The sequence below is a fragment of the Cyclopterus lumpus genome, chromosome 23, assembly GCF_009769545.1.
Source record: "Cyclopterus lumpus isolate fCycLum1 chromosome 23, fCycLum1.pri, whole genome shotgun sequence".
NCBI lineage: Eukaryota > Metazoa > Chordata > Actinopteri > Perciformes > Cyclopteridae > Cyclopterus > Cyclopterus lumpus.
In genome coordinates, this window is record NC_046988.1 from 12,646,800 (window position 1) to 12,707,747 (window position 60,948).

General features: G+C 42.3%; 2 protein-coding genes and 2 long non-coding RNA genes across 4 annotated transcripts; all 4 read right to left on the minus strand.

Moving 5' to 3' along the window:
* Window positions 1–2,781: 2,781 nt before the first annotated feature.
* Window positions 2,782–14,757, minus strand: LOC117725894. Its single transcript, XR_004608947.1, has 3 exons — window positions 14,472–14,757; window positions 7,912–8,055; window positions 2,782–2,973 (listed from the first exon to the last, which is right to left on the minus strand). It is a non-coding gene; the product is annotated as an uncharacterized LOC117725894 (long non-coding RNA).
* Window positions 14,758–32,143: 17,386 nt separating this feature from the next.
* Window positions 32,144–36,891, minus strand: fam3c (FAM3 metabolism regulating signaling molecule C). The gene is made up of 10 exons (XM_034526005.1): window positions 36,639–36,891; window positions 36,363–36,432; window positions 36,152–36,256; window positions 35,976–36,002; window positions 35,038–35,161; window positions 34,251–34,309; window positions 33,955–34,005; window positions 33,773–33,857; window positions 33,503–33,629; window positions 32,144–32,935 (listed from the first exon to the last, which is right to left on the minus strand). The coding sequence occupies exons 2-10, from the start codon at window positions 36,376–36,378 to the stop codon at window positions 32,846–32,848; spliced, it is 684 nt and encodes a 227-aa protein (XP_034381896.1). The 5' UTR covers window positions 36,379–36,432; window positions 36,639–36,891; the 3' UTR covers window positions 32,144–32,845.
* Window positions 36,892–37,715: 824 nt separating this feature from the next.
* On the minus strand, window positions 37,716–47,348 carry si:dkey-159a18.1 (sortilin). Its single transcript, XM_034526006.1, has 21 exons — window positions 46,743–47,348; window positions 46,033–46,095; window positions 45,741–45,817; window positions 45,522–45,618; window positions 44,905–45,072; window positions 44,672–44,745; window positions 44,419–44,465; window positions 43,887–44,023; window positions 43,692–43,775; window positions 42,951–43,011; window positions 41,705–41,857; window positions 41,016–41,113; window positions 40,806–40,905; window positions 40,140–40,314; window positions 39,846–40,039; window positions 39,143–39,335; window positions 38,905–39,021; window positions 38,673–38,817; window positions 38,472–38,578; window positions 38,265–38,382; window positions 37,716–38,176 (listed from the first exon to the last, which is right to left on the minus strand). The coding sequence occupies exons 1-21, from the start codon at window positions 47,160–47,162 to the stop codon at window positions 38,162–38,164; spliced, it is 2,643 nt and encodes an 880-aa protein (XP_034381897.1). The 5' UTR covers window positions 47,163–47,348; the 3' UTR covers window positions 37,716–38,161.
* A 2,991-nt stretch (window positions 47,349–50,339) lies between these two features.
* LOC117726093 lies at window positions 50,340–54,924 on the minus strand. Its single transcript, XR_004608971.1, has 2 exons — window positions 51,540–54,924; window positions 50,340–50,881 (listed from the first exon to the last, which is right to left on the minus strand). It is a non-coding gene; the product is annotated as an uncharacterized LOC117726093 (long non-coding RNA).
* Between the last annotated feature and the right edge of the window lie 6,024 nt (window positions 54,925–60,948).

The window sequence follows — 60,948 nt, forward strand, 5'->3', positions numbered from 1 at the left end:
AAAGGTGTTTTGTAATCCCATTGGGGATGGGCCACGAGAATGCATCATCAAAATTATTATGATTGTGATGTGTACGATTATACACCGAGTTAGTCAAACAAAGCAAAAGGCACTGATTGATACTCATGCACTGATATTTTAGTTCCAATAGAACACCAAGAAGCCTTATCATGCACTTAAACACCATCATAGTAAAAGGTGTCGCTTTCCTCACCCAAAATGAGTGACAGCATATCACTAAAACTGTATACATTTTCCTGAAGCATAATCTTGTTCACCCTTCGGTGGACTGTTCAGCCAGCTGCTGCCTGTCACAGCATATCAGAGTGCACTTTGAATACTAATAAATACATTTGTTTGCGGTATTTCTCCCATGTGTTTGCCAGCTAGCTGAGACAGGTAAACATTAACTTTTAGATGAAGGAAGTGAACGCATGGACTTCAGCATGGAGGGTTGATAATTACAGCTGCTCCTGCAATGTAAGCATGCTGAGCTGCAGTGTTGTGGAGGATACAGTATATTCATGCATAGAAATCTGTGAAGTATTGGAGCTGTCACTCCTGTTTTAACCATCTAATTACTCCCTACACTCACACTTAAAGGGTATGCGTGTTGTTTTTACTACAGGTTTCTTACAGTCATCAAATCCCATAAGAAAACCAAAATAATGGATAAAATAATTCTCAATGATAAAACTGTCATTGTACCGAAAGCCTGATATTGGATATTGCTTCTGTGCTGCAGACCTTCATTGTTGTTGGAAAAAAATAAAATCTCATTAATGAACTACACTGGCCTTCTGCTGTCAATATTACTTGCGGTTAGTTCTCAACAAATATGTTATTTACTTCTGTTTGAGTTAGTATTTATTTGTTGTTAACCTGTTTTAAGAGTTACAAAAATAAAATCTCACCAGCTTTATGAATAAGGAAAATAGCAGCTAAACAAGCAGGCTGAAGTTCACTGCCAAGTTTCTCCCAAGTAAAACTATACCCTTCTTATATCCATCTTGTTTTGGCAACAAAGACTTTGGATCATACTTTACCAAATGAAAGTTTAGGCTATTCCTGGTTGCCTCAGTGTCAGGAGACATGCCAGGGCATGCACAGAACCTGGCAGACCGATTAGTTAGTCTCACGTGATGGCTGGGGTTAAAGTTGGCGGTGAGGGAGAATTAAAACCAGTCAGCTCAAATTTCACTTTCGTCTTCTGTCACACTGTAATCTTCGCATCTAAATAGAGAGATAAGAGGATTCTGGGACATAGACTAGTCTAATATGTACAGATATCGTCATACACGTGATGTGTTACTGAACTCCAATCCAAGATTACACCGTGTTCTTGCTAGTTGACGAGATGCTATGTCGGTGAGTTATGTCCGGACATGTTGAGCTGAATCTGAGACTTTGACGATCTCTGAGGGGTGTGTGTGTGTGTGTGTGTGTGTGTGTGTGTGTGTGTGTGTGTGTGTGTGTGTGCGTGTGGTTTCTCAGGGCCTGCAAGCATGATACAACGCAGACACGATACTGGGAAGACTTGACAGGCTGGATCCAACACTGACATGTTTAATGAAAACAGGCCATTCTGAGGTTTAGGTCGGGTTAAAGACAAAGAGACACGGCAGGGGCTGTATCGCTCGACATCAGCAAGCTTGAAAGCGATGTGTTATTGTATTGATGTTTTAACAAAAAACGGTTTTCTTTTCTTTCTTTTTTTATGGAAAAAGTGGTCTCAGTTGCCATGGCGATGTCCACAGATCCTGCTCCCATCATCAGGGTGGGTTCAATCCAAGACACGACTAAGAAGTCAATGCTGAAACACGCAGGAACAGCCGCAGCGAGCACAACAACGACGTGGCGCCACAATAAAGCCTCTCTCTGCGTTTTTTCATTCGCTTACTCTCGTCTGCCCACTTTCAGATTATATTCTAAATGAGTGGTTTTCCCCAGCATGGCAATGCATTGGAACTTTGCACTGTGGGGCGTCCAAGCACGAATACTTTCATTTAGAGATTGTTTTTGGTTTTAAAACCCCGGTTTTAAGCAAAAACGTATCAGTGTGGGTGTGGCCTGAGTAACTGTTTACCAGCGACAAATTCCCTAAGAGCATTTAGCTAAAGAGAAAATCAATACAATTGCTTTTCGTAGCTTCAGCTTTATCACAATTGACATTGGTCAGACTGCTAGACGTTGCTCTGGATCAGTAGGGTCACGATAGTTGGTCCTCTTCCATTAGAACCTTTGAATGAAAAGGTTTGCATCGCAGACGGTATTGAACAGTTTTGAGTATTATTCATCTAGCTCCCTGTTTGTGAAGGTCTTATAGATATTTGGTGGTTTATGTGAAATGTTATACACTCTGTCAAGAATGAGCCACTGTCCGTATTAAACTAAATGTCCGATCTAATGGAGGTTATACAACAGCTTGTTTGTTAAATTCTTGCACATGATGCCACTGCTCCCACTGAGACACATATCACCTCCTCTGTGACACCATTTTATGTCCAAATGCATGCCCACGAAAATGGTTCAGATGTGTGCGTGTGTGTGTGGGTGGGTGTGTGCGTGTGTGTGTGTGTGTGTGTATGTGTGTGCCAACAGAGAAACAAACAACTCAAAGCCTAGGTCTTTATCCTGCATTCTGACCATATGGCTGCCAAGCCTCTCAGGACTGCAACAAAGAAAGGTAATCTGTATTTGTCAGCTCGGGCCCTTATAGCAACTATAGAATATGACAGTTACCCCCCCCCCCTCCCCCACCACCACCCCCCCATAGCCATCCCCCAGTGCGAAGGACCACACTGATCCAGGCTTAAGCTCTGACAGGCCCTGCCTCCCACCTCCGTCTCTGCAGTAATTAAATGAGTGCCAGTGGTGAGCAGCACTCAGGAAATTGGCCCTGTGCAGCTTCTGTCTCTGCTGTCAGTGTTTTCAGGTGCCGGTACCGGTTGGTGGAGGCAGAGAGGACGACATCTGCGAAGGGTGAGAGAAAGTGAGAGAAATGAGAGGGAACGTAAACAAGGCGAGGTGGCAGAAAGTGACAAATCGAGAGACAATTCGGGAGCGAGAGACAAAGGGCTCGGGTGAAATGTCCGTCAAGACAACAGAGGAAATGAGCGGAGGAAGTGTGAATGTCACAGCACCTCTCCTCTCGCCCTCCCACTTGACTGTAAACGAGGATATTGGAGTGATGTCATTTCCCAACTGGCGAGAGCAGTCCGAGGTGTGTTTCCACGCTCCCGGCAGTTTGTTCTCTGAGGACGAGTGTGAGATGAAGATTGTGTAATGGCGAGAAAGGACCCGGTGTCAGTGGAGAATTAGTGAGACAACCGCAGAGGAGAAAGTGACCTTGTGTCGGGGTGACAGCTAGACTGGCCTCTGGAGTCAGAGGAGACGGAGATGCTATTGAGCTGCACTGTAAAATGTGTTTTGTAAAATAAATGACATCACCATTTCTTTCTTCTTTTTTTTACATCTTCCTGCATTAAAGACTATATCGCATTTCCATGACAACATCAACAAATATTGTGTACAACTTTGGGTATTTATTTTATACTTTTTAACTCCCTGATTTGAACGTCTTCCAAGGCTCTTTCCTTACGAGATGAAAGGTATAATTTCAAATAACCTACTGGTTTTTTTTGGTCCAAAAAAATGAAATATTTGATGAATAAATCTGTGTAATAAAATCTCTGCTTGCATTCCTCTGATTTTATGTGTTTTTATGTTGCATTTTTAATATGTTGTTGTGTAAATTTAACAGGCTGAACACCCATGTGCCCTCTTTCTTTACCTTCTTTTTACATCTCCATGCTTGGTAACCCCAGGTTTATTGCTATGAATTGTGGGTGATTAATAAGTCTGTGAGTCAGATATTCTTTTTGTCCTGGGGACTTTATTGAGGAAGCATTGTGGAGGTTTGGCACAAAAATGTATTTTATGTGTTTTATGACTAGGTAAGGAGATTAATATTGTCTTTTTATTTGATTCAGTAAAATAATGGAGTTTTTTAATGTTCCGGTTGGTTTGGGTTCCTTTGTTATTTTGGCCTTTGGGTCCCTGACACCTCTTTCTGAAATATTAGTTGGTTTCTGTGTTTATTACTTTCATATAAAAAGACATCCGTCATTGCTTCAGCAGCACATTCTTGCTGTGTTCGTCCCTCTTCTTTCTTTTTTTTATGCAAAGATTGGGTAAACTTTTTATGTTATTCCTTTCGTTCCCCTTCGGAAAAAAAACGTTGTGACACATGGCCAAAAAGAGAAAAAGTGTATTTCCCAAAATATCAAACTATTCCTTATTTGTTCTACTTTTTGTGTCGTGTGAACACATTTATGAATAAATGACAATTCACTAGAAATCTCCAAGTATACATTTCTTTGTTCCCCAGATCAATATCCTCTCGATGAACCATAAAGGAGACCTTTCAAATGGTTTCATCTTCTCAGCAATATTTTTCCCCTTGGTCACATTTTCAATGGATATTTAATTGGGTCAATATGTTGAACTCACCCACAGCTTAGCTTCTGATGTTATGCTTTTCAATATCCCCTCAAATCTGCAGGCAAGAAAGTTTTCTTGACTTAAGATATTGATTTCAACAGGAAAACTGCTTGCTGATTGATCACTTACAATGTTAGTTTATACCAAGAGACACTCTGGGCAGATATGGATGTACTGTACCTTTCGGTACAGTAGCTAACAAACAGGACAGTTGTGGGAAGGTCTTGGTTTTTTTCAGTTATGGATGGAGCTGGTGGTTTGAGTTTAAAATGGAGCTCAGCATCTCATGGACTATCGTGCAAAGAAGGTTAAAAGGACTCTTTGTGTTGAGACTCCCTCTGCTCTTCCCTGAGCTGCTGCCCAGCCTCGCACCACTTTGATGGGCCAAGCCCAACGCTGAAGTCATCATGTTTCTTCAGATTGGAGTTGTCTGCTGTTCTAGAGGACCTGCGTGCGCTGTGTGTTCATCTGAAATTAGATTCATGGCTGCAATTTGTACACCCTTCAGCGATGGTTCCACTTAGCTGGAAGGTGACAGAGGAAGTTAATTGGCTTCTTTACTTGCAGCGGCGAGGCTGTTGGGAGCCAAGACATATTTGCACTTTGTGAGGATTTCCTGATGCTATCTGAACGGGCCACCCTGTGCCATTGTTATTGGTTGGTCGATCATCGGATAAGATGCACGACACAAAAGGTGCAGCCTCGTTTTTTATTCATTCTTTGTTACTGGAATACATTTGAAAATAGATTGTGGTCAAATCACTCTCTGGACAAAGGGAATGATTAAATATCAAGACGGCTTCTAGATTGACTACACTCAGTATCATGACCAGTTCAAGGCCCGGCAGACAGTCGGGTCACAACACTCTCGTTGCAGCAGTTGTCTGGTCTGCTTTTGCTCATATTTCTGTGTCAACGTGCATCATTTGCAATAACTGGTAATCTTTGACCCCTGTATGGAGACCTTTGGCACAGGGAGCCTGTGTGTGTGTGTGTGAATATGTGATTCATTTGTCTTGTTTAACTTTACATGTATTTGTTATTTGATTAACTGTATTTGCATGCAGTATACGTTTCATATGTACATACTCCTCACTCCCCTACGCGTCAAACTGTGGCGTTCTTCAGGGCCGTCGTTATGTTTGAGTAAATTAGTAAATTAGTTGACGCAGTATAAAGGTCGATAAAGTCGGCGGAGGGAGGAGTTTGTGGTGAATCGATGGGTTGAAAGAACAGTGGACTTTCACCCAGGAGATCAGTGTCCCGTGTGAAATCCAAAGTCAACATTGAACATTTAATATTATTATTGAATTGTATAATTTATGTACTATACTTAATTTACTTAAATTAGTAACAAAGTCACTTACTTGAACCAAAACCACACTCTTTCCCCTAAACAAAGTAGTTTACCAAAAAAAAAATAATGCATTTAACAAGCGCATATTTACACGGCAAACTGACACTTTTCTGCATGTTTCTATTTACTTTATTGGTGTCTTTCTTTCCACATCATTAGAAAAAGGGGAGAAGGTTGTGTTTGCTCTGTGTGAGTGCGTTACACTCTCTAATTGCGGTAAAACCGTCAACTGAAAGGCAACGTTAAGTATATATTTGCCATTATTTTATGGAAATAAAACACACTCGTCAAACAGCAAAACGTTCCGCATGAAATTGATGTCAAATGGAGTTCAATCGTGCGTACGCATGAAAATAAAACATCACATTTTTGTCACATTCAGTGTTTGTGGCAGAATTCCTCTCGAGTTGTCTGGAACGCAGCATGAGATCACATTTGATTCAGATGTTAAAATGACCCCCTTTTTCAACGCAGTGTGACACACGCCACGAGTGTAAGTTGCAGGTACGATGATACCCTTGATAATTGTCCCTATGACCAATTTCTCCGCCGGAAAAAACAATGATCTAAGAGCCAGATAATCCACGTATAGTTATTGTGTTCAACGTGTCCAAGCACTGTAATGCATGACCTGTCTCGCCATGGTCTAGTGGCTTATCACATGGGTTGTGTTATTGAGGAGTTGGTCCAACACTGCTGGGGAAAAGGGCGCACTGGTTAATAATAAATACAGCCTCCACCGCACTGCTGCGTACAAAATCTCTCTCACACACACACACACACACACGCCGTTACATTGACAGCGTACACACACACACACACCTGCCCCGGCAGCCACACACAACCTCAAGTCTAGACTAACCCTCTCTTCGCCCCCACAAGAACAGGGTTCCTTGTTCCCTCTGTATTTATGAGGGTATTTCCTACCACGTGGTATTTAAGTAAAGGCAGGAACAGGTTAGTGGAGCGTAAGGTGTCCCCTTCATGTATAACAAAGCTGTTCTTTTGAAGATTGGCATACTGTTCCCTGCCAGATCTCGGATTTGAGCTCGACTGAAAATGATCAAAATTAAACATTTTCATGCTGTCCCCAATAGGAGTGTGTGTTTGCGGCGACGTGAGAGCCGTGGTTTAGCACGCGTGTCACAAAGCGGACGATTAAAGTGGAGAAAAAGAGAGGCTCATTGTAATTGGCTGAGGCAGTGCATTCCAAGTGCCTCCACTCAAGAAGATCTTTGATTGTCAGAGATCCAGTGTGTTAAAACATTTTCACAGTTTTCCAATCTCGCTTCATTTTCCTACAAGGCCAATAATCCCCTAAAGACTGTCTTCCATATGATGTGTAGGTTCATTGTGTAATACATTATGTACGTTTATTGATAACTGGAACATACATGTCCACTGCCCACACTTTACGAAGATAAGGAAACAAGAAAGTCAACAAAGAAGAGAAAGTTGACTGTCAAATACACATTTTGTTCAAATTCACTGTACTGTAATACGATGAGAACACCTTTATCTCTATGAGCAGCATGATCTTTTGGAATACCTTTAAAGGAGAAGCATATCAGACTTTATCATGTGTACTTCCGACCCCTGTGGTGCTATAAAATAATATAACAAAATAATTGCAGCCATTATGTGGAAAGAGTTTAACTTTAACCATAAACATAAAGCTGTTGTCTGATTGCAATTAATTTCTAACTCTAATAAAAGGTTTAACAGTCCAGCATTTCAAAATGATTAGTTTCACCCAGTATAGAAGATTATCGAACTTATCAATTGCGTGAAATAATATTTTTTCGGAATTTGTTTTGATAATAATCACATTTTAAAGCTCTTGTGTTCGCAACGTCAAAAGTAGAATTAGACATAATTCTACAGCATGTTTCAAGTACAGGCTGTAATGTAATTATATGGTATGAGTCCATATATATATATAAAGATACCTGCTCTTTTATGGCTCATGCAATAAAAGAAGCATCATATTACCTGTACACATTACCACACACACAAACACACAACCCGTCATTAGGAGGATGCCGACTCACCGGTCGGGCCAGCCAAGAGAATCCAACCGTACGGGGCTACGGGGCAGCAGTAAAGAGGAACGACAGCATGTGTTTGTAAAAGATAAAGCAGCTCAGTTGTGTCGTGCCGCTGCCTTCAGGGAACACTGTGCATCAAAGAGAGGGCTGGGAAGAAAAAAAAATACGGTCACATCAACAATGGAACAAATGCATTTTTATTCATTTAATGGATATTTGCACGCTGATGTTAATTTTTTTTTACTGTGACTGAGGTGTCATAGTTAAACATTACAGTGTACTGTATTTAAAAAAAGAAATAAAAACATAATCTATGAAGCTCTAAGGCGCTGTCAAGACAAGCCCATGCTCACCATGCTCAAGCTGGTGTGTGCCACGGGGGTCTCTCGTGCCCATGGCTATTGCCATGGCGACAGGCCCTTTTGAAGAACTACCCAGCGTCACCTTCAAGTGACTGTTTTGCTTTTGTTCTTGGTTAATTAAAATGGATTATCAGGGTCCCCCCCCCCCTGAAACACTTTAACACTTACATCCTTCTCCTCCAGTGTTTGCAGAGGGCTTTGATTGGAACAATTAAAGTTGAGGAGAGAGAAAAACCGACAGACTAATGACTAATTGATTATCAACGGAGAGAGGCAAAATCCATGATGTCTCTTTAACCTTGAAAACTCAAGCAGCAAGATGCACATTACAGTACAAGACAAATAATATGTATGACTTTATGGGAAATACACATATTTGCTTCCTTGCTGAGGGTTGGATGGGAAGATTGATACCACACTTGTGTCTGATTGATACTGTGGAGCTACATCCATGTGTATGAATGGCTGTCTTCAAGGATGCTCCACACTACTGCAGTGTTACTGCCCCAACGCTGGCCTTGACGTGGCCCTGGTCACTGTAAAAGTTTCAAGAATCATCTAATTATGCATTCAGCTATGCTTTAGATCACAAGATGGCCTGTCGGTCGGGAACATAGCCCCATAACTAAATGATCTGACTTTCAATCACTGCAACAGACATCTTGTCCTGTCAAAGTGCCCTTCAGAGCCCCATTAATAAGAACATTAGCTGTCTGAACGTCTGTAGGAGCTATCAGAGAGACGTAGGCTGGGGTCACTCTTGATTTATGATTTCAGAAGCTCTCATAAGGAGTGAAGTGACGGTGATGGATAGCCCAAGGAGAAGGGTAAAGACGGTCCGACGGACGGAGAGAGAGAGGGGCGGTAGAAAAGGAAAAGGTTTCAGGGAGATATGAAGCAGACATCAAGAGGTGGACTGAGAAGAAAGAAAACTTGAAGAAATTGTCTTGAAGCGGAGAAAGAAGAAGAATCAAAGCACCACGGTCTCGTCTCTTGCTGTTTTTATACAGAAGCGCCTTGGATAGGGATTACATAGGGAAGAGAGAGGGAGAGAGACATGGCGAGAGAATGGGGCAAAAGCGGGAGAGAGAGAGAGAGTGAGAAAGAGAGAGAGGGCGCTGACCTACTTTGAATGGTAATTCTAATTCGCCATCTGAATCAGCGAAGGGGAGAAAAATAGAGGGAATGAAAAGAAGAACAAGATGATGGGGGCTTCTTGCTACCAGAGGATGCTCCAGCAAATCTAAAAGCAGGCAGTCATTCTACCAAAGGGGGACTATGCTTTTCTCTTCGGCTCTTTGAAGAAATCATCTGGCTCCATTGAATATCCAGTGCAGACCAGTCGATCTCTCTTCATAATTTGTCTGCATTAGACTTTAATGGAAACCACCCACACAAAGCCCATTCGTCTTCTGTCACGGTATGTTTGATGCCCTCGATCTATTTTTGTTTCCTCCCCTATCCACCCCATGGTCACAGCCTGAATTCTTAATCCATTTATAATTAAATGTCATTCATTCTAAAGGACAGGAGATTAATAAACGGAGAGGTGAGAGATGGTGGGCAGAGAAAACAAATATTGACCACAGGAAGGTAAAAGGACATATGGGAAAGCCTTGGGGACTGAGAGGAGGTGTTGTGTGTCTTTGTTAGATTTGATAGATATGACAGAGAGATGAATGGGCAAAGCATTTTAATCTAAAGGTTCAGAGTGAGTAAACACAGACATATACACACCAGTCGTACTGCCCTGGAGGTTTTTGTAAAAGGGATTTCCACATTAAATAGCAAGCTACACACACTAAGACCATTTTCAGACTCAGCTATGCAGAATGGTGCATACACACAAAAGACAGAAGAAATGGAGGCACACACATGTGTATTTAACCAGTGCAGTGCAGCATCACCTTCTTGCTGATATTATATAAATATGATAACCACAAAATATTATAAGCGATACACATATTTTCTCCCAATTATCAACAACTGCTTCCTGTAACCGTCTCTCAGCACTTTGATGGCAAAAGATTTCATTTATTTCTTTCATACAGTTGTGTGACAGTTATCTTGAAAGTAGGTGTTTTGATTAAAAAAAATAGCACTACGCTACTTTGGCGTTTGTGTGTGGCTAAAATAACTCATTAAGAAGATTAAAGGAGTAGTTTGACCTATTGGTAAATATGCCTATTCTCTTTCCTTGAGTTATTTAATATTAGTACCACTTTCATATCAGCCCCGTTAGCTTAGCATGTATACAAACAGCTAGCCTGGCCCGGCCAAATAGGCCAAATAAATCTATCAGCACCGCTGATGCTGATGCTAATGCTAATGTTAATGCTAATGCTGGATTCTTGTTGTTACTGTGAGTTTGTGAGGCAACCAACAGACATCCATACATTTTGTTCCTGTACATTTCTTTTCAAAACAGACCAAAATGTTGCTTTGGATTGGTGTTGAAAACGACTTCAACAATAACCTGAGGTGTTTTCTGAGTAGCTGCAGAGTGCAGGTGGTTGTGCACATTTTGGCAGCTCCCTTGTGCACGGATGAGTCACCCAGTGCTCTGAACACACGCACAAACACACACACAAGGACAAGACGTACAACAGCGCAGAAAAGACAGGAACGCCACCACACTCAGCAACAAAGGGATAGAGAGAATATAGCAATGGTGACACAATCTAGTGTAAAATCACAGGTAGTAAATTCTCACTTGCAAACTCGCACACACTTTATTTAGCGTGTCTCTCTTACACACGTGTGTCTTTCTTTGCAGGCATAGGCCTACACTGAAGTGGGATTTAACATGTGATGGCTACTTTGCATTTTTTCTCTTTTAAAAAATAAAAATAAATTGCATCATCAGTCCAAGCCCTGAGCACAATTACTGTCCCGCAACCTTTTTTAAAACACCCTTTTTCATAAAAAAAAACAATTAGATCCAAACATCCAATTGTTGCAATATGGAACGAGAAACATTTATAAGGCTGAAAATACACGCAGCTGCACGCACGCTCGCCCTTTTACGACGCCACCAACCAATCTCTTTCCACCCACATTCATTAGCTCGCCCTAAGTGTGTGAGAAGCTTTTCCACACGCTCCTGGCGCTCTAATGTAATTGTCTCCAGCAGACTAATATGGAAACTTCAATGCCCCACCCCCCGCCCCCCCATGGAGCAGATGCTCGTGAGCGTGTGCAAAGACGTGGTTGTGTGGGAGGAAAAAAAAACGTAGGTGAAAACTAGCATTGACAACAGCCCCCCCAACCCCCCCCGTCTTGAAAGAGGATCTCTCCGGGTAGAAGATTGTCTTGCCTACTTTGCCTTCGCTGACCGGATAACAAATGGCCAGGACGAGAGAGAGGTGGGTGTGTGTGTGGGGGTGGGGTGGGGGGGGGGGGGCATCATACGCCGCAGGGGCCCCTGGGATCACACTGAGTTGCAGCGGGGGGAGTTAATAGTCAAGCTCCTCCCCAAACACATCTGCACACTCTTCTAACAGAAGACACGGTACGTGAGCCAAGTGTCAATATACAGATGGATTGTCACAAGCTGTTGTTGTTCAGCTAATCTTCAGCACCACAAGGTCATCCAAATAAAATGTTAAAGGACACTTTTCTCTCAACTCTCCCCTCATGGTAACTCAAGGGTTAAGGGTCTTTGTGTCTCACTGGTGTTGACCTCCAAGTCTTATGAATAAGAGATAACCCATTAGATACTTCAGCCATCAACAGCCTGGGACCAGTGGGAGGATAGAAATACGTGTGAGCTCATTGCTTGTCTAACAAAAAGTGTGTCAAAAAAACCTGTGTGTGCGTTTCTGTGAATGAGACAACAGCATTTAAGGCCGTCGTTGAATATGCTTGTTATCATAATTATTGTGTTATAAGAACAATGAGTTTTTTGGGGTGTGTTGAGTCAATCATCGTCCCTCCCTTGTTTTCAAGTCGTCCACTCTATGGTGTAACAGGTCACAAACCATCCTGTTCTCTCCATGTTTTTAGCCATTTTCCAATACCATGAGCAAATACCTGCAAATATGGACTTATTGTCACGTTAACCTTCTCACAGAAGTACTTGCCGTCACAAATCGAAAAAGCAACAACAACAAAAAAAAACTCCTAAATGAACTGAGAAAGGTGTACAGATAGCTATTATGTACACTGACAGAAATAAGAAAAAAGAAAAGAGAGAGGAGGGACTAAGAGAACCAGGGAGAGGAATGTTATCGCGATTATATTGCCTCGTAAATGACCGTGCCCAGCAACAGCGGTGTGGAAAAGTATATCCACAAAGTGTGCAGAGGTTTTTCAGTGTGTGCGTAAAGGCCTCGCTCATACACCGTGTGCCGTATTTACATTCTGTGTGTGCGTTGTTGTCGCGTATAGAGGCTTGAGCTTCACGCACTTACGCAACTATGTGGGAGAGGATAAAGTGAATCTATGGGTGATTTCGATGATGAAAAATGCCTGGAGATTACTGGGATTACACGGCTAACCTATCCCAATGTGTCACCTGTGGATAATAGGAGCGTCTGGTCTGAGGAATATGGGATTCACACTGAGACTGGCCATGAGGACTTTCACCGCATTAAAACTTCCCACATACATGCGCATCCCTGTGTGTTGTTATTCCCGATGCACAGAGGTCACCGGGTTCGTTGCTCTACTTACTCACATATGACCTTTTCCCAGCATCTCGCAGAATGTGACATCGGGCCTAATTGCAACGTGGGACAGCAGTTGTCTAGGCAAAGAAATGAAGAAGAAAAGAAAAAACAACAACCCTCATGTCGAGTAACAAGTTCCAGTATCCCGGATAATAAACACACACAAATGTCATAAACACACACACACACTTGATTTATGCATGCTGGGCACACAAGTGGCCACTCTTGTTACAGTCCATAAATCAGTTTAGTGTTATGCAGCACATGTTGATGGTAACTTGCGTGGAGTAAACACAGGGTGCTTGGGGACAAACATCCCCTCGGGGTGTTCTCTGTTTGACTGTGAGCGTCAGGTATTATCCACGGTTCATTTGAGTGGGCCGGACGCGGTTAAAGCGTATAGACAAACTGAAAACACTAACCGCAGTGTTTATAGAGGATGCCAGTCAGCACCACCGGGGCTTTATCACGTGACACAGATGCCCGTAGCCAGTAGATATGTGAAATGATGTAAGATCTTATTGTGTTTTGGTTGGCAAACTGTTTTTATATTGGTAGGTTATTGATATTTATCTTTTAGGCTATATTTTACAGCGGGAAGATACTACTTTTTAATTTTCTCTCTTTAGATTTAGGTATTTTCCCATTCGGGGTATACGGCAGCATATTTATTCAGTCGAGTCCCTTCATGACTTGCTCTGCCACCCCACGAAAGAGATTATATTCCTTTTTTAAGGTTAATTCACCATTGTCTGCTGCTAGGAAGAGATAAGTACATTTTGTAGTGTATCTTAATCCTGACGGCTGACCAGAGTGGTAAATAACACGGGGCGGGACAATGAATACTGCCTTTCTTTTCACTCTGCTAGGAGACATCAACGGGGCCGATTGTACTGCAGGGATGGGTGACATCATTCTTTCTCTCAGCAGGGCAATACAACCCCCCCTTCCCTCCCCCCACCCCGAGGCCGCCCTCTCCTCAGACCAGTGGCTCTAAAAGGAGCCCCCTCACAAAGCACAAGGGTCAAAAAGTCCAGTGACTAGGGTCAGGCGGAGAACTCCATTGACCTACATCACAGACATAATCAACAATGGTCATTCCTTGAGTCTCCACAACAACAACAACAACAACAAGCACACACACACACACACGCCGGGAATCACTTTCCAGCAAAACCTGCATCTGTCTCGGGGTCATAATAGGCAGCTTGTTATTAGCAAGCTGTACCGAACCCCCACAGAACTGTCTGCCGGGGCGTCGCCAGTTCAATGGGCCTCTTATCATCTCCAGAGAGAAACAGCGCAGTGCCAAACAAGGCTGGCACAGAGAGAGGAACAGCGTGGGCACGCGGGAAAAGCATGGGCGCTACGCAGCCGGCCTCGTGATCCAACACAATACGCTTTGAAACGGGGGAAGACGGAAAAAAACATAACACTGATAGACGAGCGAGAGCAAAAAGCCTATTTAGTCACATGTGACATCCAGAGAACAACAATGTGGGATGGATTGGAAAACGGAGAGACAACTCACCAGTTAATAAGAAATGTTAATGTTCAAACGGTTCTAACGTGACCGCTATTAGCATGTAGCAATGCTGTGTTTGCATATAGCTTGGTTTGGATAATCACGTCTATGAGAAAACACGTTAAAAAAAAAATTGCTTAAATGTTACCCAAATGGAACAGATATATTGATCTATTGGCTTGTTTCAGGCTGCAATCCACCACGAGCGTCGCAAAATGGCCAAATCCTCGAGTCTCATGAGAACGCCGTGAGTTAAAGATGGTATCTCCTGTGTTTGCATGTCCTGGGGGTGTTGGGACTGTTGGAAAAACACACATTTGACAACATCACACAAAGGCCGACCAATGACAGCAGGCGATTTGCGCATTTTTGATGGCACGACTTTCAGCTTCTTATCTGTCAAGCCGCTCGTTGTGTAGCATAACAATTTTTTTCAGATAGCCCCTACACTACTGAAAACCAAGTGTGTGCGTGTGTATGGGTGTGTACAAACTGGATTGTGTATTTGTGTGTGTATGTGGCTGATAAGCGTAAACAGTCCTCTCAGACTGCAGCATTTGCCTCCGCTGATTACATCTCCTTGTCCTCCGAAAACCGAATCAGTCTTGCCCCTTCATGCTGCAACACACTTAAACACACAGATTAAACACTCGAGCAGCCACTGCACAGGCATGTGACGCATAAACACTTGGAACAGAAGTAGATCTAAAAAAAACAAAACGGTTCAAACTTCCTCTTTCGGCTCCACTGTAGACAAACAGGACTTTCTTGCACATCATGCAATTTAAAAAAAAAAAACAGAGGTGGTTAGATGGAAATCTCGGACAATGATGAACTCATACTTTCCTGTGCTCCTGTATGCTAATGAAAGGCTTTATGTGGATGGCTTGTCAGGGGATTTATAATTACAGGGATAAGGAGGAGGGCTAAGGAGCTGTAATGAGCCGTGCAGCCTGGTGGGTCCTCTGGCTGGAGAGCTGGATGCTGAATGCCTCCCGTGGTTCAGAATATGTGAGTGTGTGTGCGCGCGTGTGTGTGTGTGTGTGTGTATAGATGTGCCGTCCTCTGTATAAAATCGGCAGAGACCAACACAAAAAACAACCTGGATGATTTGGCTGGAAAAAGAAAATATTCCTGAACGCAACAACAAGATGAAGGGTTTATTTGTTGACTATAATTGAGCTTGATTAATGCGTTACCTTCCCCTTAAGGAGTGGCTTCTGTCCTAAAAATGAATGCAATGTGAAAAGAGTTCGCCGAAAGAGTTTCCCACGGATGCCCAATTCGAATCACATAGTTGTGCGTAACTGGTTAGTTTGCTCTGCAGAATTCAGTCATGCCGAACGTGGCAGATTTTGCCCATGTGATGAAATCCTCGCTTGCAAAAGCTTAAAAAGTGGGAGTCATGTGGTAGACAAGCATCTGGCGATGAGCCGCTGAAAGCCTTGCGGTCGCTTGTTGGTTCTCCCAATAAACCTGCAACTGTGGCGAGAAACTTGTGTTTATTCACAAACCAAACAACAACTGTACCTCACTCCCAACTCGGCAAATACGTATTCACAGGAAATGTACAGTTTACGTTTGTTACACGTATTTGGTCTCTTTTCAAAATAAACTTCCATCTTAGCTTGATTCATTTTTTAATAAGTTGTTACTCAGTAAAGTCTGTGACAACTGAAGAAAATGTAATTCAAATTGAAACTATGGGAAAACACACAAACACACCCCTCTAAACCTTTAAAGTTTGAGTTGGAATGAGTACAATAGGCCTCCGATTGAAGATGCATAACACAAGTATAATAATATAACAATAAAATGACAACTGATTACGAGTGACACGAAGGTTGAAACATGCATGAAGAAAGAATAAATAAAGCGGAATAAGTAGAGAGGTAACGTATTGCATTAGGGGAGTATAGTCCGGTGTGTCTCATATAAGAACTGAAGGGTGTCCGGGTGCATTAGACACCCTGTGTGGGGCACTGAACCAAGCAGACTTATATTTACGAGTTGGGAGAAAAGGCTTCTGTTTAAGACTGTTCACATGTGAGTTGATCCAAATTCAGCCGATCTCTGAGACAGCCGACAGACGTGGAGGAGGAACACAGGAGCCCATTCACCACGCTCACAGCGGCTCGTGATGTGGCCTTTCAACCTTATACCTTTGCTCCGCAATAAGGGATCTGCACAATGCTCCGTTTGGCTGCCAAACAAACGTTCCCCTTTACATGAGTTTACTGTTACAGAAAAAGTAACTCTTAGTAGAAGGCAATGATAAGGATTTGTGAAAACTGAAAAAAATCGGATCCACAAATAAAAGCTTTATTTCGGCATCGTGTGAGCAACATGAGAAATGAAGCGCTTGTACAAATCCATTTCTGCCTTTTCTTCTTCCCCTATTTCGTCTCATACTCAGCCTCTTAAATTCCCCTTCTCTTTTCCATAATATGTATTTACGCCACGAACCCTGACATTAAAAAAATCCCCAAATGTCCCTGAAAGAGGGAACTAGCTCTGTTTTGACTGCCTCACTGCCACCAGACAGAGAACACTGGGATTGCACCAGAGATGAAAACACACTAGGCCACATTTCTTTATGCTTACGAAAGGGAAAAAAATGCATACTTTGATAAGTATGCAACCATCCTCTCTTACGTCAGGTAGGTTCTGCATGTGCTCCTCAAAGGCCTCTTTGGGGAAGGAATGACAGCACTAAGGCTCTTAAAATTTGCCTTCTAATCAGTCACATGCAAAGGGGGCAGTCATTTGGTAAAAAGGTCCCTTAGATGGGACTATGCTACTGTCTGTTACCCACACTATCAATCTGACCACTAGTTAGACATTACCTGGGAGAGACGGGGTTAAAAAATAAGATAATAACACAAAAGAGAGGAGGATTATAAGAAGAGGGGGGAGACAAAAGACCTTACATGTCCTAGAGGGGTTCTCTGTCTTAAGTGGACCTTAAAGCAGAGCTTTACCATTCTTTTTGTCTTCCAGTATTACCATTAAAATGAAGAAACATCTTCTTGTGATGCATCCATATATGTTGATTATGTCAGGAAGTCGGGAGCAGTTCCGCTGCTGACATCCCCTCATACATGTAGCTTTCTCAGATGGTTTCCTTTTTGAGTACATTTAAGAGAACTGCCACACAAAAAAATGAAAGAAAAGTCAATGGGGGGATTTTACTCTCTTTTTGTTATCCCGTCTATCATTGTGTTTCCTTGCTGCCTTTTGACCTTTTCAAAAGGCTCCAGACCAAAAAGCCTCACCCAGAGTTGTTCTGGTTATTTTCTCATGAAAGTACAACTATCCAGTGAATGGTTACACTTATTGCCATTGCCTCTTTATCAGGGGATGTGCCAGAAAGTTTGGCCAGTGCTCCTTGGTTTTGTATTGTGAAAAGGTGTTCCCAATTTATTTTGTTCACTGGTTGGTAAAATATTGAAGTTGAATAAGTTACTTTCATGTTCTGTTCCCTATTGTTTAATGACAAACTTGTGTTGCATTATGTACGTTATGTGTTGGACTTTAACCAGAAATACAAAATAAAAGGCTGCTGCATCGATATAGAATGTGTATAAGGAAGATTTGGACTACGTGACTTTATAAAGGCTGAATTCAATTGAATGAAGTCCACTAGTAGGACTGCTACCACTCAACAGCAAGGCTCCAGACATGTGGCAGTGCAGCCAGGAGAGGGGGTGTTTGTGTGAGTGTTCGGCCTGAGGTTACACATTACTTTTGCCCCAATACCCTACCAAAATATTTCTCAGTATTCATTGGTTGAAAAACATTTATTTTGAGTCACGCAGCAGAAACCGGTGCTCCGTTTCATAAATTGCCAGATTTATAAATGATCTTTCAGACGGTCCGATGTGTCTGGTGGTATGTTGTGCGTTGCTCTGCATAAGAAAACCAAAAATAAAGCACTCAAGCTTCATAACGCCTTTCCAAATAATGACATGTCGAAACAGGAAATTGAACTGACTGCACCCAACAATAACTGCACTCCCCAACGAAGCCCTGTGTGCACACATGCACACACACAAAAAAAAAAAAAAAAGAATCACACTCGCAAATGGAGAAATGAGCCAGCGGGACCAACGTAGCCTTCTTTAAGATATTCAAATCAGTTACCATCGCTCGCACCACACATGTCACAAATCACATTAGTGATCAATCTTCGCTCCTCTTCACTTGCACTTGGCAATCACATCCAGCATTGCACCCCCCACCCCCCCTCCAATCTTGATAATAACCTGATTTCATACGGGCACACCGTAACACAATTTACACATCTCCGCCTTGCTGCAAGGACGCTTTCTGTAAGAGCTCGAAAGGTTTTTACATACATTAGAATACGAAACGCCTCGTGGCTTAACATCTCGTGGTTCTGAAAGCGGTGAAATGTGATCCTGAGAGAACAGTGTGTCAGTCAAATGCATTGTCTGTCTGTGTTGTGTCTCTCTGCCTTATGGATTATATTTGCATTTGTTCCCTAAAGACACTATTCACGATCCAAAAGAGAAAAACCCAGGGGGCTTTTTTTGAGGGGTGGGGGGGTGGGTGGGGGGAGACATATCTATTGAGAAGAGCGTTGCATACAGATTACTGCATATTTCAAGTGTTCCTGCATCTGAATGAGGGCCGGTTGCAAAAAATGTGCTGTATAAGTGGATTTTTTTCTATTAGATCAGCTGTCAATTAAATGTTGATATCTATTATGATTCCCAGTTGGATTTAACATCCTAGACCTTTGTCATTTTTATTTTCTAATTTAATTCCTTTATATGTATTGTATCATAGGAAAAAGCCTCAAAATAGCTTGATACAGCTCCAGAATGAACACGGGCGCTCTACGTGTCTTTCTGCTTATTTTGGGAATATAAAGTTCAGTATAATTCGCCTGGACTGACAATACAGTCAAGCCTCTTAGCTCGAAGCCCTGTTTTGACCTGGCGACGGTCGCCATCGATGCACCGCGACTTGGAGTTGAGCGCCGTCATTTAGCGGTTGTCCTCTTTCTGTTCGATGCCAGGAAAACATCCAGGGTGCAGTTAACATTGCGTCATGAAAACAAATGCCACGCTGCCGCTTCCAAAATGTCAATGTGAGCGCTGTTAACGTGACGCAGAAGCATCCAGAGGTCTTACAATGCCTCCTTTCTTCATTTATAGGCGTGTCCTCGGTGACGCATATCAAGTTACGGTTGATCACAATGAAAGACGCAGAATCGTCCTTCCAAAATCTGATAATGCAGAGCTAATTAGCATGTAAATGGTACATCCAAGGAGAAGAGTTAGCATACTAGCTAGCTACATTGCTACGTGTGGTTGCAGGTTCATGCTAGTTGCTTGCCCAAGTCATTTCGGTGGTTAAATAGTTTGAAAGAAATATCAATGTTTTTTCTCATAATACTAAATTATTAGGACAAACTATATCCTAATACAAGAACAATTAGCTTCCCCAAAATCATGTCATTCCTCTTTGTCTGCTCGTGGTGTTTTATTGCTACATCGTAATCTGAGCTGGTTGTTACATCTGAAATGCAGAGATACATCCATGCTTTTTTTAATTTTTTTTAAATGAAAGTGTAGTTGTTGTTATTTGTAGGTTACAAAGTTGCAAGAAAATGACATTTCATTACACATTTTGTAAATTGCGAGTTTTCATTATCCTAAAATCAAATCCTCTATTCCAGCTGTGTTTCCACCTTACTCATCTGCACAAACCTCAATACAATCTGAATTATCTGAACTGCAAGGTTTGCAAAGAGCGAAGGAAAAAAAAACACGTTTTTATATAATTAACAACACACTCCATTACAGACGCAGTGACTGCTGTGTAATAGAAGGCAGGTATAGGAGGAAGACGGATAACAGGGGAGTGTTGGGAAAGGCGAGGGAAGGAGAAGCAGGAATCACCCATTATCTCATTATCATTACTGGATTTGATGAATGAAGGGGTATGAGAGCAATTTCAGCAAATGGGAATGCGAGTTTTTAAAGGAATGGGGAAGATAAAAAGCTGTGTATAAACAATGTCAAGCTGAAAGTCCTCTTCCCACACGCTGGTTTAATAAAACACCAAGACTTCTTTTTTTTCAATGATCTTAAACATTACATCATGTGACTTACACACAAAGCAATGCATTAACAGCTCGCTATCAGTTTATTGGATATTTTTTACTGTCACATTCAATCTATGTGCATTTTAGTGTGTAGACTCAGATAAAACAGTGTGAATAAGCCACCTGGAGTTTTCCACGTCTCCCACAATACAAACATTATCCACTTTGCAGTCAGGCAATTTTCCCTCAGCAAATTAGATTTGACATTGTTTGTTCTACCCATTTAATCACTGGGAAGCAATCTCACCTGTTATACAATGTATGAAGAGGAGTGTTGTGAGTAATAAAAAAATGTGTATATATATATATATGCATGACTTACAAAACTACCTGGCAACATTCTAGGTAAGGACATAAGCATGATAAGTATAAAGGGTAAGTATAAAGGGTTAATTGTGAACAAGCTCATGTTTTGGAAAAGTGTCAAGGTGATTAAAGAAGCTAATCAGCAATGGGGCTGGATTAGCAGGAGGCCTTTTCCAAATCTGAAGCAGACGTGCACTCACAGCTGTGACAGCAGCGGGGTTTCAAATAACGTGTGTTGAGTGAGTGACAGACAGAGGATCTGTGTTTAAGACTCCTGGATGAGCCTAAGTAGCCTGATAACGCAGCCATATCTCTTTGGAAATGGAAACACGGGTCGGAAAGAGCTGATAAACAAAAACGAGACCGTATGTGGTCATCCACACTACAGACCTATAAGTGGACAGCATTAGAAACCGCGCACGCTCACCCGGGTCAAAGGTCACCGAAGTGAGCGCCACAGCTGCTCATCCGCTTCCATTTGTCGGGACATGCTTCACCTTTTTAGAGTGATTCTGGTCTTTAAAGGGTCACCTTCTTTTTGGTATGACGATTCAAATGGAGTAATCGGTTCAGTATGTTTTGACTCGGTACTGCCAATGTTTCGTCCTTCCAAGAAATCTTCAATGATATGTTTTTTATATATATTCACAACACAGAAACAGATGGTGTTTTTTTTTTCAAATAATTTTAGTATAAGTAATTTGCAACAGCCAATCATTTTTTTAGGAAATTATATTTTCCATCAACACAATGAGAACACGCTTATAGGTCTGGCATCATTTGTTTTCTTTAAATATCCCGTACAATAATGCACTCATAGCGACTTAAGCATAAATAATAATGTTGGACTCAAGATGTGCAGGTTTTTTTTTTATTTTGTTTTTATAAATTGATGCAGCAGAACCAGCGGTATCGTCTTTATTATTCAACACATTCTTCTTACTTATCAACAGCTGGCTCTCACATTACCCACAATGCAACATCTGAGTTCCCAGACGGAGATTTCAACTGGAGCGCTGCCTGAAGTCGACTTCCGACCCCAAAAGGTCGGCACAAACTCCACCAACCCCGACGTCAACATCCAAGATGGCTGCTTCACGCATCAACAGTAAAACAAGTTGCTGTTGTAATATTCTGTTCTGTCTTACTGTGTCTCACTAAATCATACATGCTGTCCAACTGGGACGTGTTGCCATAGCGTTTGTACGCTATGATGGTTTAGTCCATCATCATCATTCCAGTACCTCCGATTTCCAAGGTAAATTAAATGCAGCATGCTATTGTGTTACACAAGTAGAACAAGACTAGTAGCATAACTGTCATAACAAATATTGTATAAATGTCATTTCTCTGCGACGTGTCGTTTGTTTGTTGACTTGTTTTTCCCCGTTCCGTTCTTCTTCGTTGTCTTCTGTTCCTGTGTTGTTCCTGTGAAGTCTGCTGTGATGTTCTGAGCCAGGATCTGAGGGTTTCTCAACAATGAGCTCCTGCTGAGGAAGCTGAGCTTGGGCTTTTTTTATACGGCCCGTAACGATGCCGTGCTGGCTCGCCGACACCTGATAAACTCCACTCCCGAGGAGACGCGAGGTGTGGGCATTGACGTGGGGCTGGAGCCGTATGGCTGTATCTGTAAACGCAGGTGCTGTAGCTTCTCCGCACTGTGCACGTGGAGAGACGCCTACTCACACACTGGAACGCACACAAAGCCTGAACCCAAATACCCAAATGTATTCTTCCAGGTGCTGGTTGGCCCCCTCCCCAGTCTAAGCTGTTTTACGACCTGAGTGGAAACGTTCCTCTCCCTGCAGGGTCTGTTAACTATGTCAACATTTGCCCAAACACAAGTCAATGGTTTCTCTGTCACCGATGGAGGAGAAGCCTTCTGTCTAACAACACAGGTTACAGCTCGCTGTCAAACAATGATATCGGACACAGTCGGCAGCCCATCCCTACTCAGTACAATCAGTAAAAAAAAGAAAAATTAAGAGATTAATGTTTCACTTTGATTGTGTCTCGTTCTACACTAATGCTACCCACCACAATCACAGTATAATACTGTTATGGAAGGACAGGGGAAGCATTACGACATCTTTTCGGCCTACCAGCCGGTGTCTTTTTTTCGACCATAATTGGGGAGATTATTATTATTCTTTCACCTCTAGGCTACAGCCACTCCCTTATGACAGAGGCATACTGTGTGTGACCATGCTCATGCCTTGTGCAAATGTACAGTACATCAACAATGTACTTCTCTTCCTCTGAGGCAAGGGAGCGAGAAAGTTAAAAATAGGGATATAGGGGGAGTGTGCACACTGCAACCAGATAAAAAAGGAAAACACTCTTGTGTAAGGAGCAGAAATCATTTTAAATCAGAAATGCACTACATACTGTACACTAATGGTATGTAGAAATCCACATGCCAATTGTCTAAAATGATAAAGTGGTCTTCTAAGAGGAGGCGAGAAGGGCATGGAGATATGAAGAGGAAGAAGGGCTGCGTGGGATTCTACAGACCTTGTTAAGTGAAAGACATTTTATCTCTATGATTAAATGACCCCTCTAAGTAACAATCCCCAGTAATGGAGATACGTTCCTTTGTTGCTTCATACAATTCATGTGCGTACACTCTGCGCACGCATGCGACATGCTAGTGCGCAAGTGTGTGTGTGTGTGTGTCTCGTTCTTTCCTGTGTCATCCATCCGTCCCTGGTGAACTGTGTACGCCGTTAAAAGACGGCAAGGCTGCAGCCATTAGCGTAACAGGATCAGACCATTGAGAGCCTCAGAGACTGCACACACACACACACACACACACACACATATGCATAGTATATGTGCTGCAGACATTCGCTCATTATGAAGAGGGCAGGCGCATACTCATACTGGAAACCGTCATCATGGTTCCCCTCACAGCAGTTAAGTGGGCAGTTAGTTATTTAGTTTTGTGTGTGCGTGAGAGAGAGAGAGAGAGAGAGAGAATGAGAGAGTCTATGAATGCATGACTGTTTGAGTGAGAAAGAAGAAAGGGGATGACATTATGACAGCAGCAATCATCTTCCCCTGCGGCCCACTTTTTGTCAGGAAGTGAAATCAAGGCAATCAGAGGAGTGAGGAGCAGCGGCTGTATTGTTTGCACCCCGAAAGCCACCCACTCAATCAACGAAAAAAATAAATAAAAAATGGAAGCCTCCTTGTGTTTCCTGCTCTTTTTCAAAAATGAAAAGAGACTGCGCTCACAACCGGCCACATCTCTTCCAGTAAGCTATAATCACCACCGAACCGACGCAGATGACTGGAGGAGGGGGAGAGTGGGCGGTGGGTTTGGAACAATGGCAGAGAAAATGACAGGCTTGATATTGAGGTCACACAATAAAAAAAAATATAGAGCCCAAATGAGTCGATTCTACGGCTCACAAAACATTCCCCGTGCCTTTAGCCGATGGGGACAGAGGGGGGTGTTGTCCATGGCGGCCATTAGCATTTTGCACAAGATGTGGTGGTAAATTACATTCGGTATTGAAAGAAACGGCAAAACACTTGAGAAAAATGAGAACCGGGCGTCATCTTCCGCTAGTTGTGCTCTTGATGATGAATTTCCTCTCGATTGAATCAGCGACGTGATGAACAATCTCTTGTGCGTGGCCTTCAAGGAATGGATAAGGCGTGATTTTTTTTTTGGACAGCTTTGGGCCAAACCGGTGTTGTGTTTCCACGCGGCTCGTGTGACATGGGAGGCCATTTGCAGGCGGGGGGGGGGGGGGGGGGGGGGAGGGGCAAGAGATCAGGGATGTTATGAAAAATGATCTGAGAGTGTGTGTGGGGGCGGGGGGGGGGGCGGGGGATTGTGTCGGTCCTGAAATGAAACACACATGGCGCTGCGGTGGTGGACGCACACACGGTGCGATCAGGGCAGACAATGGAACCCAAACACAGGCTTTAACATTTAGGTCAAACACATAAACACGTGCACACAGAGTGGGTGCACATGTACTCGGCATGAAAAACCGCAACGCATTTTGGAACCAGTTTTGACGAGACAGCGCCCCAGTCGAACCGATCAATCGCATTCACGGTGTGTTTATGTCAATCAATGCTGTGAACTCTTCCCCGACCACACCCTCTGGCACATACAATAACACGTAGTTGTTTTTGCTCGAGCGACGCGGCACCTCCCCTGACCTTCTGTCACCAGGTGTTTCTGGATTCTCATTGGTCACCTGAGGAGAGAGATTGCAACACCCTCCGAAGGTTCAGTGACCTCCACTGTTTTTTTTGAAAAATATTGTTTTTTTCCAGTGGAGCTTCACCTAAACACACAGACACACACACACACACACACACACACTCACACACACGTTGCACGTATGATGCAGCTTGCTCTGTTTTCATACAAAATTGCATATTTTTAAGCTTTTTTGACTGTTTCCAAAGCATGCAGAAGTTGCCGTCTGTGTGTGTGTGTGTGTGTGTGTGTGTGTGTGTGTGTGTGTGTGTGTGTTGGTGCAGGTGCAGGTTAAACCCACACACCTGCATCCTTTTATGGAAGCAACAACACCCAGCAGACAGTCCAGCGTTTGTACAGCGGAGGGAACCGTGAAACACCGTCACCTACAGCGCATACAGTTGGCTTGGCAGGATGCACACATGGCAACATGGCTGCCACGAGTGGACTTTGTTTTCTCAATCTGCTCTACAACTCTTGAGGTATCTTTCCAGTCAAAACTGTTCTTTTATGGAAACCATTTCATTTTTGTGTCTGTTTTGAAAAAAGTGAAACCGCAGTGGAGGCAACGCCACAAAGAAATACACGTATGTAGCACACACGATATATAATCGTGTGTAACAGAGTATATATATCTATTACACATGAGAACATATAATAGAGGGAAATCAAAGCATCTTAATAGTGCTCTCAAATAGCCACAAAGTGTTACATTTAACACCTCGTGTGACAATCTGCCTCCACCCATACGACGCCGAGTGAAGGATTAGAAGACAGCGACAACCATGTGACTCTAAAAAACACAGGCAGTGGTACAATATGAGGAAATCCTTGCGCCATATTGATCAGCATGAATCATGTTCCCTTGACTCCAGGCTCCGTTTTCGCTGTTTTTCTTCTTTTTTTTTTTTATATGCCACGTGAGTTATGGAGCCTTTATGTGAAATGTACGTTCGTTTCTGAAGTTTCTGAAGTCAAAATGGGGGTTCTCGTTGGCCTCGGATACCGAACTTATAAAAGAGGGTCACACGGAGTGATTCACTATACGCTTTGATCCAGGAGAAAGAAAAAACCATGCAGTACAGTGAGATTTCACAATATCTCACGTCATTTTCCATGGTTGTGATGGAAACTACATCTTGTTTTACAGAGGAGAAAATAAATTAGAAATCAGTGTAAAACTATTCTGTGTTACCAAATGTGAACAGGAATAGGATACATCATTCAAAAATGCTTCTCGTGTTTCTACGATGCTGCGAAAGGACAAAGGGGAAACATATCCACTGTGTGGATGAGTAAAATCCCTTTCATATGGACTTCATATAACACGTGGCCTCCGGTTAAACCACGAAACAGAGGACCCCTCTCTTTGTTTGGGGGCTGCCCTGCACACATCTTGTTGTTCCTGAAGGTTGTGCACGCAAGGCTGCTGGTGCGGAAACTCTAGTTCAAAATTGAACAATATCCAGATCTACATGCTTCAAAAAACTGTGTGCCGCGATTTAATCTGCAGGACTTTTTCAGTCCATTGGCTCTCATCTGTGGTTGTGCAGTTTTTGGGGTTTTTGTTGACCGTTATTTGAGGCCAGCAGGGACTTGAGGCCAGACTTGAGGAGGCAGAAAATGGCAGAAATAAAGAATTCAACATATTCTTCCCTAAATTGAGGATTATATTATATATTATTGCAGGTACAGGCAGTTCATTAGATCAGTAGGTCGAGGTACTCTTTATCTTTGCTTTGTGTTTATCTAAGCTTCATAACATCTTCTTCGAAGGCTAGCTTTCTCTATCCAGACCATTATTTGTCCTGTGATAATCATTTACTGATAGGCAATGATCATGTTGTTGTGTTATTGTTTTGGTGCTATTTTTTTTGTTTTTTTTTGTTGGCACGGACTTTGGAAAGTAGCTTGTGAATACTGTGGTATGTGGCATTGAATCATGCTCTATACTTGTCCTTCTAAAAAAATACGTTCTTCACATATTTTTAGACTCCTAGGATGATTATTCTCCATTCACACACACACACACGCACACACACACACACACACACACGCACACAGGGCCGACATTACAGTCGACCCTGCTATTGTGCAAGAGAAATGCATGTGTTGGCCCCGCTGTGATGACGTGAGCTCACTGCAATGACAAGCGGCTCGGGAGCGGTGCTGCTTATCATGAACGCCGCATCGGTTTTCATGGTATGCTCATTCTTAGAGTAGCTGTTTTGAAGCCAACGGTGGCATTCGAGATGCAAATCGATATGCCATGAAATTCACGAGGCGGCTGTATTTATGGGGGGGGGGGGGGGAAGGGCTGCACTGGCTCGCCATTAAAAAAATATAGCGATGTTCTTGCTCTCTCACCAGCTGGCATGGTTACGGCTGTGCGAGTGAGCACGTAATCAATCCTGTGACTCCTTATGCCGCATTTGCTCATTATGCTTATAGACTATAGACTCTCAAAGTCATTGATTTTGGGGGCCGAACAGATATTCTCTCACGCGGTGCGCATATCGACTCAAACTGAGTTGTTGACAGGCAAGAAGTCACCCGTTGCTCCCTCGTGATGTCACTCTCTCCCCTGCTTTCCTTTATAGCTTCCAAAATAAGCAGAACGTGAATGCATATCATCATTTCAGCCACTTGACACTGTTGATGCCAACGAGGCACGTTGCACGGGTGCCCTGAAGCACCGTGCACCACCCTGCGAAGGAATCACAGCTTACGCCGAGGGAAAGAAGAAAAGAGGGTGTTGTCTGGACTGTCGAAGCGCTGTTGCATAATGAATGAAGCAGACTTGTGGTCACAGCTCCTGCATTAACCATATTCCCTTCATGCAGCTTTTAATATGCTCTTAATGTCTGACTGCACGGCTTAACGACCGGGGGCAGGTATACGGAGTGTGTGCGACAACAAAAAGGCAGAAATCAAAGATCCCATCTAAGTTTATGTTTGTCATATAACGTGTTTAGATTGAAGGACCCACTTTGCACTTGGAATGTATTTAAATATGCGTGCGTGTAAGTATATATGTATGTCTATTTATTCAAACTGAAGTCAAAATATTTATGTTTCCTGAACTGAAAAAAAAAAAGGCATGCAAACAAAAGAAATGAACGTGGTGTTTTGTTTACCCACAGCACCATTTCTTAAACGGAGGAACACTTGCGTAAATACTAAACAGCTGTTCAGAAAGACAATATTCACAATGGCTTCCACATAATATTGCAAAGCCAACTCAATTTTGCAACGCACAGTTTGCACCTGAAGAAACACCAGTTTGAGGAAGGGCGTTGGTTCCGGATGGAAGTGTGTCTATTTTTCACCAGCAGTGATCTGATCCACCTCAACTTCCCGGGCCCCGGAGCTAAAAGGAGCCGAATGTCACAGCGATGGCTATGAAAGAGACTTTTGTTTCACAGACAAGACCAGAGGGAGCGTGTGTGTGTGTGTGTGTGTGTGTGTGTGTGTGTGTGTGTGTGTGTGTGTGTGTGTATTAACCATGGAAGCCATTAGGGTGTAAAGGTTACCGCTGTTTCAGTGCTCACTTGAAGTTTTCCCAGAAAAGGTCTGAGTGGAAAAAAAAAAAAAAACACAACAACAAACACGTAGTCTGATTCTTCATGCAAATCAAAACAAATTGAGTCTGATCCTGGGTGTGTGTGTGTCCATTTAGAAATATTGTGTAAAAACATGAAACCCACACGATCAGCTATCGACCCGGTTCAGGGTCCGTGGGCCGGCGTTGTGTTTGTCTGTCTGTGCCGAGGTCAGCAGGAAGTTCCCACAGACCCACTGAGTGTAAAAACAGCTGTCTGGATTTGTGTGTCTGTGTCTCTCTCTGTGTGTGTGCGTGTGTGTGTGTGTGTGTGTTGGAGAGGCAATTATAGGATTGGTGGTGGGGCGGAACGCAAGGTCAGCGGGGTCCTTGATGAGATTGAGGGGGGGGGGAAGGGGTTTTGCACAACCATTTCGTGGCCTCTCATGGTGCCATATTGCTTTGTCATATTGGTGACTTGACTTGACTTGAATGTAGGGGGTTGAGGAACCTGAAAGAAACCGTTGTGGAAAAGGGTTTTGTGCAGAGCTGGGTGTAAACATGAGGGCGAGGCTCTGTTTGGGGTCCAGTATCAGATAAGAGACAGATGAGGGGAGTGGTTACAAACCCTACACAGACTAAATAGGAGCTCACAAAGAGCCATGCTTATGCTGGCAGTGGCCCTGAACCAGGATATTCATACTACGTGTTATGGCCTGCAGACGAACTCTTTTTGAATAAAATCTTAATCTCTATTGTACAATATACATTTTTTGTCTTCCAAGACTTTGGACAAAGGTGTCCAGCAAATGAATGTAATTTTTCTCACTCTTGACAACGCCTCCTCAACAGGCACAGACATGTAACAGTTTGCACTGAAATGACAACTAAACTGATGAACACATCTGTGGATTTCCCCCAAGTCTGCAAAGTTTCCTTCTCACTTAATGACTGGGGTGAGGAAGCAGCTTTGTGCTCAGTGCTGCCACTGCTGGCCAGACAGTGTATTGCAAAAATACTCACATACTGTTGTTGTGTCGCCCTTTTGCCACCAGTGGTCGTGATATGTATGGTGTTCTGCAGCTTTTGGGGAGCAGAGACAGACGCAGTGCCTTTTCTGGGGTTTGGTTATGTGAGTTTGTGCAGAAACAAGAGAATATTTTTGAAATGCATTTACATCTAAAGGGTCGTGCTCGGTCGAGGAGAGGAATTGTTTTGGAGCAACCGGAAAGCATGAGAGTGGGCCTGATCAGGGGGTGAAAGGGCAGAGACGCAGGGGTCAGAGGTCACACCGAGGCGAAGGGGAATGAGTTCATAAGAGGTTCTTTGAGCGGCAAGAACATTTTGTTTAGACAGATTTATTTTGCTTAGCATGCAGAGGACGAAAATAAATAACTTGTTCTCTGCTACGACAACAACAATAAAAACTCTCCTGTTCAGTGAGGGCATGTTATCCTCACAGTCCTCCTGAGTTTATACAGCTTCGCCTTCAGGCTCCAACGAGATGTTCTCTCATCATTAGAGGTTTATGTGATGGGTAGATATTCTATGTTCATGCATAATGCATCATATATAGCGTGTCTTATATAAGACGAGCTGAAGACGGTTCACTCCCACACTTTGTGTCCCAGCTGGAGCAGAAACATGGGCGCTCAGAAGGGGTTCAGCCTACACGGAGGCTGACGAACACACACTTTTAAAAGGCATGGCAAGCACGCAGCTCTCTAACTGCACGCAGCCAAACAATAACACGACTTCATATGGGAGGCCCACGTAAAGGGAAGCATGAAAGGAGCTGTGATGTTAAGCATAAATGATATATATATATATATATATATATATATATATATATATATATATATATATATATATATACTGGAACTGCCTCCAAACAAATGCTCTCCATTATATAACCACACATGGGGGTATAACATGTCAGAGGGACGTCACGCATGGGCCTCAGATGAGACCCGAGGGAGAGCATCGTGGTGTTTTTGTCATTTCGTGGGAATAAGGAAGAGAGAGCTCCGTGTTGAGGGGAACTCAGAAGGTCACTCCTCTGGCAGAGGGACACGCTTTGAGAGGAGTCATGTGCAACACACGTGTGTCGGTACCATTATTTTGTCTGACTTAAAAAACACACAAACGACAGTGAAAGTACACGCCGTAGTTGTCGGATCAGTGCGAGTAAACAGATAATAAAGATGCAGGTTTCGCACTTGGTTAGTGTACTTTGAGTACAGTTGAGAGGACGCGACACCGTGTGAGGTCGACGCTTATACAAACACAGCGTTAATGGGGCACACACATCCCTCCAGTGATACTCGCAGCATATCATTTGGGGTTATTTTCTCAAGTCTGGCAGATACATTATGCTATAGGCACACATCGAAAGTTTAAATTGGACCAACTTCTTATTCAACACAGGCCACAGGCTGATGTTCACTCGTGATCTCCGACATAGCGCGATCAGGTGATCATGTTGTTGATTTAGTAAACAGACTCCAATGAGAAGGAGAGAGGCCACAGGGATGTAGTTAGTCCACTGAATTACTGAAGCACAACAACTGTACTGCACACACTGTACTGCAAACCACAGGGCACGAAATGATGTGAGACACTGGCGCCCCCTGCCTGTCAACCTAAAGACAAGCGATTCCCTGACTGCAGATGTTGCATCGAGGAACATGACAACATAATAGAGTGAAATTGGAAAACATGGGCCATTGATGTGTTCTTTTGAAGCATATTAAAACAAGCAGAAAGACTGTCTGATCTCCTGCAGCAAATACCGTTCGTCCTTCAGTTGCACTAATTGTAAGTCAACAATTTAAGAAAGTCTGTACTGAAATGTAGAAATTATACAAAATATCCATAACATAATGAAGCACACAAGAAAAGCCTAAAATCCTTCTCAAACATTGTTGCGCAACGTATGTTGTCCTGTTAACCTGTATATTGCATAATTATATCTCTATATCGTTTTTTTGTTACCTGCAGAGGGACGACGGATGCAAATTAGCATCATCGCTAACTCAGGCATGTTTACGTCTTGTATTTCATACTGACGTTCATTAACATACTCTATTCCTATCAAATACATGCATCATTAATGTGAGTGGAGTCACCAACTTTGTTTTAAATACACAATTGTTTCTAGGAAGCAATGAAATTACTGCTGTTAAAGGACATTCTTAGAAACTGTAAGATGAAACTAAAAACAGGAAGGCACATTGTCATAAGACAATTGTGCTCATGAGTTATAGTTATTAGCTTTCAGCCTACCACATGAACTCCACCAGTGTGATTTGGTGAACAAGTGAACAACCTGTAATTTCTTTCAAAGTGTCCGAACAATGGCGAGATTAACATTTAGGTTCATACTGATGACGTTGAGTTGATCCACAGCTAATAAACTGTTCAGAGGATACTGTGTACTGTACTGCATACATACACATAACCAACACTACATCGCCGCTATACCAATATCATTTAATTTAAGAAATTATATTATTGTTACAATGCTTATTAAATTAAGATCTTTGAAATTATTCTCAAAAGAAATATTAAACACATTTCCAAGTGAATTTGGTACATTTGATTACAAGAAGCATCCTCAAAACCTGTTAATAATAATAATAATAATCTTAGAAAAATAACAGTCTCTGAAAAGGAAAATCACACAAAGTCCTGTTTGTTTAAAACCAGGAGTAAGATAATGAGATTAAGGCAAGGAACAGGTAATGAAAACTCAGCGCCATAAAGATCTGGGCTACGATATCCATGTTGATCAGCAAAACAATTAGAGCAAAGTCCGGGGGCGTTACAGATAGAAAGAGTGATAGTATGCCAATAACCAAAATGGAAGTCCATTATAAATCAGTGCACTCTAGCTATTACTTCCTTTTACAATTCAGTATCCAAACAGGAAATGCAAGTAAAAAGGTCGACACTTCACAATCCAGCAAAGGTCTGACTTCACAGTAGCTCCTCTTTCCTTGTGGTATCTTCTTGAAGTTTTTTTTTTTTTTTTTTTTTTTATTCTAAAAAGGCAAATGTGAATAACGAGCCTGTGTGGGTGGCATCTCTGCCCCAAAGAAGCGTCACCGCTCAAAAAGTCTCGCGAGGAAAAAAAAGGAACGTCTGCAGGACGGGGTCGGACGACAGGTCTCAGGTCAGTCCTGCCTCTGAGGCACGCAGCCCTCCATCTCCAGCACGTCGGGCCATCCGTCAAATTTGTTGGTGTCTGCGCTGTTCTTTATATGCTGAGGAGGTAAAACACATTGGGTTTCAGGGGAAATCACGAAGCCCCGCGTTACGTAAACTAAACAGTTATGACAGCAGGGGCAATGCAGCGCCCCCCAATAACTGGCGTGAACAGAGTTGGGCTGTTGAACTCAAACTTGTTCTTTTGTTTTGAGCATACAGATTTTTTGAAAGAAGGCACCTCTTTGAGACACGGTATTGGCCAGAAGATGCAGATCTTCCAACCCAATGCCCTACGAAGACTTCACCCTTTAAACACACCTTTTTGAATTCCCTTTCACTTCCCGAGTAAGAAGGAATGCCGATCCGACAGGATACCAGGTCCCCTTTGTGTAAACATATTTCACTTGGCTGCATTCACATGCACCAATTCCTTTTAACTCCTTAAACACTCTCTATTTGATCGGTGAGCTCTTTATTTCAGTTGAGTTTTAACCGATGGAAGGCTGATTTGGGAACATATTAACGTAGTATAAAGACAAGGGTACTACTGTTGCTTAGAAACGGTGTAATAGTTCATTTAAGGGAGTGGATGTAAACATGAAAACATGTGTGGGTCGTGTTACCAGCTCAAATGGGCTCTTGGTCTTGATGCCTTTCCCTCCCACAAAGACCCAGTTGTCCCGGAAGCCCATGTTACTGATAACCGAGCTGCCCAGATCAGCAATTAGCTTCTTGGCTTCATCGTTGAGTCTGCAGAACAAATAAAAAGAGATATTATTTCTTGGCTCCACAAGCCGCCGGACACACAGTTAATATTAAGAGATAACAAAAAGCAATTCATTGGTCATGTGAACACAAACGGTATCAGTCAAATAAAAAAAAAAAGGCCTTACTTTGTCGATAGATCGTCGAATGAGGCCATCATCACGACTGTCCCTTCCGCAATTCCCTTCAGGAATTTAATGAAGGGAGCCACATCTACACAAGGCAACATGTGGTTAACACAATGAATGCATTTAAAAAAATAAAAATAAAATGTTATGTCTAAAACAAAAAGGTTCTGAAATATTCCTACCTCCTCCCCACAAATCAAAAAAATCTGTCTTAATAACTTCCCCTGTTCTCCCTGTGGGTGAAAAATATCAAATTTAGAACACTTTAAATCGAACGTTAAGTAAAACTGAGATTCATAGTTTATTTTTTGTCCATTCACAACTTTAATTACACACTTTGAGAGTGGTTCTTTGCATACTTTGCTTTTGAAACAGACTTTGTTATCCGATAAGACAATGTCTACAGCAGCTGTATTATATGGCATGATATCATGATTCAAATTGACTTCAGGGTGCGGAATCCAGCTGATAGTGTTACCATTAACCAGGACGATGTTGACTCCTCTCCCCACGTTGTTCTTCACAGCGCTCATTACTCTGAAACGGGACAGAGGACAATGAGAATATACACTTCCACACATACATGTAGCATTCAGAAGCTGGAACACACGACAACAGCTTTTGTTGGACCCAAATAGTGTGCAATTAATGCATTTGTTCCTGTGCAAACTGATGAATGACAATATATTAAAACATGAGTGTAAAGATATAAAATAGTCTTCATAGGTGAAGTAATATGGTTGACAAATACTGTACATTCCTAAACTCTTGCGCACAACCACTTTAATTGTGTATATCCTGTTTAGAAATGCTGAAGGGTTGGGTGGCTTACAGTAAAGTGTTACTTTAGGAGGATGGGTAGCAGTTCCTGCTGGATAGCAGTTCCCGGACATGATGTGAATAAACAGTCATTTTGCTACCTTCATCAAACATGAGCGCAATCAAATCAGCTGTGACTTCAACTAATGTCCTTGTGGTTTATTTACGAATCTATATACATTCATCAAAATGCACGATTCTTTATCGGTCAACGGAGGAATCGATATCAGAACTGCAATCTGCACCTTTTTTTTTTCCACCGTCAAGTGCAGTACATTGTGGCTGAATCGCACAGCATTTTAATTCATATGCAGCAACCACCAACAGCAGCCAACGACAACTAAAAGACCAGGAAGTTCACTCATTCAACCTGCTTTGTGTGTCACCCTTCGGCTGGCTGACACACCTGTGTTTACAAAAGGGTTTTGAGGTGACACTGCACTTACAATTTGTCCTCCAGGCAGATTCTGGGTCCGACCACGCTGGCAGCTCCACTCGCCATCCTGAAGGCGAAGTGTCCGGCTGGGCAGGACTTGGACAGCCCGCACTTGTACCTGACGGGCTTTGGGGCTGTGAATAGAAAACTCTATTTACACAACGTGCGTCAGAGGGTAACAGGGGGGGTCCGATCACTGAAGGAAAAAGGAATCTATTTCTCAAGAACGGATCAGTCATTATGAAAACAAAGAAACTAACATCCGTCTTCGGTTTCAACCTTCATTTTGATCCCAACTGCTCACCGGTGGGGTTCTGCTGAAACAATCTGTCCTCAGACCGAAATATAAAGAAGCGATTTTTAATTTATCGGTATTATTACAGACTGTTGTTATGCTGCACTTGTTCTATATTCTTTGAAAACATGTCGTTTATGTTTTACCATTGTTTTTAATACGGACATTATATTTATTAAAAACTATTAAAAACCTAAATCCACAACCTTATACCTGACCATCAACCAATGGATTTCTTTTGGGTTATTCATATAATTATTTATTTTTTATTGTATTTGTTTGTTTTGCATTTTTGTTTATCTTTCGTTATCTCTTAAACCCCACCGCCACCATTATATCATTCCTGAGTAATAATCATAGCACTAATTTAAATGATATTTATCATTATTAATATGCATAACTTCATGCCCACCCTGGACAACAGAGGACAACAAACACACCTTTATTCCGCCTGTTAACTGGCCTGGATTCACTGTTTTTGTCTCTATTGTCATTGCCCTTTTGTCTATTGTCTTGCACAACAATGATGTTCTGTGTCTTTTGTCTTGCAATAAAAAAAGAAATGTCAATCGAAATGCGTTCATGAAAAAAAATAATATGTAATACCAGTCGCTGCTGGTAAAAAAATTAAATAATAATTAAAAAATACTTACAGACTTCATTCAATGGCATAGATCTTGCTGCAAAGCAAAACAACAACAAAAAGTCAATATTTGATTTTTTTCCCCCAACTCTACGGTTAATAATTTAACCTAGTTAAGAAAGGAAGGTATGTCAAAACACTCCCTTTCCTAAAAGCCAAACAATGGAGAAAGATATGTTTACTCACAAAGCACATTGCGAAACGTGAAATCCATGTTTATCTCCAGTAGTTGAAAAGTCATGAAGATAACGAGGAGGAATACAAAGATGACCACCGCCAACTTCAAGATACCTGCATGGTGAACAGACAGAAGGGATAAGGTATTTTAAACATCACACACACACACACAGATTGTGCATCACCTTACAATGAACATATTTAAGAGGGACACACTTACCTCCAGCTCTGGCCATCTTATCCTCCAGACACTTGTCCAATATATATATACACTTATATTAAATTAAACCCTGTGGAGATAAAAAAAAAACAATGCATCCTTTATCAATTAATGTAAGATATACAAAGGGGATCCGGGACACTGACGGTCACAGGGTGACGTCACCTCTAGCTGACGCTACACCGGCTGCAAGCTATTACAATTAACTTAAATTAAGGCACCGGGCTAATGGCAGGGAGCGGTGGCTCGTGCATCTCCAAAGTCGCTCGCGCTCACCTAAAGGCAAGTGGTGTCGTGATGACGCGCCTACGTCACGTTGGCTCTTCCGCTGTGTAACTTCCTTGTCTGTGCCTCCCGTCTCGCTAACGAGACAGTGAACACATAGCTCCGGTAAAAGCGGTGATAGTATCCTCACGGAAGAATGCACGCTCACCCTACTGATAGGTCGCAATAACCAGGAACCTCGGAGTGACTCACGAGTACTCTGGGACGATAAAAGATACCCGAGGCGGTGAGAGAGCGAAGAGGTTTAGATGGGAAGATGCTCCACTCTGTCGAAGAAATCAAAGACGAACAAGCAGGCAGTTTTCGAGCACTGGCCTCATTTACAACCATTTATCGTTCATTGAAAGGGGCTTTACTGGTAAATATAATAAATAAAGCTACAATAAATAAGGAAATAACGTTATTTCAGCTTTTACTCAGTTATTTATTGTAGCTTTTATTTGTGATTGTAGGCCTACTTTTTTATTTGCGTATTTATTTTCCAGACAAATATACCACGGTGAGAGAGGAAAATATGCATTTCTTGCAGATGCATATGAAGAGAGAGCATTTTAAAGTGTATTTATTTATATTTGGGGTATGAATAGCTCATACTTAGGGGCAATGATCTCTTTTGTAAAGCCCAATAAAATGATCCCCATTGTACATTTGCAAAAAAAACCAAACACAGCGGTGTGGGACTCACGTTTCACAGCTAATCAAATCAAATTAGAGTTATGTCAGACAGAATAGGACAGAATTGTCAACACGTGACACTGTTTCCATCAGTCGACTAAAACTCTGTGGATTTGGCAGATTCAAAGATCAGCAACGATTAGCAATACTTAGTTGCTTAGTCATACTTCTACTTCATCGATGGGAAATTAAGGTGTTGGTATGCTGGAGGTCCCAGTGGCCAAATATTGCATGGTATTTATGAGCCATCTCGCTGTATTTTTCTTTTACTCTCAGGTTTTCCAAGAGTGAGACATCCTGATCATAAATTATCTTTGTGTCCGTCACACCAACTTCCTCCTTTTTCTTCTTCTCTGTTCAGGTCGAAACAAATGTGAGACGTGACAGCGCCACCAGTGTTATTGTGCGTTCAATACACACGTTTAATCTGATCATGGCATGTTTAAAACGGCAACAGACACGTAATAATAGTATGTATCTTTTTATGTATTTTAATTGTTTTCTTTTCTTTTTCTCCCTCAAATGCACATTTTTAGAATTGTCTTGAATGGTTTCACATTGAGCAGAAATTAAAAACGCGGTGCAACACAGAGTACAATTTAAAAAAAAAAAAATACTGTACAAATTAATCAGAGGAAGCAAAGTAATACAATGAAATTAAGCTAGCTCAATAAATTAGACATTCTTATGCTTGTCCTTCAAATCCTCAGAACTTTGCCACAAAGGGTGCTCCCATCAAAATGTCAGGGATGAGTCCAACAAAAGCCTTTGACAGTGTTTTTCAGCACAGCTGGTCCCAATCTTGAATATTCAATACATCCATAGGATTGTGTCATGTGTCATTGGATAAGATCCTGGTGGTATTAGAACACAGAGGTATTAGTGCACGTGGGGGAAATGACACAATAGCTTAAAACTGTGATTAATAGCGATACTTCCTACATCATCTGATTCCTGCAGGCAGGCCGTGCCATTGCTGCTGGTGGCGCTTTCAAGATCGGCCGTGGTGCCGTGATCTTCATCCTGAATCCGGAGGTTGGAGAAACGATACACTGGCGACCTGTGGAGGACGACATAAAACCAGAATGGTCGGCTACTGCTGGACGCGTAAACAGTTCTGCATGCAGCACAGACGTGTGGGTAGCTCACCTGTTTGTGTAAACCACCTTTCTGACAGCTAGGACGGCGGAAACGATAACTACCAGGATGATGACCCCTGCTCCTGCACACACCAGGATCAACACCAGCCTCTCTCGCTGGGAAAAACATACGCAACAGCTGTTATATTCATAAATACTTCATGGACAACTGAAAGGACACGCACACACTCATTAGAGCTCATCTACTGACCGCTGTGTCAAAGTGAGTGACTGGAGACAAGGACCTGGCAGGTGGACCGGGGCTGGGTTTAATGCCACAGGGTCTGATGACTGTCTGCACTGCGAGCTGAGTACTGAACCCCCCCTCACACCGATCACTCGGGACCTTACGGTACCTGCACACACAGCCAGACGTGCGTGAGCATGTGCAGGAAGAGGACCTCTTCATTTAAAGAAAAAAAAAAAGGAGTGCCTGGTATTACCCTGCTGTCAGCAGCTCATCCTCCTCTCCGTTCAGACAGAGCTCCAAGGTTTTATTGGCAGCGCTGTGTTGTCTCACACACTCTGAGGTGTTCACACGACGATCGTAACCGTAGTCGCTGTCGAAAAGGGCCGAGGGAATAATTCACCACGCTGCCTTAGCCAAAACGTGATCCCGTACAAGCTTACATTGTGATAAAAGTTGTCGTAATATCTATAGTCACAAGCAAACTGACGTACCATAAGTAATCTTCTCTGGTGCACAGGCAGGGGCTTTGCTTCTTGCTCACCACGAAGCCTCGGCCATTTCTGCACACAGACGGTTTCTTGAGCCTCCTGTAGGTCTCCTTGACGCCCAGGAGACAGCCGTTTCTCGTCAAGTCTCCTCCGCCAGTAGCGTGAGCCAACCACTCCTCATAGTCCTCCTCATTACCTAATGAATTACGAACAATCAGAACCGTCACTGACAATCATTACACATTTGCTGGTAAAAGTCAAACCAAAAAGCAGTTTAAAAAGACTTTGTTTTTCCTCCTGGAAACACCCTCTGTAATGCTTATTTTCTATTAGAAGACAAACGTGTGTGCACTGGTTTCAAATCCAAGTTTCCCATTTGATTTCAGCTATTGTTTCATCAGGACCGTGGGTCCGGTCAGTCCATCAGATTAGATACAACCCACAACACTCACATCACTGATCAATAAATCAAGGAACACAACATGAGGAGGAGAGTAAACAGAGGAACATATAGTGCCTATAAGTCTCACAGGTTCTTAGAAGGTTAGGCTTTGGAAAGTCCCAGGTCATGGGTTGTTAAGTTAATAGGAAACTTCTGTTAGGCTCCACCTCACTGGAGACGACTCGATGCACCAGACGGTAACGTGTGCGAGCCCCGGGGGAGAATAGCCATCGCAGTAGACGACATCATGGCCTCTTGACTCACACTCTCTTGTAATGAGGCTCTGGAAGTCAATGGTGACGGCCACCCACATGGGCTGGCCGTCCTCCTCGGGTCGGAAGCCCCACACGCTGACATTCATGGCCTTGGTCCCCGGCTCAGACGCCAGGCCCGCGAAGAAGAAGGGCTGCTCCGTGAAGTTGTAGGACTTCCAGCACTGGCCCTCGTCTGTGGAGAACCTGGTGCCGAGAAACGATGGCAAAAGTGTGTCGTAAGTATCTTTCTGCCCTCCCGTTGCCAAATACAACTATTGTTGCACTATAGATATCTGTTCTGTACTTGATAGTCTTGACTTGTCCTTCACGCTGGGCCTCCACAGCCACAATGAGACCCCCAGAGTCCAATATGCTGTAGTGGTGAGGACCTCTCAGTGTCCCCCTCCAGTTATAACCCCCGTCTGAGGAGACAAACACATCTGGGTGCTGCGACGACGACAGAGAGTCACCCACAGTGCCTGGAGAAGAGAGCAGAGCATCAACGTTATCTTTGAGTTAAGAGAAGGAATCGAACGCTATGGTGAGACATCACAGAGGAAAAACATATGTTTGACGTCTTCTTTCAGACAAGTGTCAAGAAAACACACACAATACATATTAAGGTATATGTACTACTTTGTTGTCGTTATTTGTGACTTTAGATAGGTGTGTTGACATTTAGATAAGACCTTGTTTACATATTCAAACATAAAATGTTCACAAAACGTAACTTGAATAATCATTTTTAAAAATGGTCTTAATGTAAATGATCAACTGGGGAAGTTTCATGGTGATATCCATCTGTTAAATTGTTTTATCCTATTCCCTTTTTGTCTTGCAACATTTATTTTGGTAGCAAGGGTTTTTATTCATATATAATACACATTGTACCCATGTTGTTGTCTTGTTGACTGTATATCTAAACTATTTAATAACAAAAGTCAATATAGGAACATTAATGTTCATCTACCGTGAGCGATAACCAGACCAATAGCCGTTGGCTCAGACAGAGCCAGCATGGGAACGATGCGGATGTTGCGACTGTGCTCTCCGTGAATATGAATGTTGCACTGATGAAAACACACACACATATTTTACACACATTTTAGTAGCAAACGCTGACTAATTTTGCTGAATATTCTAATATGCACATGAAGAAATATTTCTCCATATAACCTACATGTTTGACTTGCTCCCCACAGTCCACGTTCTCAGGCTTGTTAAGGTGTCTCCACGTCCCTCCTCTATTAAAGGAAATGACAGATCGTATACGCCCATCTGCAACAAAACACATAGTTCAGGACATACTTCAACACACGACTGGGTATAGACAAGCAGTTTGATGTATGGAAGGTAGTTAAAACCTTTATCAGTGGATGAAACTATCATAATAGACACAGCACTTTTCTTAACCTACTCGGAGTTAAAGAATAAGACTGGCTATTATTTATTTAAGACTGGCGTTATTCTATTTTCTTAGTGTCTTGCAGTCTCGCAGTACAACTGAAGGAATAAATCGTTAAAAATGTCTCACATAATGTGTTTTTTAAAGTCTCAGTATTTACCTAATTGTAAGCAAACGTCACTCAAACAGGATTAAATAGTGCATTTGCTGGGGACTATTTTCAGTGGTGGAATAATACACATGTTGGTGCTGTGGTGAACGGTCAGAACGGTGTATGTGGGATTGACTTGAAATAAAATACAGTTCCCATGCTCATAATACTACAGGACCATGTCACAATTGTGGCTCAATAGTGCTTTTAATAGTTTTTGGGCCACAAAATAAAATAATTAATTCAATGCCCAATTGCGTTGGTAGAAACTAAGTAAAAAAAAGTGCTATAATGACACAGGAAAACCCCTTACCCTCGTCTAGTTTATTAGTGAGGTAGACTCCTCTCAGGGACGTTATGTTGGTGAAATCGCTCTTCCTCTGCCCATCAAACAGGTGGCGCTCCAGGGATTTGGAGAACAAGATGCCCCGGTCATCTGACGTGTACATGGTTCCAAAGAAAGTGTCTGTGGTGAGACACAATACAGCAGACAGAAACAGGAGAACTTTAAGACAGGCGTGTGGTCAGGGGTCAAAATGTAGCCTATTTAGTTATTTAATGAAAATTCATTGTTGTCGGATTTAGGAATGACTCTCTTTTGTTGGCTGTAGTAATATTAATGTCTTAAATTAAATGTGGTGAGGATTTGTTGATGTTAAAAAGGTGATAAGATTATTAGTCGAAAACATTTTTTTTTTTTAAATTGCCGCAAGGAATCAAAAGGCGGCTGGCTTCCCACATTGCACTTTTTTAAATACGACGTGTTACACCTGGGAACAACGGATGCAACGCCGACACAAATCGTTCAAACATCAGCATAATAACGTCATCATCAATCATATTTTTTTTACTGTGTGACGCTCGCAACACGAGTCAGCTAAAGCCATGAAGGGCGAGCTCGGCTGAGGGAGGCGATGGAGGGGGGGGGGTTACATTTCTAGTGCAAGTGTGTGTGTGTGTGTGTGCGTGGGTGTGTGTGCGTGCTTGTGTTACACCCTGATCCCAAGATATGTGTGTCAGCTTTTGCAGTGTAAACTAAATCTCCCTCCTACCAGCCAACACAAGATAAAGCCCCTCTCCCCCATATCTCCCCTATTTATCTCAGCAGTGCTAAAGTCCCGACACCTCACCCATGCAGCACTACCTGGAGCACAAATAAATAATACCAATGTGAGAGGAAACAGAAATACACATGAATGAGAAAAAGAGACTCGGGGGGGGGGGGAGGGAGTAAAAGAAAGGAACAAAGACCGGGCCGCTGGACTTGCAAGCACAAACACAATCTCAGTGTGATGGAATGATTTGTCAGCAACACCAAGAACTTGTGAAACCGGTCCGGTCCGGTCTTTTCCCGTCGAGCTTTTCCATTACAACAAAAAGGGTCTGAGAGGGCTGTGCATTCATGTTGTCTTCACCACACTGGTGTGTTGGCGAATATGCATCAAGCTCCGTGTTATGAAGGTGGCTTTCTAAAGTGTGTATGTCTTCTGAGTGGAAGATATGGACAGAGCTGTGTGTGTGTGTGTGTGTGTGTGTGTGTGTGTGTGTGTTTTTGTCACCTCCTGGGTTGTCCACATGCATGAAGAGCATATCTTCATCTCCATCCAGGATGGAGTAGAACTGCAAACACAGAGAGAGAGAGAGAGAAAATCTATGATAAAAAAAATAATGATAACATTTGTGATGAGTGGTTTATTCTTCGCTATAAACCATGTCTAATCGTCGTGAGAGAAACTGTGTGTTTGTGCTGTCAACAAGGCGTGTATGTGGGCGGGTGTTTCGCCAGAGTGTGTGTTCAGTTGGTGTATGAAATGTTGCCATTGCTGTTTTTACAACAAAGCATGTGTGTGTGTGTGTGTGTGTGTGTGTGTGTGTGTGTCTGAGAGTTTAAAACTTCCTCAAATCCAAATCTGACTCATTAGTGCAAGAGAAACCTGCGACAAAGGATGCTTACATAAACATCCGAACAGTTATCGTTTGAAATATTTCAATACTCGTGTTTGAATCAAAAGGTACAAAAAAGCAGTACACATTTCTTAGATAACAAATGTTGCTTTTACTGTATCTGTCGCAGCCGTACCAGAATTGTGTTCAAATAACATAGTCTTATAACTTAAAATTGTCAAAAAACCTGATTGAAATCCGGAACTGTATCTGATCAAAGAAGAGTAAAGTCGGCACGGTGGCCGTTTAGAAAATAACTCAAAGCTCACCTCTTCATTTTTTTTTTTTTTACCATAGGTTGTGATAAACCGGAAGCACCTGAGAAGCTCTTCACGTGAACTTTTTTGTAATCTCACCTGCTCAGTGGAGGCAGAAGGGAGCAGAGCTCGACTGAAGGTGTCTCCTTGGTCTGACGAGAAATACATGACACGAGGGGATCTCTGGGAGCAGGACAATGCATCGCTGCGTTGTTATTGATTGACGGTCTCATTTTTGAATGTAGAATTATAACAAATCCAGTAGAAAAAAGGCTTTGAATTCACACATCTTACCGAATCCTCCATCACGGAGAAGAAGAGAAAGGCTCCTATGTAGCCAAAGCTGTAGATGTCCTCGTGGATTGTGGTGAAGGACGTCCCCAGATCTGTTGTCCTCTTCAGGACTAGATCCCCTCTCTCTTCGGCCTCAACTGCGGGAAGCGATGAAGCAAGACTTGGTGATATGAGACGCTCAGCACTCTTATTGATTCAATGAATATATTTTAGCTGAAAAAACGACATCTTTTAAATCCCGTTTTGTCAGATGGAGTGTGGATGCACAACCCCTCCCACAGCATCTCTTTTTTTATTATTGTGTTTCATAATGATCAGCAAGCACATCAATGGCAGATTTCATTGCATTTCTTTCTTGCATCACAACATAAAAAAAAAAGAAACACATGAAACCAGACGACAAAATGGCGAGCGTTTGTATTCCGGTCGGTCTTGGGCGTGATGTTTGTGTTTAGAGCTATGCCTCCTTTAATTATTTGGCACGGAGGTGGAAATTGTTCTACACAAGTCATAAGTCATACAGCTTCTTTACCTGCGTCGGTTCGACTGCAGCTGAAGAACAAATTAACGCCGGCCCCCCTAATGGAAAGAGGAAGTTAAGAGGAAATGTCACAACCATTTCCAGAAGAACCGTTTTTTTTACCAACATTCATTTCAAGCAAACCAACGGCAGTCCAATTGCAAAAACAACTGTCCTTCAGCTTTATGAAGTACATGGTTCATCTCGAACATGTGCTTTCTTTTAGGCCATTCGCGGTGCGGTTTCGTTTCCTGTTTATTCTCACCATGAGAAAGAATGCACTCCATCATGAACTTTTGTCCACTGGGCGCCAAAGTCCAGAGAGAGCCACAGACCGCCCTGCAAGTCAGGAAGGAACAGAGTGTTTACCTGCACTTAAAGGTGTGCGCTTGGTGTGTGTACGTGTGTGTGTGTGTGTGTGTGTGTGTGTGTGAAGGTCACGTGGCCTTTTTGAAGACAGTAAGAGAAACAACATTTACAGCCGTGTGTGCGACTCACATCAATGCTGAGTGCCACGAGGTACCCCGGGTTCAGGAAGTGGTACGTGATGGGCTGAGCCAGGTGGAAGGGCAGTTGGATGAACTTGAAGGTCGCGCCGGCGTCCGTGGAGGTGAAGACGATCCCGCCTCGGTTATCCAGCACCGGAACGTCTGCCGTCAGAATCACCTGTCCATTCAAAGCAATTATACTGAACACAAAGAAAGCAACAGAATCACATCGCTTCCAAACTGCTTTTTTTTCTTGTTTCTGAAAGCTTTACTTTCGAGAAAATATCTTTTTACATAATCTCCTCTCGAACCTCCCCCAGTTCACAAATATTCATAATTACACGAGTAACTAGAAATGATGTCGAAAAAAAATAGATGGAAAGAATTGTGAATATCCCTCTGTTAATCTCTTAATATGTGGACGACAAGGTGTCTCAAGATTACGTTTCATGATGCTGTAGCTAAAAAAAAAGAAGAGCGCTGAGTGGTTTGAGGACAATGTGCAACAAGTTGACCAGACGTTGTCTTCACACTGTGAGGGAACTCCGCACACTCCTCCCCCAGGGTATACGGCAGCACGGTTCCCCAACAGAAACCCTTAACTCGCCACACTCGACGTCGACTCACAGAGCTCCCCGGTCCAACACTGACTCCAAACTCCTCCCTTATGAAGGTGTTGTTGATCCGATGGGAAATGTCGTGGAAGGATTTTGCATAATCCGTGCTGATGAGAGAGGAAAGGAAAGAACAGGTTTTGTCACCGCCGGTCTTGAGTTCTACCCCGGGGCTATTCTGCTCTCTCTCTCTTTCTCTCTGTTTCCTGCGATGCATCAGATACTCGCTCACCTTCGATAAAGTCGCGAGGAGCCGCCTTCGATGAAAGAATCTATCGGAGCACTGAATGTTGACAGCACCAGGACGACCTGTGACATGATGCGGTGCGGTGAACATTATACAGATATCATTTTTAACTTGAGTAGGACATTTCTAATGATGAAGGAGCTTCGGGTATAGTTTCAAAATAAAAAATAAAATGTCATATTTTGAAATAAAGAAAGCGTACATATACACAACCGCAGATCAGACAGCAGTATGAATTGTGAGTTTCTGTCTGACCATGTGACGCTAAGATACTCACCCCGGTGCCGTCGCCCACCCATGTGAGAATTACATAGGAGCCATCATCGCCGTTAAAACCGGTCTAGGAGAAAGAGAGAAGAGATGTTCACATGACAGCATCGCCTCGGAAGTTAAAAAACTATATGTCATGGTATGCAATTTAAACGTCCTGTGAGGGTTAAGAAAAAAGCAATGCTTGCCAAATGGGGTTAATGGGCTGATAAAATGGGTGACTGTGGGTAAGTGGTTAGCAGGTCCGTCTTTCAATCAGCGGGTTCGTGGTTCAATCCCCGCCCTAGTCGATGTGTCCTTGAGCAAGACACTTAACCCTGCATTGTTCCCTGTAGCTGTTCTACAGTGTATGAATGTAACATGATTGTAAGTCGCTTTGGATAAAAGCGTCAGCTAAATGACATGTAATGTAATAAAGATTACCAAAAAAGTTCAATGGATATATTGATCATCAGTTTTTCACAAATGCCATTTCAAAAGCATCCTTATTGGTGTGTAGCTCCACTCTATCTGTCTATCACGTGTTTATTGTGTAAATCAATATTTCACCTTGAAAAAAAAGCCCAAACACATCACTTTTTGAGAAAACAAGTCATTCGGAATCTGAGATTAATTTTTCACGTGTAATCAAATAAATGAATAAAGAGCATGTGACCTTTGCTCCCTGTCTGTTCACCAAACCTCTCCCAGCTTCAGAACAATAGCCACTTCACTCACCTCATGCGTGTTGTCATCCAGGACCTTGTGCTCGACGGGGGTGAGGGGGGTCCGGCAGGAGGTGAAGGGGGGTCCGTGAAATGGCCTCGTATCCCTCCTGGGGCGCGCGCGCGCTCGGTCCCGGCTGTCATCCTGCTGAGTCCGGTGGAAAGTCACCGTCCTCCCCCCGCGGCTGCTGCTCTCAGCTCCCAGGAGAAGGACGTGCAGGAGGACCACGAGTCTCCAGATCATATCCGATGAGAAAACAAGGGGACCTCGTTGAAATAAGAGGACCATGAGAGCGAGACGTGCTGCGGACACTGACCCGGTTATTCGTGTTGCGCTCTCAGAGCCAGTGTGGGTGGAACGAGCTTGGACGGAAAAAAAAAAAGTGCCGTGTGAAGTAGTGCGTCCTCCGCCAGCAGGTGTTTCTGCCCGCATCCAGGTGACCTGAGCTGCGGAGAGGGTTTACACTTCAAGTGTGTGTTGATGGAAACGTATACCTTGTGGCCATTTGCAAGAAAGATAAATGTTGGAATCAGCGGAAGGTTAATTTGTGCGAGAAAAAAAAGAATAAAAAGTGTGATAGCTGTAATAGAGCAGTTCTGACGCTCGAAGGTGTGTGTGTGTGTGTGTGGGGGGGGGGGGGGGGGGGGTGATTGCAGCAAAGCAGACAACGTTGTCTTCCTGATTGAATTGGTAGTGGACCAACTGAACGCAAGAGGCCGTCATTCGCCTGTGATGCTCCCCGCTGACTGACTCTCCCGCAGGTGCCACATCGCGTTTTTACGCACAACAACTGGGCAGCATCGGCTGCGGTGATCTGTCAATCCAATGCCTGAAAGTCGTGTGGACAAAGGTGCATTGTTTGAAGCCGCTTATTTTCTTCTTCAAGAAATCTGAAGACACCCAGATGTTTTTTGCCTGCAGCTGATCTGGCACAGCTGTGACCGTTTACTTTATCCTATACTGCCATGGGGAAAAGATTACAATGCTCAATGTTGAGTTTATTTCATCTTACCTTCACCTCATATTATATTTTGGACCCTTTCAACTGGAATAAAGTGTCTATGTCCTTCAATATTTTTTTTAAAATCTTATCCAGATGTTAAATTCCTGAAATAATCCTTGAGATCCAATTAGAAACATATGTACATCATTACGAGCAATATTGGTTATGGCTTCATGCTGTTCAGTGGAAGGGGAATCACGCATTAAATGAGGAGAGGTCAAATCAGGCAATATAAAACTGCTACTTTGGTACATTATTTAAAAACATAAAAACCTAATGTTCTTCTATGACTAACTGGATGATTTATCTCTGGCGGTGTGCATGAATAACGATCACTGGAACCACTTGCAGAGAGAACAGCTTTAAAGCAAGCTGGTACAATTCCTCACCCTGAGGGGAAACTATAGGAAAAGAGGCCGAAGAAACATGTTGACTGCGGAGAGCTTAATGGAGGCGTAACTGTTCAAGCTCCACTGTTTTTGTTTAGTTTAGTTTTGTCAAGTTAAGGACAAACTCCACAACAAGCAAGACCTGACATAGTGCCCAAAATGGGTCACGCTGCATAAATGCTGACTGCTACACTTCCATATCATACTTTTGGGCATGTGGAATATTTTATTTTTTACGAGTCATATGCAAACGTTTTGGAACGCACGCACTGACAAACACTGTCATCCTGCCAATCGGGGTTTTGGGGATTGGAAAAACGCTTCAATGTGTTGCAAAAACAGGAGACGCAGCTTATTCTTAATAATTAAGTCATTTATTTACAACAAATGTATTTTTTTTTAAACAATACAAACCACAGGCCATCTGGAGATGTGAACAAAGGACACATCTGTAAAGTCAGCAGTGAAGGGACTGGAGGAGGGAAAGGGGTCTCCGTCGGTTTTGTGTTGCTCAGATAAATAAACTATAGAACAAAAACCACAAGCCATGGAGGTGTGTGGGAGAGGAGGATGTGCTACTCCGGCCTTTGAGCACAGAGCACCAAGCCCAGGTGTGCTGACTAATACAGGCCTGGAGACAGGACAACGCAGAGCGACAGCAGGGTAAACCAAGAGGGGCTGCCATGGAACGACAATCAGACGTTTCTTGTCCTTTTAGTTTTGGAAAAACGAGTTTACACACTGAGCCGATAGAAGAATCCAAAGATTTTGTAGTCGCCGACAATACAGTTTCTTTATTTTCCGTCTAATAAGCTGAGTGATCGCGGCACCCACATTGATTATCACACAACACAGGTGCAACATATGAGTAGAAGTACTCGTTTTATTCATTATTCGTCATACTATACTTTATAATTTGTTTATATTCTATGCCATATTGCTGAACTGTACATTATGTCATACTATATCAATGCATTTGATGTTCTGGTTTACTTTATTTCCCACGCCATTTTGCTGCACTGTTAGTTGGCGGTATCATATCACTCCACTATGTCCCTTTGCTTGAGACACTATCACACTAATAGTTCTAATTAAGTACTACTCTGGTCACAATACTGTTTGCAAGTCTCATTGTTGTTGTTTTTTCTTCATTTTTTAAAAACTTCTGTACTGATTTCTGTCCTTGTGTTGCTGAAACAACAGAAGTTGCCCTCCGGGGGATCAACGGAGGCTTATTTGATCTCCTCTCACATCTGTCAGCCATTCACTGTTCTCCGACTTTACTTCAGTCCACTCAGTGTGTTGGTGGCTGTCATGTTCCCTTCAGTACGTTACGTTTGTTTCCGCGGTCAAGAGCTTTGCCCGCGGAATGAAGTGTTGTATATCACGGCCGAGTTGATAGCGCTGCTTTCCGTCACCACAGAGGGGAATTCCACAGCGGCAACCTTCTGACTCAGGGAGCGACACTCATGATTCAGAGAATTCAGCTTGCCGATTCCGTGCAAGGTTTGTTTGAACATGTTTAATCAACGGCTCTACGTCACGAATGGGCCCTATTAACTTTCTCTTTCACCAAAACTAGAATTACCACCTAAGTTTGAGTCCATGTCTGTCCACCAATGTCACGATTAAGTTATATTACCTTATCAGAGAAACTGTCTTAAAATTATGCCGCAAAACACATTTTGGGAAGTCACATTGACCTTTGACCACTGAAATCGGAGAGCAATCAGACTGATCCACACAGAAACCGACCCATGAACATGCGCAATCGTGTGCACATTACACTGATTCATCCATTTGCTGCATTGTCAGTACGTACTCATAAACCACAGGGACAAAGATCCAGACAAGCCTCATTGCGCAACCAGCCCTTCGAAACAAAGGGAGCGAGCTCTCGTTAAACTGTTTCTTCTTATACCGGAGGGCCGGGCCGTGCTTGGACCCGTACCTCTCGGGGGCCTGCCATTGAGACGTTTCATGCGATATTGGATGAATCAGTCGTCATAAAACTTGGCATGACTTGAATTTTAATTTCAGGCGTGTTTCTGGATTTGACACAGTCCTGTTTGGGAGGAAAGAGTCACGTCTTCACTCCATTAACACAAAGAAGACCGAGCTCTATGCGTGTTTTGTCTCTAAAAAAACAATATTATTACTATCCAGTAAACAGTTTCTTTAAAAGAGGCTGCAGTTGATAGTCGATGCAACACTTCAAACATTTAAAAAAATCATTTTATTCGGAAAAAGAAAAACATTAAAAAAAAAGACAAAACGTTCTTGTTTTAGTGCAAATTATTCAGTAGTGCTGTAACATTTCTTATCAGGTTTATAGTTGCTATACACAAACTGCTATGTGTGCAGCAAACACAAAAGCATGGGACAGTGCATGCATATCAACAATCTGTGTAACGCAGACGCAAGTCAGACATCACAGGGATGCCCCGTCTGTCCATCCGTTGGCCACAGTAGCCAGAATATCCAATCCGGCTGCCATTTAAATTCAGGGACCAAGATGTTTTCCCTTCATGAGCAGATGTTTTTAGTCGGAGGCGATCCTCTCCGGTGGGTGCCAGAGGAGAGCGGCCTCTGTGTCTGCTGGTCCAGGTCCATAATGTAGTGATGGTCCTGGGCGTACATCAGACCACCAAAGGAGTCCACCATCCCATAAAGGACTGCGAGGATGCTCAACGCCGTTCCAATGAAGTACAACTTGAGGACTGCTGCCACCATGGTTCCCCGTGGTTAATTACAACTGGCTGCAAAGGAAGACAGATTCATGAGTTTTAGGGTTAGCTAGGCTACATTTGGGGTATTTGTGGAGATGTTTCAGATAGATATTCATATTTCTTTATAGCAGTCATGCACGCATAGATACACGTTGACAACTATTTTTGGACAATTTCCAATAAAAGTATGCATGTTTGAGTTTATTATTGCGGTACATAAGGATTTTAAGAACAGGAATTGGTCGAAAATATATCTGGAAAGGAAGCTACTGTTCCTCAGACCACACTTAACAGGAAGAGCAAGTGTACTGGTGCACTTTGAAGCTGTTGGAAATATAGAATTCGGATTGATAATCAACCTCAAAATTAACCTGTTTTATTCATCGTCTATATTCAATGTTCTTTTAAAAACATGACTCTCTATCGGCTTCTCTTCCTTTGTTTTCACCCAAAAACATAAATGAGAGTTGCTGAAGTTTTACTTGAAACTTGAAACCAATAGCTGAAAGCTAAATGGAAAATAAAAAAATAAAAAAAATGCGGACGCTTCGGAAACGAACTTGAAGGCAGCATCCCCAACAGAGCGCGCGTGCCTTCGGGGACGGCGGTACGACACGACGTGGCGTGACGCGTCTCTTAACCCGTGGAGGAATGGACACGCAGTATTTAGTTGGTCAATTAAACTCACCGTTGCTGAAGGAGCCTGGTTTCCCTCAAACGAACATGGGGGGAAGGTAAATCCGCTGATATCTGTTGCTCAAAAAGGGGAGTTTGGTTTCCTTCTTTAATTCGCTGGAGCTGAAACGCCTCCTCTGCCGTCTGTCTCCGCTGCAGTATGAGCTGCATATCAAGCGGGCTGCAGCTATAATGCGTTAACGGTGACATCACGTTGGAAGCAGCAGCATTAATTTCCTGATTGTTCACAGTAGACGACCGCAGGGGCAGTTCAGGAGTTTCCAGTCGATTGTCACGTGCTCGTGCTGTAACTTGGAGCAGGTTTAAAAGGGTGGCTTGTTGGTTATAGTTTGTGTTTTTAAATTATATTTCCTGTCGATTTTTATCTCCTAAAAGCCGGTTATTTTGTACACTGCCTGAAACATTTATTTATTGAATGATTTGGTTGTAAAATGCATTGGGGATGACCTACAAAACACCCACTAGGCTTATTATTATTATTATTATTATTTTATTTTTTCCATTATAGGATGTAAACACACAGGTTTATATTTATTGTTCATGTTAAAGTTGGCATGCTCACAATGATAAGGCTAGAATGTTGGGTGTTTTCTAACTATAAAATTAGCACTAAGCACAAAGTGCAGTTGATGGATGGGGTTATAGTTGTTAGTTTTCAGTCAAATTAACATGCCCGATGACAATACAGGATGGAAAATTAAATGGGAACTCCAATTTTACACAGCAAAGCCTGTTTCCAATAATTGGGGAATATGAAGACTTTTTGGGGGGCTCCAGAGGGAGCTGCACAACATCTGCTGAAAGGCGTGAAGTCACTTGAGCGGCGGTTGGGTTTGAAGACTACAAGCCTGAGAAATAATTGGGAGTGTGTGGCGTTAAGGGTGTGGCGTTCGAAAGAACTGAGTCTACATGTGCTCTCACTTTAAGATACGATAGAGGGGAATGGTAAGGAAAGGTCAAGGGGTCACCAATGTCGGTATATAGGATTCGTCCTCTGGTGACAATCAATGTTTATGGCGAACAATCCTGAAGTCGTTGAGATATTTCACTCTGGGTGGACAGACTTTCATTTCATCTCTTAGTGTTTTAGAAAACGTGCTATCTCATGATAGAGATGCCATATTTTACCCTAATAGAAAATGTTTAGAGTTGGATTAAATCTCACGAAATGCATGTTTTTGTTTTGTTTTTTTACTTCCTCGTTTAGGATCCGGTCCCAAGACGATGAGCTCTTTGTTTTAAAAGGTTAGGTTAACGTTTGAGCAACGTATTGGACGAGTGGAAAAGTGACTCACAGCGGGGCAATTAGTGAAAACCAATATTTAAATTGCACTTTCACGACTGACATATCTTGATGGACTCGCTAAGACCTGTTCCAACACACATGGATCCACACTGGAACAACTTGTTAGAAGACCTGTCATCTTTTATCCAACAAAATAAAAATAAATCTATTTTGAATGTGTTCACACTTCAGACTCTTTCTCTGGAAACGTCCCCATTCAGAAGAATTAGCCAAGTAAAATGCCAGTGCTGCTCAATCATGGCTTCACTTCCCCTGAGGTTTGGCACCGTTTCTGAGGAAACTCCAACTCTCATAGTCATGGTCACCGAGCACATATGAAGGGCCAGCTCTTAAATCAACACCAAGCATGTAATAATAGACTAATCAGTACTTTGTGGTGGCCACGTGGCATGGTCTTAACTTTCAAGACAATATTGCTGTGAGATGTGAGGCAAGAAAAACGCTTTACTCACACAAGCCTGCACACAGTTGTAAATAAATTGCTCCGTGAGTTGCTGGTTGCTTTTGACCCGTCGTGGCTGCTTTTTCAGAGACTCAAGAAGTGTTGTGATTTTTTTTCCCACGCTTAAAAAAAAAAAAATAGTGCACAGAGTTGCGTAAGCAGCTTTTTAGAGTCTGGGTCTGCATCTGGACATTTTCACTGCCAGAAGTTGACAGGCAGCCAACAGCTCAGATGACTCATCTGCACCCACACATTAAATCCTTTTGTTTTTTCCTTTCCGCTGCCTCGATTTAAAGGTGCTGAAAGGAGGGACAATGGTAATTTCATTATAAACAATGTGAAGCTACTACTTCACTAACAGGTTAGCAGAGCCAGTTAAATAGGCACACAAAGGGACGCAGAACGAATCAAAGGAAACTCTTTAGTCATTAAAATTGAAGCAATGAGCACATTATGGTGATTTATATGAAATAATGAACAAATAATAGTAATTTCCAGTCTTTTGCTATCCATTAGCTGGAAACATATTCTGATTTGCCTCCTGCAAGTATAGCGTTGACAATATAGTACAGCACATCTGTGCAGGATAGTATAACGAAATCCCTTACTCAGTAAATGCTAATGGTTTGTGGGGCAATAACACGTGACATCCACTAGGCGTCAGTGTGGGACAGTAAAGAGCTCACACAGGTTTCTTTGAGCCTTGCTTGACTGCATTTTGGTAGAATACTGTGCTCGTTGTATTTAGTCTTCTGATGTTAAATTGTTTTAATAATTTACATTTTCTCAGCAGACTTGACATAATTGGAACAGTACGTGTGTAGCTAATAACATTAACAATAGCTCTGTTCCAACAAAAGTTTGATCTTGCATTTAAGTTGATTCTTTTGAGTTAGTCTGTGCTGGGACATCTGTTGTTACAGACTGGTCAACAAACTTCAAAACGCGGTTACAAAGTGCTTCACAGAATAAGAGAAAGTCGTATGGACGGTTGAAATAAAATTACACAAAAACATAAATAAAAAACGGTAAACTTGATAAGAACGAGTAAGAGAAACTGGTAAAGTAAAATGATGAGAGTGAGAGACAACCAGTTTACTGGAAACATTTTTAAAAAGCCTTTTCGTAAAAGTCAATTTTGAGGAATGATAGCGAGTCGATATGTAGTTTTAAGTTGACATCTATTTGATAAATCAAACGACTACTCACACTGGAGTACAGCTTGGTCTCTGAGTACAATGAAGCTGCCATGTATAGTCGTTGGTGTGCTTTGTGCCAAATGGGGAATGTGGATGTATGGGTAGGTGGCTGTGGATCAGCTGTACATTTTGGCCCCAGGGTTTTAGTAACCCAGGCTGTCCTTTTACTTTTTACAGAGCTCTCACCACAGATTCAGAATATATTGTACGACTGATTTCACAGGCTGCGGAGTACTTTCCGTGACCACAAATCCTCTTAACCCTGTAAGACCCCTGGTTGTAATATTACAACGTCACTTTTATCTCTCCAAAAAACACATTTGCAAAAACGTTTTTTGGGGAAAGACCACATTTACATAGTCAATGGGTCCTATTGTCTTGCCTTGCAATGCTATTGGATCGTAAATGTGTATGTAGGTCTGGCCATAAGGCCATGAACTCACTCTACCTGCAAACTTTCCTGGAAGCACATCTCCTTGTTTCATTCAACTGGATATATATATATGTATATGTATATGTATATATATATGTATATGTATATATATATATATATATATATATATATATATATATATATGTATATATGTATATATATATATATGTATATATATATATGTATATATATATATGTATATATATATATATATATGTATATATATATATATATATATAACATTGAAGTAAGTAAATTCCATGAAATATTTTTTTGGGTGATTGTTAGAATATGTAGTTCATGTAAATACTAAGTTATTGTGGAATTAATGCATCACATTAGATTTTCAGCTTGTTATGTCATTGTTGTAATTTTACAACGTTGGGTGAAAATGGTAGCTAAAATAGCATGTGCACCTTGCACACTACATGGAGACATTCCACTTCTTGGATGTTCAGATACAGGATAAATACTTACAGAAATATAATGTATTTGATGATTCACACTTTACAAATGGGTTATTTGTTATAATTTTAAATTTAGACCAGATTTGAATCATTCTAAATGGGTTAGGGTAACCCTAACCCTATGTTATTTCTATGGTCGCAGTGAGATATAGTCAACTGTTTTTTTTATCTGGACTTTGTTGGTTTGCCCAAATATCTCCTTGTTACACAAGCCAGATAATGTTTGTAGAATGCTTTGGAGGATGGTTGTTCAGGGACAAGTGTAAAGGTTTTTGAATGTAGGGTTGCATGTATGGTGCATTGTTCAGGGAGAGGTGTAAATGTTTTTGATTGTGGGGGTTGCATGTATGGTGCATTGTTAAATTTTTTTGGAAAAGATTTAGATATTATTTCTATGCTTGGGTCTTACCGGGTTAATACCATTGGTCACATGATTTTAAGGTGCAACAATGGTCTACGCTCAGAGCAGGAAATCCCCTCTGGCCAGATCCTCCTCCAATTGAATCAACATCAATAACCCTTGCACCGCTTTCACTTTATATACACTGTATATACTTTGCATTTCATCCTCATCCTCCTCTTCTTCTTCCTCCTCCTCCTCCTCTTCTTCCTCCTTATCCTCCTCCTCTTCCTCCTCTTCTTCTTCCTCCTCCTCCTATTCCAGTTTTTATCTTTTTAAAATAAATTATGATTCATAAAAATATGACTGTCGGGTGATTATTATTAATTAAATGTACTGTAGTGCTATGTAAGCAATACACACTCCAAATTAACCATTAGTTGTTTTGTGTATTTGTTCTGACAGTTTGAGAGCAAATGCTGAAATTCTGATACCAACTAGGCCCAACGTTGCAATATTACAACGTTTTCCTAAAAACTTACAAAAACATTTTTTTTTAATTTTTAAATCAGAAGACTCTTACAACATCATCTGACTTAAAAAAAAAAAGATTTAGATATTATTTCTATGCTTGGGTCTTACAGGGTTAATTCCATTGGTCACATGATTGTAAGGTGCAACAATGGTCTACGCTCAGAGCAGGAAATCCCCTCTGGCCAGATCCTCCTCCAATTGAATCAACATCAATAACCCTTGCACCGCTTTCACCTTATATACACTGTGTATACTTTGCATTTCATCCTCCTCCTCCTCTTCCTCCTCTTCTTCTTCCTCCTCCTCCTCTTCTTCCTCCTCCTCCTATTCCAGTTTTTATCTTTTTTAAATAAATTATGATTCATAAAAATATGACTGTTGGGTGATTATTATTAATTAAATGTACTGTAGTGCTATGTAAGCAATACACACTCCAAATTAACCATTAGTTGTTTTGTGTATTTGTTCTGACAGTTTGAGAGCAAATGCTGAAATTCTGATACCAACTAGGCCCAACGTTGCAATATTACAACGTTTTCCTAAAAACGTACAAAAACATTTTTTTTAAATTTTTTTTTTTTTAAATCAGAAGACTCTTACAACATCATCTGACTTAAAAAAAAAAAAGATTTAGATATTATTTCTATGCTTGGGTCTTACAGGGTTAATTCCATTGGTCACATGATTTTAAGGTGCAACAATGGTCTACGCTCAGAGCAGGAAATCCCCTCTGGCCAGATCCTCCTCCAATTGAATCAACATCAATAACCCTTGCACCGCTTTCACCTTATATACTCTGTGTATACTTTGCATTTCCTCCTCCTCCTCCTCTTCCTCCTCTTCTTCTTCCTCCTCCTATTCCAGTTTTTATCTTTTTAAAATAAATTATGATTCATAAAAATATGACTGTTGGGTGATTATTATTAAATTAAATTATTTAACTTTCTTAAATTGAATATGTTCTGCTCTGCAATTTTATTTTATTATATATAGTGAGTATTTTTACTCCGTAACTTTGCTTGCTGCTACAAACACATTATTTCTATCTATCTATCTATCTACTTATTTATATATCTATCTCTGCGCTGGAGCAGGTTCAAATTTACGTACAATTTATGTACAGCTCTTAAAGCAAATGATAGGTGAGACAAGCACAATTATTATGTATGTGTTGAATCAGTTATTAGATGTCTGTGTTGTTGTCTACTGTCACAGTAGACAACAACACAGACTCACAAAAGGCTCACGCCTTCGAGCTTTGAGGTCACACTGTTGTCCTCCGGGGTGCCCTGAGACCTGAAGTCCTGCTCCACTGGTCTCTGTCCCATTTGAATCAGTTATTAGATGTCTGTGTTGTTGTCTACTGTGACAGGTTTTTTTTGTGAGTCCGTGTTGTTGTCTACTGTCACAGTAGACAACAACACAGACTCACAAAAGGCTCACGCCTTCGAGCTTTGAGGTCACACTGTTGTCCTCCGGGGTGCCCTGAGACCTGAAGTCCTGCTCCACTGGTCTCTGTCCCAGTTGAATCAGTTATTAGATGTCTGTGTTGTTGTCTACTGTGACAGTTTTTTTTTGTGAGTCCGTGTTGTTGTCTACTGTCACAGTAGACAACAACACAGACTCACAAAAGGCTCACGCCTTCGAGCTTTGAGGTCACACTGTTGTCCTCCGGAGTGCCCTGAGACCTGAAGTCCTGCTCCACTGGTCTCTGTCCCAGTTGAATCAGTTATTAGATGTCTGTGTTGTTGTCTACTGTGACAGTTTTTTTTTGTGAGTCCGTGTTGTTGTCTACTGTCACAGTAGACAACAACACAGACTCACAAAAGGCTCACGCCTTCGAGCTTTGAGGTCACACTGTTGTCCTCCGGGGTGCCCTGAGACCTGAAGTCCTGCTCCACTGGTCTCTGTCCCAGTTGAATCAGTTATTAGATGTCTGTGTTGTTGTCTACTGTGACAGTTTTTTTTTGTGAGTCCGTGTTGTTGTCTACTGTCACAGTAGACAACAACACAGACTCACAAAAGGCTCACGCCTTCGAGCTTTGAGGTCACACTGTTGTCCTCCGGAGTGCCCTGAGACCTGAAGTCCTGCTCCACTGGTCTCTGTCCCAGTTGAATCAGTTATTAGATGTCTGTGTTGTTGTCTACTGTGACAGTTTTTTTTTGTGAGTCCGTGTTGTTGTCTACTGTCACAGTAGACAACAACACAGACTCACAAAAGGCTCACGCCTTCGAGCTTTGAGGTCACACTGTTGTCCTCCGGGGTGCCCTGAGACCTGAAGTCCTGCTCCACTGGTCTCTGTCCCATTTGAATCAGTTATTAGATGTCTGTGTTGTTGTCTACTGTGACAGGTTTTTTTTGTGAGTCCGTGTTGTTGTCTACTGTCACAGTAGACAACAACACAGACTCACAAAAGGCTCACGCCTTCGAGCTTTGAGGTCACACTGTTGTCCTCCGGGGTGCCCTGAGACCTGAAGTCCTACTCCACTGGTCTCTGTCCCAGTTGAATCAGTTATTAGATGTCTGTGTTGTTGTCTACTGTCACAGTTTTTTTTTGTGAGTCCGTGTTGTTGTCTACTGTCACAGTAGACAACAACACAGACTCACAAAAGGCTCACGCCTTCGAGCTTTGAGGTCACACTGTTGTCCTCCGGGGTGCCCTGAGACCTGAAGTCCTGCTCCACTGGTCTCTGTCCCAGTTGAATCAGTTATTAGATGTCTGTGTTGTCTACTGTGACAGTTTTTTTTGTGAGTCTGTGTTAATGTCTACTGTCACAGTAGACATTAACACAGACTCACAAAAGGCTCACGCCTTCGAGCTTTGAGGTCACACTGTTGTCCTCCGGAGTGCCCTGAGACCTGAAGTCCTGCTCCACTGGTCTCTGTCCCTCTTTTATGAAGGTGATGTGGTCTCTCTCCCGGAGTAAACCCCACCTTCCCTTCACCTACTGAACATGAACTTTGTTTCCACACTTGCAGATGTTGGAGATGGCTTTGCCTATAGACGAAAAGAACTGGTAGATGGTCCTGCACTTTTTGGGTGGCGTCATCAGGTGGTCCTTCACAGAGGAGGCAATCCAGTTCCCGAGTTCTGGTTCCCCTAACTTCATGGACAACAGCACCAATTCTGCACTGCCCCACTTCTTATAAAGCTCCTTGAAAATCACCTCGTTAAGTTTTGAAAACGTTTTTGTGGTGAAATCAAAGTCGACACCTTGGACGTCGAGCCACGTCCGCTCTGACAGACGCGTGACGATGTCCTCTGCGTTTTTAACGCTCATGTTACCTTGTACTTTGCGGAGTGTCCTTGAAACCAGCTTCTCCACGAATATCTGAATTGACATTTTCCTTTTTGCTTGCTGTGCGTCTGGAGATGTTGAAGGTACATCGTCCTCCTTGAAGCTCAAGACCGCCGTCTGAGTCGGTAAAACAGACTTTGTGTCCACCGTCTTACATATTAAACCAGGAATTATTGGTAATTTACCGTCATTAAATCTCAAGACCGGCGTCTGAGTTGGTAAAACAGACTTTGTGTCCACCGTCTTACATCTTAAATGAGGAATTATTGGTAATTCACCGTCATTAAAGCTCAAGTCCGGCGTCTGAGTCGGTAAAACAGACTTCGTGTCCACCGTCTCACATATTAAACCAGGAATTATTGGTAATTCAACACCATTAAAGCTCAAGACCGGCATCCGAGTTGGTAAAACAGACTTCGTGTCCACCGTCTCACATATTAAACCAGGAATTATTGGTAATTCAACACCATTAAAGCTCAAGACCGGCATCCGAGTTGGTAAAACAGACTTCGTCACCGTCTTACATATTAAACAAGGAATTATTGGTAATTCAACACCATTAAAGCTCAAGACCGGCGTCTGAGTCGGTAAAACAGACTTTGTGTCCACCGTCTCACATATTAAACCAGGAATTATTGGTAATTCACCGTCATTAAAGCTCAAGTCCGGCGTCTGAGTCGATAAAACAGACTTCGTGTCCACCGTCTCACATATTAAACCAGGAATTATTGGTAATTCACCGTCATTAAAGCTCAAGTCCGGCGTCTGAGTCGATAAAACAGACTTCGTGTCCACTGTCTCACATATTAAACCAGGAATTATTGGTAATTCACCGCCATTAAAGCTCAAGACCTGCATCTGAGTCGGTAAATCAAGGTTCATTTTGTGTTTGTCGATCTTAACGGACGACTCTTTCACAAAGGTCCATATTTGGGTCAGTGCCTTTGCGTACTTCTTGGCACATGACTGACTGCAAGATGCTCTGCTTCTTATTGCTTCCGGCTCAATCTTGGACATAATCCCATTTGTGATGTGACAGGAGAGGTACTCCTGAATTTCATCTGGGATTATACATCTGACCACGTTTGAGTAATAAAGGAGCGCAGTCGGATGTTGATCTATGTATGAAATCACTTGAACATTATCGTTAGGGGCGAATTCTTTCCCTGTTGGATATATCTCCTCATACCTCTTCTGGTCTTTAAGAACTAGCCAAATAAAGGTTTTTGCAAGAGGGTTGACCTCCTGAGATATTTCCTGTTTTACCTGCTTACCCTCAACGCCTGTCATCTCCTCAATGACACCGATGATCATACTCTTCGTTTTCTTGAGGACATAATTCATTTTGTCCATCTCCCATTCCCTGCGCCGTGGCGGCGA

Coding starts and splice junctions, on each gene's coding strand:
- fam3c (XM_034526005.1), bottom strand. Junction 36,003..36,151: donor CACGTTTCGCAATGTGCTTT/GTGAGTAAACAT, acceptor TTTGCTTTGCAG/CAAGATCTATGCCATTGAAT. Junction 35,162..35,975: donor TATGCCATTGAATGAAGTCT/GTAAGTATTTTT, acceptor TTCTATTCACAG/CCCCAAAGCCCGTCAGGTAC.
- si:dkey-159a18.1 (XM_034526006.1), bottom strand. CDS start 47,162: ATGCGGGCAGAAACACCTGCTGGCGGAGGACGCACTACTTCACACGGC. Junction 45,818..46,032: donor GGGTGGGCGACGGCACCGGG/GTGAGTATCTTA, acceptor ATCATGTCACAG/GTCGTCCTGGTGCTGTCAAC. Junction 41,858..42,950: donor GCATGTGGACAACCCAGGAG/GTGACAAAAACA, acceptor GTCTCACCACAG/ACACTTTCTTTGGAACCATG.